The sequence below is a fragment of the Chamaea fasciata genome, unplaced genomic scaffold (genome assembly GCF_029207755.1).
Source record: "Chamaea fasciata isolate MVZ Bird 193981 ecotype frontalis unplaced genomic scaffold, bChaFas1.0.hap1 SCAF_2, whole genome shotgun sequence".
Classification (NCBI taxonomy): Eukaryota; Metazoa; Chordata; class Aves; order Passeriformes; family Sylviidae; genus Chamaea; species Chamaea fasciata.
This window is the reverse complement of record NW_027094087.1, coordinates 5,412,062-5,484,150: the sequence shown is the minus strand read 5'-3', so window position 1 is coordinate 5,484,150 and position 72,089 is coordinate 5,412,062. Positions and strand designations below refer to the sequence as shown.

Genomic DNA, 72,089 nt, shown 5'->3' with positions numbered 1-72,089 from the left:
TGCTTCATTTTTGTTATACATATATTTTTCAAGCCAGACATCAGCTTTTATTTACAACGTTAGCTATTAAGCATTTCAAATACTTAAGATAGCAAGCATACAGAAAAATTATGTTTCTGCTGTAATTTTATAAAAAGAAGAAAAGGAGTTTGCTGCATCAAGAGACTTCCACAGTGCTTCAAAGCTATCATTACTATTATCCAAAAGTCACATTATGCCTAGTGCTTTATTTACCTTGCATTAAAGCTGTCTGTCAGTAACTTCAGACTAGCAAGTAACCAACAGTCACTGAACTAAAAGCAAAATTGTACATACCGTGGAGGGAAAAAAAAAAGAAAAAAGAAAAAAGAAAAAAAAAAAAACCACCAAAACACTTGTTGCATTTAGTTATTTTAGGGTAAAGATCAGGTGTATAAACCAAAACTCTCTACCCAAACCATCAGTACCTCCACATCTTTAGGACTTTCAGAAGCAAAGTTCCTTTCCTCTGCATATGAGGCAAGTTCAGGTGATCATTAAACATTTACTCTGAGTCATGTCATACAATGGATTCCTTCACCTGGACAGATACTTGGGGATTGTGTGGCACCTCCCCAGGAAGCAAATTATTTCCAAATTTCCACAGGAAAGGAGAAATTAGGATAGGTATTAATAATCATGTAGGTATTACTAATCAGTGAGTGGTCTCTGGGTATAGTAGCAGTCCTAGGAGAGAACAGCTCCTCTGAAAAGCTGGGCTGATTTTCCACAGGGTAGGCAGATACTCATCTCACTGAGCACCAAAGCTGCGGAGGATTCGGGGATCCTGACTGGAGCACATTTTTCAGAGAGGGGAAAAGTCAAAAGCAAGTTGTCTGCTGATAGAAATGATAAATATTTCAGAGACTAACATAAGAAACACTTTAAAAACTCACTAGGATGAGGCAAGATTCCTGATTACAGGTGGCAGTATGGAGGGGGGAGCTGTGCAGAGTCAGGCACTGCAGCCTCACCAAGAAGCTCCCCCAAAGAAGCCCTGGGCAGCTACAAAACTTTTCACTTCACATTTTCGCTGCAGTTACTGACAGCACATCAATCCCAAAATGTCCCCAATGCACTTCCTAACTCTTCCTAACTTGGCCTGAGCTTGGAGGAATGACAGCGCTGGATTTGGAGCAAAACACAAGAATCATTGACCAATTTATGCACAGACGTCAGTATAAAGGCATATTGTAACAGCATGTTGAATATTGCACACAGAGAGGTGGATGTAGACATGCCACATCAAGACTTACAGATATTAGGGGAAAAAACTTAGCAAAACTCTAAGTCTCCCAAGTTTTTTTTACAGTGTTGCAGCCTTGAGCAAAATTCTAATAGCATCATCTGGGTTTTACATTCACAAAATTGAGTGTGCAAATTCTGCTGCATACAAATAAGATATTTGCATATATTTGACCAAGTTCTGTAAGTTTTGAAAAAACTTATTAACTGCTTTATCAGTACAGTAGAAAAATCCACCCTGATGTTGATATGAACCACTTTGAGGAAGAAAAACAATAATAAATCAGGCTTGGCAGAAATTGAAATTCAGAAGGCAGGCTGATCATCAAACTCGAAAATATTATTTAGTGATTCACAATAAAACAAATAACCTGCATTCTCCAATTCCCCAGTTAATGTTTATTGATTAAGTTTTGTTAGAAAAAGCTATTAGCAGTGCATATCCTTGGACAGGTGCTTAAAGCAAGTGGTGTAACTTATATCTAACCCTTTGTTCAGTGAAAAGCATTTACCAGGAATTGTTTTTCACTCTTGAGGGGGTAAAAAGTGGGAGTACTTTGCAACAATGCAAGCAGAACAAATTGAAAAAAAAATGCATTCTGTTTTATTGGGTTATAAAAATAAGTCATTGTCAAAGTTTCACAGAGGTACGGTTAGTGTGTTCAGTCTTACGTTGCATTGAAAAAGTTGCTTTTCTATTTCCAGACTTCAGAGCGAGCTTTGGAAAAGAAGCCCCAACATTCCCTAAAGCATCAGAAACAGATATTGAACTTTCATCATTATTCAATTAAATCATTAATTGCAGGCAGCATTCCATTTACCTACAGCTGTTCTGAAGTCAAGCCAGTCTTGAAGATTAGAATTTCCACCACCATTCTTGCATGTTTTAATCCCGCAGAGTAGCATTCATTCTAAGTGAGTCAAGGAGAAGGAAAAAAAAAAAACCCCTACAAACCATTATCAGGCAGTTATATTATTGCTGTAAAGGCATCAAACAGGTGACTCACTTAAATCTAGACAGAAGAGAACACTGTGTTCTTCTTCAGTTCTCACCTTCCAAGAAAAGGGGTTTACTAAAACAGCAGCATGACAGTAATAAATTGTAAACAAGAATGGACGTTCTCTGGCCATTCTCTTATGACCTTTGCTTAAAGGAATCACAGGCTTCTGTCCCAACCAATCCTTGTTTCTAATTGTACTTCAGGGCATCGTGGTTTAATGAGCTCAGCCCAGCCACTCCTTCACTCCCCCACAGTGGGGTGGGGGAGAGAATCAGAAGGCTAAAAGTGAGAAAACTCATGGGTTCAGACGAAGACAGTTTAATAGGGAAAGAAAAACGGAAACAAAGCAAAACAAGGCGTTCATTCCCTGCTTCCCATGGGCAGGCAGGTGTTCAGCCATCCCCAGGAGAGCAGGGACAAATTTATTAGGACCTGAGAAAACATTATTATAAAATAGCCACTCAAATTTGCTATATAAACTTGCCAAGCCGAAGTAATGAAGCCTAAAAATATTTTGCATATCCCTTCAAATACCCTCAGCAAACAATGACTTTCACTGTCCAGAGACCACAGGTACATTTTTAGATAGAAAGTAGTCATCCAGTTGTCTACTGGCTGAGTTTTACATCAAACAATTAATGCACAACATGTTCTGCGGTCTTTTCTGCAAAACTTGTAGGGTTTCAGCTTAGTATTCAACAAAATAAAAGTTCTTAAATACATGTTGTATCATCATCAATAAACAGCACACTCTAAAGGTCAGTATATACAAGTTCTCCAAGAAAGCATAGAGGAAAGTCAGTTTTAAACAGTAGGAGGGCAGAAAGAGTCAGAAGGATACTAAAAATATCTCATTAGAGTACAGCATCCTCTCAGGAACAATCTCCCAGTAATACCACAGGTGCCACTCTGCTGAATCTTTTGCTTTTTTCTAAGCTTATATTAGAAAGAGTTATTACAACCAAATGTGACAGTTTTGCTTGGGAAAATAAGTGTGGGAAAAGGCTAGTGCTGCAGGGTTTGCATTTCCAGCAGTATTCAAAACCTGTCTGTAAGCTGTCATTAATTACAGACAACTACACAGAAAAGGAAGCAAGTGCTCATGCCCAATCTCTTTCATGCCACACCAAAGCCCTTTGCCAATTATTTCACTATTTCATTTTTTAAAAATTCTTACAAAGTCCAATCTGTTCCTATTTTCATCATCTCCATGGGCTCTGATTTAGGCCAATAGTAGTACGTTATAGCAAGAGAACAAAAATGCATACACTAAGAGTTAAAATAGACATATGTCTTTTCAGAGCATCAAAGCTTTTGACTGCCTTAATTCGAAGTGTTTATCTCAAGATTAATGGCAAAATAAAATTTTATGTCCTCAAAAGCATGCTCAGCTGAATAATAGGACTGCTCACCCCTCAGTTATGGGCGCAAACATTTCCATTCAAGACCATAGCACCCACCAACAGCAAGGTCTTCTCAACAGAGCCAGATACTCCACACCAGGTACTTCCTCACCTCTAAATACAAGGGTCACAACACGCATCAAAGCTTTGCTTCTCAAAACAACTCCAGGAGTCAGGCAACAGTGACACGGAGATGACCAGCAAAGACAAGACTGTTCACCCAAGTGGCCCCTGAGGTGAGGCTGGAGCCCAAACCTGCAGGTGATGCCCTCCCAGATATGGGAGCCAGGAGCTACATTCATCTGCACTTGACCTGAACAAAATGGAAATGTATCAGCCATAAACCTCTTGACCTGACTGTGCTGAGATAGATTAGAGACACTCTGTGAGGTCAGCAGGACTCGCCTTTTCCCCGGCATCTGCCAGGCCTAATCCTGTGTCCATGACCTCAATGCTGCCACTTCAGGTGCCAGCTCCAAACTCCCACCTTCTTCTCTTCCAATACCTAAACTTCCAGCTGCCGAGCACCAAAACAAGCTGACAATTTACCCAGAGTTGCCACTAAGGTGCTACTTTTCAGGATACCCCTTAGTGCTGAAGCAGAGAGGCCACCCAGCCCAGGCAGGCTGAAAGCAGTTCAGGCTCTCCCCACACACCTCCTCCAAACAAGCAAACACAACTCCTTGTTTGTGCTGCTTTATGGAAAACACCTATTTCCCACCTGGATCTGATAACAAAGTCAGCTGGATCCCAGCCTAAAGCTCCACCTAGTCTACAAAGCAGATCAGCAGGTACATTTGTGAACTCAAAGTAATGTGTTTATAGTTTTGAATGTGTTTTATTATTAACTTCAAGTGCTTTCCCCCATAAACACCTTCCAAAAGACTGGTGAATTATGTTTCCATGTTCATTATAGAGATACATATATATATATAGACACACAAACATATGTGTGTGTGTCTGCATAAAAGTTCAGGAAAACCACGTGGGAAAGAATCTTGGTTTTCACATAAGACTTCCTTTGTTCCTCACAAAGATACTTTCATGAAAGTAATGCAAACCAAGAAGGACTAAAGTTCAAGGAAAGCAGTAGCTGAGCTCCACACAGATGATGTCAGGAACAAACTAATGAGACACTGGTCACTCCTATATCAAATAAATCTCCAGATTATGGATGTGACAGATGTCCTAATGATATTTTACTATTCCTCATAAAGATTCTAGGCTATTCTAAGACTAAACAGGAGTAAGAAGCAAGACCTACCCTGAGGGTATGAAAATGATTTTGAAAGATTGTACTAAATGTTAAGACAAAAGGTTTTGTTAGAGGTGAAGGAGCAGATTAAAGACTGAAAAAGCAAAAAGCACACACAACACAGGAATCAGAGGGAAGAATATGCTCAAAAGGCATCTTTCTCTATGAGGGAGCAGGTGAAGGTCTAATAGCTCTGGAGGCATGCAAGGGTTTGCAAGGTAGAAGAGACAGAAAAACACAAATGGAAGTATAGAAAACATATGTAGAAACTGGATGCTCCCTGGAAATATATGAAAGAAAAATGTTCAAAGCTCCGTAAGTGACAGAAAGAGCCCAGCATCTCCCAGGAGGGGAAAAAAAAAAAGAAAAAAAAAAAAAAGGAAAAAAAAACCCACGAGGAGAGGCATAGGGATGAGTAAGGTCAGGCAGAAAATTTAACAGAGGTAGTTTTCTATTGGGAAACAATGGGACAATTAGCTAAAGTTTTTCATGGCAAAAGCACAACAGCCAGTAACTTCCTCAGTCTTCTTGTCTTTGGTGGAAGGCAACCATCCCTAGAAGTTTTCCCTCCATTTTAAATAACTGGAAGGCTGGATGTAGTGAATGACCATGAACTTTATCAGCCTCAGATCTTGGGGGTCTCATCCAACGTGCAACCCATCAATATAAATCTATGTCACTTTTTTTTCTAAATTTTGAAACCTGCTTTCCACTAGTCCTTCCCCTTGACAATCTCATCATCACTTACAAAGTTACATTTAAATATCTCTTGAAAAATAAAGGCATCATCTAGTGATTTATGTAAAAAATACCACCACAGAGCCTTACCTATATTCTTCCAGCAGGACTTTTTACAGATTGAAACTCATCTGAACTTGAAAATAGTATGTTTTTCAGAGATGGAGGAAAGCATATAGATAGATGAGTGGGGGAGGGTCCTAAAATATGATTTACATTTTTACAAGTCAAGAAACTGAGGGGGAAAAAAATGATCTTACGTATTTCAAGAGATGTAGCTTGGTGACAAAGCTGCTTTTTAGAAAACAGAGACTTTTAAAATCTCAAACATATTCATTTCATAGTCTGTACTCAAAACAAATGCACCAAGCTTTTGCACAGAAGAAGATGAACAATCATCCAACCACACACAATTCACTAATGATGCAAGAAGCAATTTCAGAGAGTGGGATCTTTAAGAGCAAACACTGTCATGAAAAAATGCATTTATTTAGAAGTCATTAGAATATTTGTCTCACTATTCTTCCATTTCCTCACCTGAGCTCAGTCTGTTTAAGAGCAACACAGTCAAGCTGTTTAATAATGGAAAATTCAAAACCTTTGCAATAAATATGTCCCTAGGCTATTTGTTTTTCCAATGCAATTTTCAAAATATTAATCAAAGCAGAAGAAAACAAAAAGACTCAGAGATATCTGGGCGGATCTAATAATTTTAACTTATATTAAATGTTTTCTCTCTTGTGTGAGTTATTTATTTTTTAGTCAATCAGAACCAACCATACACAAGAATTTCTTTAAGAGAAGCAGTAGAAGCTATTTAGTGCCAAGCTGGGTAGGAAATTTTTTAATATCTTTCTGGATGTGGTGGGCTGACACCAGGTGCCCGTAGAAGCTGGTCTATCATTCCCCTTCTCAGCTGGAAAACAGAGAGAAAATATATCAAAAGGCTGATAGGTCAATATAAGAAAAAAGAGAGGTCACTCACCAGCAAAACAGATTTGACTTGGGGAAATGGCTTTATTACCCACCAAAGTCCTTTTTCTCAGGCTCAACTTCACTCACAATTTTCTCCCCCTCCTCCCCACCTGCAGTGCAGGGGTAGAGGGAGTGAGGGCTGTGCTCAGTTCCTCACATATTGTCTCTGCTGCTGCTCCCTCCTCAGGGAGGGCTCCTCACACCCTTCCCCTGCTCCAGCATGGGGTCTCTCCCACGGGAGACATTCTCCACAAATTTCAGCAAGTTCCACCGGGGCTGCAGTTGCTCATGAACTGCTCCAATGTGGAATTCCCATGGACTCAGGAGCTCCGTCAGCAAACCTGCTCCAGCATGGGCTTGTCTCTCCACAGGGCCCACTCCAGGGTGGGCTTCCCATGGGGTCACAGCCTTATTTCAGGCACCCACAAACAAAGTTACAAGCCCTGAGGGGCTTGGCCTTGGCCAGCAGTGAGTGAGTCTGTCTTGGGGCCACCATGCATTAGTTCTGTTGGACACAGAGGCAGCTTCTGGCAGCTTTGCACAGAAACTACCCCTTCAGACCCCCACCATAAGAACCTGGCCATGCAAACCAAATATACTGAATTAAGAAGGGTAAGGGAAGGGGAGAAGAATTTTTTTTTCGATAAGACGTCCCACAGTCTTCGTGGCAGTCAGCACTTGGCTGAAGCAAACAGTGGCAAATATTGATCTAGCTGTGCAAAATGTCATGTTGGTCTCATTCAGTCAAAATCATGACAGATGTCCATAAAAAGTGTAAAAAAAGCTTAGAGCAAGGGATGCTAGACTTGACAGCACTGAAATAAAAATGCATGCATACCATTTAAGCACCTTGGAAGGCTTGCTTTATTACTCCTCTGCTGTTTGGCTGTCTTTTTCTGATTCTTCTCCAGCATAGATCTTAGGTTCATTTTGAATAAGGTTATGCAGAAACCTCTTCTGTCATTCCTGATGACTGATATAGATGACTTTTTCTTTACTGAAGAAAACAGATTTAAGTACTCTTAACATTTGCATTGTTAGACCTGCTTTTTTTACATCAGGTGGAGGCAGTTATTCCCTTCAGCAAGTTCTTATTCGTTTTAAAACTGTCTTGGATATGACAAAAACTCAAATTCTCAGTGAAAGCAACTGAGCCCCACAGACTACAGTAAATCTTCAGTAAATTCTGAATTAGAACAAAATCAGCCCAGTAACTGGTCAGCACCCTTGGGCAGAGAACAGAGTGCTCCTTATCAAAATGATTCTGGTAGCTTATTGGAGGGAATGAAGTTCTGGGTTTTCTAGGCAGGAGTCTGAACAAAATGCTCCTGAACTATCCAAAGGGAAGGAGTGTTGTAACATCAGAATGTGTTTGGGACTTTTTTTTTTTTGCCTCTTCATCAAATCATAGAATTTAAATGAGTTTAATGATGTGCTGCAAGGGCACTATTACTGTATCTATCAGGATACTGTACACCATTTTGCTCTGTAATTAGAAATTTTCCCTTTTGCTGGTCAAACTCCTCCTTTTCCAGTTGGGTGTCGCCCTGATTCCAGATTCTGTGTCTTTGTGTGTGTGTGCATGTGTGCAAACGTGTTCACAGCAGCTGACAGAACATCAGAACCCAGCCAACTGGAAAATACAACTTTCACAAGATAAAAACATGCATTCCCAGAGACAAAAATCTGTCTAAATAAGTCATCTGTTAAATGTGGTTAGCCAGTAATTGAGCAGTGAAAATGATCAAGATTTCTAGTGGCTCTCATCTAAATTTTTTCTATGTTCTTTGTTATAATTAGAAACAGATTTCGTAAAATCATGGAATCACTAAGTTTGGAAATGTCATTGAGTCCAACCTTTGACCAAACACCACCATGTCAACTCAGGGCTGTCATATCTACCTAACTCTTAAGGACTTACCACTTTGGATAAATGAACTACAGTTCATTTCTGAACTTTAGAAATATATGAAATGTGGAGGACATCCTCCCTTTTGAAAGAAGCAGGAAAGTACAGGGATTTTGGCAGCTTCTGTAGTTCTTTCCAGTACATGAATATACACTCTGGTGTATGCTGGCATGAAGAAAGCCACCCAAGTCCCAATGGACAGCTGGAATGGAAGTTATTAAATCTAAGAAAGAGGTAATAAAATTCTTGCTGGCATAATAAATTAGGATATAGGCATCCTTGTCCTCCCTCTCAGCTGTGTATTATATCCAATTTCGACATTCTGAAAACTCTCATGAATTTTTCTGGTAGCAGTAAGACCCATGCTTTTCTTCTGAGTGATTTCTCACTCCATTCTGCTTTTCCTGACCACTGTAAGGCAACATTCACGCTTTTTAAAATTCCAGTCTTTTTCTTCAGTCGTCAGGTGCTGTGCATCTCCTCTCCCAGCATCTAACAGGATAGATGTAGCATTTCCTTTTTTCCAAGAGGCAGCCTTAGCATCTCCAGTTTTCTTTCAAGAAGAGTAACACACCACACCCTGTCCCTGCTAAATGTGCTGGAGGACACCCTTGAGCTTAATGCCCTGGTGTCTGTGATGAGAGCAGATTTGAATACATGGAGTGTAAATATTATTTACAGGGAACAAACATCTTCACGTTTCCCCCCCTCTTAGATAGATAGCAGAGACACACACATTTCATTAAGCAAAAATGATCATCTATTTTCCTAAGCAGCAGTCTTCATTCTTGCTTAATAATCAGCCTTTAAGTGAGCTAAGAGCATTTTAATTAAAGGATGCAAAACAAATGGTCTGATTTTGAGACATGCTGAGCACCTGGTACTGCAAACTGCACATGGTCTGTCCCTACTGCCCTGACCCTCCTTAAGGGCACATCACAGCACATGACAGCTGTACAGAGTCAACTCTCACCTCTCCAGACATCCTAAGGTAAATAACAACATCATAACCCCTGTCACCTGACTGAAGCTAACCTGGCATCTGCATGGCATATTTTATTCCAAATGTGTAGGTGTTATGGTAAAGTAGAAAAGGCAAGAACTGTGAGGGATCAGGCTCTAGGTCATCCTGGGACTCAGCAACAGCTACAAAAGATGGCTCTGATGCCAAACACTGTTCAGCCAGCTCTTTTCCACCTTTCCTGTCCACAAAACCTTTGAGACCCCTCACACTGCTCTGAGGGGGTTTTGTCCTAGGGATGAGGCTGCCCCAAATCTCTGTGTCACGCTGATTCAGCCTCCCTTCACCCCACATGAGCTGGTCAGGATATGCACAACAGAGAGATCTGCTCAGAAAGGAAAGCAAAAGAGTAGAGGGATTTAAAAGCAGTGGGAAATGGTCAGCCAGAACTCTTAGAAGAGCACAGCAGTAACAATCAAAAAAGGATGTGCATCCCCTGCAATGCTGAGTTATTGCCCTAATAAACACCACTGCCGAGGAGGAGCTTCTTGCCAAGACAGTGTGGCCCTAGAGACTAAACAGCAACTTTTATACTTGCCTTTCATAAACCCAGTGGGAGGAAATTTCTCTGACAGCAGTATCTGCCACATTAATTTCTTACATCAGTTCAAGCTGTTTTATCTTCTGTTTGGTGTCTTTGGTTGTATCCACACAATTGTGTTCAGGGCCTCTTCTCCACTCCCCAGAAAGCAAATATATCCGGGGGGATGTGATGGAAGGCAGAGTGGTGTCACAACTGTAAAATCCTCACTAAAACTTCCCTTTGTCCATCTGTCACAGCTGATATCAGCAGAGGTAAGGAGGAAGAACAGGAGGGAAAAGACTGCAGTATCCCAATCTGATTAACCTCCAGACCTGCAGTTACAACTCAGGAAGAGAGGAAAGGCTTCTGCAAGCAAACTTCAGCAACCTGATCCACTTAAGTGAATAGGAAAGGACGAAGAAGCAACTAAAGGAAACAACTAAAGCTTCTTAACATTCCTGAAAAAAAAAATCCCAGAAAGGAAAAGAGCCTGCACACTGATGCCATACAGGAAATACAAATTATCCACCTGATCAAAAAGAGGAATTTAAATGTGATGAAAACCTCCAAAAGTTTCAGATGTATCAAGTTTACACTGTCAAGAAGGGAGGAGAGTTTACAAATGATGGTGGCTTAAAACAAGCTTTAGTCTTTCTTTCACTCCATAACCATGTGAGGCAGAGTTTGAGAAAGAGGAAACTTCACAGCTGGATACTGGAATTTCAAACAAGGTGTTAGTTAAACTCAGGGTTTCTTGCCCTGCTCTTCTCCAACACCAGCTTTATACACCATGTCAGAGACCAGTCACCACATCATTTTTTAATTTTCTTTTTATTTACCATTCAAATAATCCACTATTACTGTTGTAATCTCTTAGAGCCTGAGTCCAGGACCACGACTTTAATGCAGCAGGTGTCCTGCAAATTCAGGGCAAGACATCTGTCTCAGAAAACTTGAGATTTAAGTACATAGGATGTATGGAAATTCTTTCCCAAATAAATCCTTCATGCAGCTGTTTCCAGTTCAATTACCCATTTCTGTGTTGTGGTTTGTTTTTTTTTTATTTCATTCAGGGGATTTAATAACTTTATCTAAACTAACACAAATATCAGGTAAATAAAACTTTCCCACTACTTCTTGACTTTCAGTTTGACACTTTTTTTTTAAGAAGTTTAAAACAATCAAAAAATACTTTTCCATAAGCCCTGTGGCTACGTCTGCTGTAGAATGCCTTGCTGGGGTGACAGAGCAGATACCAAAAGCAGAAATGTGTTCAAAAACCATCTGTAGGCACTCTTAAAAAAAAGATCCCTCAAGGTGGTTAGATACAAAGGCACAGACAGTGTTTCAAACCTGCATTGCCTAAGATTCATCCAGATGAGAGATTGTTCTAGGACAAGTCTCCCTGTATTTGCCCAGGTCTTGTACTTTTTTCCTAAGCACCCACTGTCAGCTCTCCTCGGAGAAAACAACAGACTCAGGAAGAATTACTGCCTGCCCCAGCATGACCATTCCTGTGTAAAAGACAATGACAAAAAAAACTGGCACAGAAAAATAAGCTTTAAATTGCTACCTGATATGATCAAAACAGAAAAGCCCCTTGCTACCATCAAATCTGTTTCTGTGAGGCACAGCAGCTGAACAAGATGTCACTACTCTGAGCAGGGCACAATCTGAAGATGAGCCACAGTTTGAAACCAAAGCAGCACACAAAATAACAACGAGCAAACTCTTAGCAAACACCACAGGAAGCAAGCGGTCCTAAGGACATATTTGAAGGAGATGGAGAAACTGCTTGCTCTCACTGTGACATCCAGTGCCCTTGCATACTGTGTTGGGAATTACTAGAGTTTCTGCCACCATCAATGTCACTCAGGCAGTTTTCCCTAGGAGAAAACATGTTTTAAAGGTTTACAGACACAGCAAAAAATAATGTTCTAAATTGTCTGTTCTAGAGAGGCACTTTCACATTCCTGCTGGACTGAGTGTAATGGCATCAATCTAACACCAGATGCAGACTACAGTGCAGAGATTAATCATAAACAGTTGACTCTTACTGGTCAGGAGCAATGGACAGAGAAGGAATGTTTTGCTACTATTTCTGCCATTTCTAAGGTCACTTGTGGTATAATACATTAATTCAAACTATGGCCAGTGAGGCATGTAGCTGAGAGAGATCATATTCATTACTGCCAAAACCTAGAAAAGATAAAAACAATGTTCAGCTCATATAAAACTGGAACTTGAAAAGCCTGCAGAAGACAGGTCCTAAGCAGCAAGTTCAGCACCTGGCAGGCACCAAATGACCCGTGGAAACTGCATCTAACTAGACTGGTGGAGCTACAGTGTGGCTGTGTGAGGCAGGTAGTTCTTAGAATCTCTGTCCTTAAAGGCTTTGCTTTTCTTAATAAACATCATTAAAAATTGCTTTCTAGTACTCTCAACTCTTTTAAGCTTTTATGGAAAAAATTTTTGCAATGGGATGTAGGGGCTGGTTTCACTGAGACACATTTGGGTTTGCTTCAGAAACAAGAACTCATATAAATAGAGGTCCAAGCAGACAATAATCATCTTTAGCTAAATGAAAGGACACTGAGTAGCACTCTGGGTTATTTGGCACCAAGGTAAAATGTGCACCAAGGAAGAGAACCGCAAACAGCCTACAAACAGGTTGTCTGTGTGGCACTCAGCCCTCTCAGATGATGGGCTGGAAACAACCACTGAGAGGTGTTTGAGTCTGAGTCCCAGCGCTGGGTGCCGAGAAGAGCAGGGGAGAAGGCACAGAGTGGGTGTGCGAGTGTTGGTGGGTGCTGAAGAGCCGGGGCTCAGCCCGGGGACAGTGGGTCACAGCTCCCAGAGTGTCTGAGCTCCTCGGCAGGGTATCGCCCACTCCAGGTCCTGCTGGTCCAAATATACGACTCTAACAGCTGCGCTGTTTCCCTGCAGAAGAACCGAGCACATGCTTGCCCACCTCTGCACCACTTTACACGCACCCTGGCATCCCTTCCTCACAGCCCGATCGTAACATTTCGGAGGTTACCAGCCTCACCCCCGAGCACGCACTTGTGAAGATCACAAATCCCACACAAGTCGGGCGCTTGAAACAGACCTTCCCCTTCATCCAGCCTTTCCACCCAATTTAGGACACACCAGCCCGCCCCCCCACTCGGGAGGACTCGTGTGGCCCCTCCCAGCCCCGGAGCCGCGGAGGCGGCACAAGCGCAGGGTTCGCGGTCAGCATCGCACCGGGGCTGCAGGTGGGCGCATCCCGGGGGCCGCGGGCGGAGCATCCTGCCGGGCATCCCGCTATCATCCCTCCGGGCATCCCGCTATCATCCTGCCATCATCCTGCCATCATCCCGCCGGGCATCCCGCCGGCACCCGCGACGCGCGCAAGTTGCGGGGAGCGCGGAGGGCGCGGATAGAGCGGAGCCGCCGCGGCCGCAGCGCCGGACTGGGAGCGCTCGGGGCGGCGCCGGAGTTTTTCCCCGCCGGCTGCCGCTTCCCCGCCCTTCCCCGCCTTCTCTCGTTTCATTTTTGGCGGGGGCAGCGCCGGCTGCGGAGGGAAACGCGTCGCTCTCCGCGCTCCGGGACCGGCGCCTGCCGCGGTGCGGATGCGTATGGACGAATCCTCGTGAAAACAGCTCCCGACGTTTCCCCCCCCCCACAAAAAAAAACAAAAAACCCCAAACCCAAACAAACCACCCACTTGGATAATTAAAACGGTAAATCTAGCTAACTTTTCATTATCTTGCTTGCTGTGTGCTTATATATGTAGATATTTATTATTTATCTGGCTTCATTTCGTCGTCCTTTGGTTTTTGTTAATTATCTGATCTTGTGGTGCCGGAGAACTTGAAATATTGGGGTTTGGAACAGAGGAGGAGTCCGTTTCTGCTTTTCTCTAAAGTTGGACTGAGGAAGGAGAATGTTCCTAGTTCATAACCAGCCTTGTGAATATGTTTACGTGCTTTACCAGCCTGAACATAGATGAGATTTCCTGTGGCAGCATCCTCTTGAGTTTGCTTTTCCTTTAATTTTTTGCCGATAATACAGCAAAGATGTGTCTATGCTACACACATGCAGCCCTGTAGGCTGATGGATTTTGAATGCTGGCATTCACAGCTGAGATCCAACCAGGCTTTGAATCTCTTTAGTTTAAGATGTTAACAAGTGAACTGTCTTCTGTTTTCATCCTAATTCAACTTGTGGATTCTGCCAAGAGATCATCTAAACCAAATCTAATGTTTCTTATCCCTGTAATTATTGAGTTGCCTTCTCAGGAATAGAAGCATGCTCTCGTTTGTACAGGTCACACAATTTGGACTGCTTCATAATCCAGAGGGCTTTTGTTTGAGAGGATATTCATTTTATCCAGACCCTGTATTGGTTGGATGCTTTATGAGACTGGGCAATCCCAGGCTTTCTGCACATTACGGAAACCAACTTTAGGAAATTAGATGTCTTTGTTTTGTTAGGTATTATAATTCCACAGATACTTATGCTTGCTACTATAAACTGTTCTTCTTCTTGGAATATTAATCCAGCAGATATTTACCTGAGGAAAATAAAATTGAGAGGTTAGTTTAAAAAAAAAATCAATGTATACATGGAGGAAACACTGCCTTATTCTCAACAAATAAGAGAAAATGAGAGCATCAGTTGCATAGTTGGTAAAAATTACTGACCTGAACTTTGCTGTAAAATATGGGCTAAACTTCCAAGTCTGACTTGGGAAAAACTTAGCTCAGGGTAGACTCTGTTGCTCTTCATTGATTTTGTTTCTTTCCTTTCTGAGAAGTCAATCATGTATTGATCTACCCACCCATCATGCATGAGCATATTCACTTGCACAGGCACACACCTGATACTGTCCAAGTGCCGGACTTGGGAGTTGAGGTTTTGAGCCACAGAGGACTAGAAACAATGCAGGGGAAAGGAAAAAGGAGGAAGGATTTACAATATTTGCTGTTGGGCATATATTTTACGGACCTTAACTTGGGAATGAGTCTCAGTAGTCAAAGAAGAGAGGCAGGACCTCACGTGCACTTGGCACAGGTTCTGCTCTGAACTGCTGCCTGCTGTGATCACATCTGTATTTAAATTAATCTTTGAAAAACTTGTGTTCATCCATTCTTTATCTTGTTAGTGTTAAAAATGGGATAAAACATGCATTTGCTGGTTAATTTGGTCTGCTAAATGCTAAGATCTGTTGACCCAAGAGACAAGGACTTTGCTTAGGGGCTGAAAAAATAATTTTTGTTTATGGTCATACAAACTGCTGTGTGCTGACGCTGCACGCTTCACTTCTTGCAGTGTGGCATGAAACAGGAATATGGAATTAGGAGTCATTGTTTCTCCTACACATAGGACTTCAGGGGGTTAAGTGATTGGTCAGCAGCACTGCTCAGAGCGTTAGTAACTCCAAGGATTGTTTTCTGAACACTTGGAAAGGTACAGCCTGGGGTTGTTTTAAGGTACTGTAAGCAAACTGCTCTTAGTGGTACCCCAGCCTCTTCACAATTACCCTTCATACCTTCTCTCTTTGGTGGGATTTCTGCAAAGTCCAGATTTCCACCAAGCCTGTATTAAATATCTGGAAGTTTCTTCTTTTTGATTGTGGAGACTGAAGCACTTGGAATGTTAAAGGAGGGGGAAGGTAATCAGCTCCAAGCCATTGTGAAAAGTTAATATAGTATCTAAAATAGGATTCCTGACTTACCTAAAGTCTGCTTTTTTAAGAGGCAATTAGTCAAACCTTCGTTGTTTGGGAGTTTTATTGTTATTATTATTATTCCCAGAAGTTTTGGACTCCACAGCTCTCATTTCCCTCAGTGAAACCTGCAGATAAGCAAGTTTCCTTGCATGCTTCCTCCTCCTTCCTTCTCTGAGAGCTCCAAATTGCCTGTTTTTCCATCCAGGCTGGCAGAATACAGTCAGGCAGGAGGCACCCACTGCATGTAGAATCTGACTTCCCAGTACTGAGATTCCTCTTGAGCTGGGGTTACAGCGCATCTCTCAGGTGCTCGCATCATTTTGTGCCAATTCCACATCTGAGGGTGACATACCATTATTCTAGTGTGTGAGAGAGCATAAGTGATTAAAATTCAGATATTTTTAATGACATACTGATGCACAGCTGTTAAAAGCAACAACTGAATTTATTTGATCTGAAAGAGTAACACCTTTTTGCCCCAATTTTCTCTAAGGTATTTACTGGAAAAAAGCCTTACATGCTGCCAGATTCAGTGTTTTGCCCTACTATTAACCCCTCACCCAGGAAAGGGAGAAAAAGGCACAGCTTCAAAATGCATGAAAAACTGACTTCAAGACAGCTTTAGCTGAAATTGAAATCAGTTTTTATACCTTTGTCTTTTAAATGACTAATCTCTGTCTGTGGGTGTCCATTTAACCTGTGATATAACTTTAGAAACTGCTGGAGGCAATTTGTACTATAGGATCTAAAGCGATTAACATTGGGTACGCATATACATAAAGCATTTCAGTATTTGATGGGTTGCATCTCTTGGCTTCAGATGCCTTTCTCTCTTTTTTTTTTTTTTTTTTTTTTTTGTGTCACACTCTCATCTGCAGGGTAATTTATGAGCACAAGCAAAGGTTACAGACTCCCTAATTCAAGCTTCAACTGTTATGGCATTTTTAGACAAATGCTCATTTTCTTTGTCATACCATTTAGCAAAAAGGATCAATGTGATCCATTATCCTGCAACTATTGCGTGAAAAAAGTGGTTCTATCAAAAATGTGTCCCCTGGTTGTATTTTTTTGTGAACTAATTACATATGTCAGACATAATGTTGCCTTCTGCTATTACATTATGTTTCCAAATGTAATAAACTTGGGGAAGTTTCAGTGCATGAAAAAAACAAAGTATTTTTTCCATGGGCATTTGATGTCCGTGGTTGGAGATTTGCTCCTGGCAGAGAAACAAGTCCTTCTGCCTATACAATTCACATTTTAATTAAAACCAAGGCACAATTCAGAAAATGTTGAGAATGTATATTATATATATTGAATTTAATATTATTTTCTTGATGGTTCTTCTTACAAATTATTGTTGGAGTAGGAGAATGGAATTGGAGGTCATTTCCTCCACATTCTTTTTAGGTCCTCAGTTCTACAGTTACTGGAGGAAGAAAAGCACATGGGAGTACAGTGAAATATGCAGACCTAGACATGCTAAGAATTGACTAAACACTTTTAAGTTTACCTTGCCTGCAGTGGGACTGTGTCACATGGTAATTTGGGAATCTTGCTGGGAAATGGAAGAGTTATGAAACTGGGTTTGCCTCCTACAGCTGTGCATCCCTGTGTGTACATTTGTAGGTTTGCTGTAGGGGAGAGGTAAAGAGCCCAAAATTAAAAGCAGGATGGCTAATTTTAAATAGGCTTGCTTTGCCATGAAGCATCAGCTCAGCACTATGAAAAGTCTAGCCTAAGGACTCCCACATCACTGGCTCCTCTGAAAAATGAGAAGATAGAAAAAGTTCTATCAGTATATGAGAAAAGTAGCCTTGTTGACTATGTTTAAGTATTGTTTCTTCTTGTCAAAATGCAAGATGACCTTTGAAAGTTTTGAGTGGCAAACACCCCCAAATTTAAGACAAGGCTTATCAAAGTGAAAAAATGGCTGCCTATGTTATTTTGTTTTCTTATTTGTTCCTAGAATCTTGTGCCTAGTTCACTGTATTTTGTAAGAAACCATTACTCCACTATGTTAAATGGCAGCGTTACCTTTTCAGACTGACTGAACTGGGTGTGTGTTGATTGTCAAAACCAGAATGGTTTGATGGTGAAAACATCCAAAAAGAATCAGCCAGTCAGCTGCCTCATGCACAAACACAGCAGTTATGCCTTAAGTGCCTGTTAAAAAGTCATTCTCTGCCACAGGGAACATCGGACTGCAGAGTGACAATCCTGCTATTGAGCTGCCTGTGAGGTGCAACGAGGGACCAAGGTGATTTAGCTGCCTCCTTGCATAAATAAGTAGGTGTCTGTGCTTACATATATGCACAAGCACACAGAACAGTTTTGTGGAGATACAGATATCAATACAAATACATAGTGTATTTGTCTACAATACAAAATCCGTGTGAATGAACAAGAAGTTGTGGTGAATTGGAAGCAACTTTGGGACGATGACCTGCTGGAGAAAGAGGAAAGGAAAGCAGAAATGAAAACTAGGAATCACAGAAATGTCTGATCCAGTGGGTAGATTTTTGACATGAGTGAGTAGGGTTGCAACTGGCTACCTCACCTAGAAATGCTTGTGCAGTAATGAGAGGGGACTATAATTTGATGGAATTCTGCCAAAGGGTACTTTATACCTATTGAAGTGTGGTTGCATTTGGCAGCTTCTCCTGACTTGAGGAGAACTTCCAAACTCTGCTGCTGTAAGTCACAATCAAAAATATGACTATGTTAGAACACTTTGACCTTCAAAATATAATTTGAGAGTATTAAATTACTGTACCTGTAACACAGTCGTGTCTGCAATAACAATTACAGACAAAACGACAAAAGTCAGAATCCCCTTTCCCCTTTTTCACAGCAGTGGAAATAAAAGTTCATTTTAGCCAAGTTTCATTCCTTCTCCTTTCTTCCTAGAGCTGTCTGTAGCTGGTTCCTGCAGCAGCTGAGTGAGCAGAGCAGGACAGTTGGCTTGGGTCTTTTCATGGACTGGAATGCCAAATGTTCCTGCTCATTGTTCCCTCCCTCTGACAGAGGACATGCTGTTCAGTGAATCACTCTTAGGGCCGCAGCAGAACATGACTTCAGCATCACCTTGCATCTCCTGTCCTCCCAGTCCTGCTGTTTTTCTTGCCTCACAGCAGTTAGGTTTTAGGCAGACCATCCATCCTTATCCTCCTCTGTTTGAGTTTCCTGGGTTTTGACTTGCTGGGTTGCTGCTGATTGCACTCATGTGGAAGCCCTGACACTGCCCTGCCTGGAAAACTTCCTGTGTGGGCAGCAATAATCCTTTGGGCTCTTGTTTCTGCCTGAATCCAGGAGCCACTGTGCATGACACTTGCTGGAGGGTGGCTGTAATGCATCAAAACAAGCATTTTCCAGTTTTAAGTGCAGATGATTTATTTGTATAACCACATCAGTTAGTCTCTAGATGCATACATTTGCGCCATAATTGGATCTTTCACTGTATAAAAGTGATCCTTCTTCTAGGAGGAAAGAAACACATTCTTTTTTCTTTTTAACCTAGCACTGTTGATATGACAGCATTAAATCCGTCCAGTTTATCTGTATTAAGCCTAAGATTATCTCTCAATTTAATAGGGGGGTGGGGGGGATGGGAGAAGTAGCTATCAATACTCATTTTCTTATCCTTAGCTTTGTGCTAGATTATAAAAGATGAGCCTGGCTTGGAGAAACCACTGCAGTAGGCAGTGGTGGAGCCCACGGAGTACAAGTTTGCCACCTCACTGTGATGACTGTGGCTCACTGAGTCACCGATGAGAAGGGGGGTGCTCTGAAACCAGCAGATACAACTGAAACAGGGAGGTCTGTGATCAAAACATGATCCTTGAGAGAGATTTGAGGCCATGGTTTATTGGCAACTTGCCTACTGAAGGATGTAAACTAACTTGGACCTCATCAGTATTACTTAGAGATGCAGCCCAGTCAGTTATCATAGTAATCTTCCTCTAATTTGTGTTATAATAAATCCCAGTAAATATAGCACAAGCTTTTAACAGTGCCACAGAGACAAAGCAATAAATGTGTGTTGGTTGAAAATACTAGTAGTTTCTACCATTGTCTGGAAAGCTTTAATCAAAATTAGCTCATTATAACAACTATTGTCAAGTTACAAACCTTACACCACTTGTGATTGTTCAGGAGACTCTCCTGGGTACCCTGAAATGTTTTAATTAATAGTCTAATAAAAATTAGTGTTTAATTATTCATTAACATTTGAGCTGAGGGAATAACCTGTAAAGCTGGTAAGCATGCAGGTGATAAAAGGTTGGGGAGGAACACAAGTGGATGGAACAGCTGAGTTAGAATTAAAGACTGTCTTAAAAAAATCCAGCTGAATAGAACCAGTATCAGGGATGCTCTTGGACAGGAACAACCAAGTGTGCAAATCCTTTTTAAAAAACTGCTACATGGCCATCCACATCCTGAACCTGGGCACATGGGGGACAGAAAGAGCAGGGCTGCTCTGCAAGGGGGAGGTGCTGGGAGCCGAGGTGACCCCAGCACAGGCACTCCTCACAGAGGGGACACAGCCAAGCACAGGCAGGGAGAGCCAGGTGCCCATAATGGGACCAGTGACAGCCCCAGAACAGCAAGGGAATGAACCAGGGGCCACTCAACGGAGCAGCCAGGAGCAAAAAATGACAGACATTATTTAGTGACACAAAAAAAAAATTCAAGTGTACCAGAGAAAACAAGCAAATAATACAATTATCCTCTCAAGAAAACAGGAAAGTCAAACTTCAGAAGTCTAATAGCATTTTGGTCTCTGTAAAAGATGCATTTGAGGCTGTTGATTTCTTTCCTAGGGAAATGACTTCCATTCTGTCCTAACACTTGTATCTACATAAACAATCTTCTGTACTGGGCTTGCCCAACATAATGGCATCATTACCATCGCTTCCGCACAAGGAATTTTTACATTAGGGTCATAAATCAAGCTCCTTCTCACTCTGCCTTTTACTGAAGGCTTTTAATTTTTTTCTTCCAGTCAAGTCTCACTCTTCTCAAAGACTGTACTGCAGGTCTTATTATGAAATTACCTGAAGACTGACAGTTGCCAGTGGCAAAAAGGCCCCCTGCTGTTTTGTAAAAGGCAAAATGTGTTTCTTTTCATCTAGACCAAAGCCTTGTGTGATTATGGGCTTTGGGCTTTTTTTTTTAATTAATATTTTGGGATGTTTATATCTAGAATAAACAACTATTTTCTATTCATAATAAGGATCTGTTTCTACACTGTCACTTTTCTGATTTGCTGTTAAGTCCCTATCTCCTGATCATCAAAACTGAATTATCAGTTTGAGTTTGTTTGGACCCTGTTATGCAGAAAACCAATCAGTTCCTTTCCAGACAAAAGCCAGATGTGGATTTAGAGGTGATTTGTTGAGGACACCATGTCAAATGAGCACAACAGCCAGGACCATATCCAGATTGGGATCTTTCTGTGCTGCATAGTGTTTTCCAGCACACTTCCAGCAGACCTTTTGCTCTCAAGGGCTCTCAAACATTTGTGTCGTGTCCAAGGATGTGCAATTTATCCCCTCTTTGATATTAGGCTATCCACTATTACCAATCCACTGATTGAACCCTCACGTCAGTTTAGGTCTTTTGAACTATAAAATCTCTAAAAAACAGTGATGATGTCTTTCAGTCACATGGCCTTGTGTTACAGGCCACACAGTGTGGGCACAGCTGTTTGTTCACCCTGCTCTAGGTGGAGTTAACAGGAATATTCTGGGCACCAGCCTCACTTCAGCTAGGGAGCAGGGAACTCTCAGCAAGAGAGACATCTTTTTCTGTTCGTTTCAGAGATTTGTGATTCGGGAATAAGTTGTTTGCATTTCAGATTTTGTCAGTGGCCTAGAGACAGCCTAAGATTTCTCCTTGGGAAAAGCCGATCAGGCTCTCCTCAGCCCAGGGCAAGGCAGTTACCACTGGACAGATGACAAAATGAAACAGCAAGATGAGCAGCCCAGGATGCATCCATTAGTTTTTGGCACAAAAGTCAGCGGTGCTTTGAACTCTTTGTAAAGACAAGTCTGACCCACAAAATACCTAGATTTGGATCCAGCTGCCAAAGAAAGACAGGTAAAGAGGGCATTAAGTGTGGAGCCTGCTTGTGACTGTCTGTAGTGGCAACCAGCACCTGTAAGTGTTGGACTACCCAGATCCCCTCGTAACAACAAAGAATAGGAGCCTTACAAATGCTGTCACTTTTCCAGAACATGATTTGCCCTTTGGCAGATTGTGTCCCAATACCATGTATACACACAGTCCCTCGTGAACAACAGCCTGGGCTCTGTGTCTACATGGTATTGGGACACAATCTGCTGTTCACAGTGGAATTCCAAATCCACTGTGGTCACCCAAAAGCCAGGAGTGTCATCTGCACTTAGATATGTGATCTTTAATCAGCAACAGTGCTAGGTGTATTTCTTGTTTTTAAGATGACCTATGAAGCTGTCAGCTGTAGCTGCTTGACCTATAACAGATAGTGCCATCAGGAGGAACAAGCACTAAAAAGAAAAATAGCTTTCCTTGCTTTGCCTAACGTTCATCTGGCACTCCTGAAGGCTGGAGCTGGGCAGCACCACTGCCCACAAAGTGAAAGTTCACTACAAAGATGCACCTTAATCACCTCTTCCTAGTGGGCTTATGTTTCTTCTCTCAATTCTCAGGTAACAAGTCAAGTCTGCTCCTCATTAGCCCCATCCTTGATCATGTGCTGAAAGTATTTATTGGCTCTTCTGGTAGTTTGTTAGACTAATGGCACTCATTTCTTGTTATATACAGCTACACCTAAGAAATAAGCAAACCACATTTTTTCATTTCAGTCATTTCAATCTACAAAATCTCCCAAACAGAACAAAGAAAAAAGGTGCTTAGATGCACTGATTCATCTGATTTTTAGTATTAAGAAGCTAAATTCAAAAAAGGTACCAGAAAAGTGTGAAGAGTATTATTTAGGAAAACCAGGCATTAGATTTACAGTGATATTCTTTGGGCTTTTTTAGATATTATCCTTCAGACGCAGCTGCTGTTTCAATGGCACACATCACTGGTTTACATGAACGATTTCTGTTGAAAGCATGACATCTAATTTCAGAAAAACAGTCTTTAATTTCTAGCTTTGGAAATCTGTAAAGTGTGTCAATCATTAATGACAATTAACAGAAATTCTCAATGTAGCAATAATTTAATCTCTAAAAAAGAAGAGATAATAAAAACGTGTCTTGGACAGTTTCGGGGTTAAATGGTTGAACTAGAGAGTTTTTGTCAACACATTCTGCCTTCAGCTTCAGAACGTTTCTTGTCTTGTGTTCTGAAGAGCTTCAGATTGTTTATTGTCTTGTGTTTTGAAGAGCCAAAGTTAAAGAACCACTGTAACTGATAGAGGAAATAATAATTTTAGAGGACCATATATCCACCAAAATGATGCCATTTAAAGAAGTAAAATTATTTGTGGATACACTCAATTTTGGGGGTTTTTGGTGGGGTTTTTTTTTTTTGGGGGGGGGGGTTTGGTTGTTTTTTTTGTTGTTGTTGTTTTTTTGGGTTTTTTTGCCACAACAAACCTTAACCAAACATTATTGAGCACAGATTTGGGGTTTTTTTTAACAATCCTTTTATTAGTATTTTAACAATACTGATACAGCAGTAGAGGAAGATAGCTGCAACAGGATGGCAGTATTTCTGTTTCCCTAATAGTTCAGTAATCAGAAAGCACAGTCCAGATATAACTTCTTGTTCTTTGGGGGGTTTTTCATCTTGCAACAGTTTTAACCTCCCCAAGGACCACTGTCACAGTCTCCTGCTCCTTCTGTTCATCACAGGCTGTTCTCAAACAGGCTTGGAGCCACAGAGCAGCAGCAAGAGCTCTCTAACCAGGTTTTATGGCAGTCCTGAAGACAGAGATGCTCTGGTTCAAAGCCCTTTTATCTCCATTTAGGAGGAGGGTCCGAAATAGATTTAGGTTAGTGCTGTCAGGGGCAGTGGGAAGAAAGCAGCGCTTTGTGTTGCAAGGTGTGCAGGCGTCCACACTTTGAACTGCTTCATCCATCCCCAGCACAGCCAGAGCTGACCTCTGCTGGAATCAAAGAGTATAGAACGTAAATCGTGGGATTTATGTCCACATGAAGGGAGGAGCACAGTTTTGGCAAACTCCTCGTTCCTTTTCAATATGCGTTTGCAGAAAATCCCATTAAATTCTCCCTTGTCGAGACCTGTTTGTGGAGGCTGGTGGATGCAACACAGGATAAAAGGGAAAAACAACACACCAGAAGCACAGGGTCTGTGTTGCACCCATTTGCAAGAATGGGCTGGGTCTGCTTGATTAGGACATACCCTGAGGCATGGATGGAGAAAGAGGAGGATGGGTCCTGATTCTCTTTGGAAAATGCTTTCCACTGCAGACCCACAGAGATGCTTCTCTCCCTTTAAAGACTTGTGTGGTCTCCACTGCTGCAGCATCACCTGGGTTTTACTGAATGTCCATCCCACTGCAGTCTGTGAGGTTGGAAATGTGACAGTTCCTTTCATTTTATTGATTCAGAGGGAGAGGCAGACCCCTGCCTGTGGATGATATCGGAGGTCAGGGAGTTTGCCTCTCGTCTCCCCAGCTAACACAGCAATGGTGCTGACTGACTTTTTGGGTGTGCGGTGAGGATAAACCGGTGAGCCTCTGCTGTTACCAAGGCCATTGCAACATGCCCAATCAGATCATAGCAGTCAAAGGCTTTTTTGGAAATTGCTCATCTCTGCTCCATCAGAAAAGTCACATGGCAAAGCTCTTTATGAAATATTGGGAAAAACATGTTTGGCCAGAATTTATCTGGGAAAATACAGAATTCAAATGGACCTAAATGCAGAAAGATGACAAAGCAACCATTTTTCTGGCCTGAAGGCATCAGTCTGCTGAAATCTGGCTTCCATGTATCAAAGAGGCGTGCAACCAAGAAGGAAGGAAACAGTACATTTATCTTCACTTCTCTCATAAATCAGGGAGGTACCTTGGTGGAAGTGGCACAGAAATCTGGACTGAAAATTCAATGCGACAGCGCGGAGCCTAAGTTAAAGTTAGGCTGACAGAGAGATGTGCTGAAAATACATATAGGCTGAAGCACCATTTATACCAGAAGGAGAACTGGAAACTTCAGGAGCTGCTTCAATTAATCAGAACTTATTTCACGTAGAAGTGTAATTCTGACTTTTTTACTGCCAATTCTTTTCGTAAAAGCTGCACTTTTTTTAGTTGTGACCAACTAGTTTGTTCCCTTAACTGTTACTGAGAGAACTACTTATGCAATGACATAATTTAGTGATGCCTTTTCTGTATCTTAATGTGTAGTACACCTGTGACTAAATGATTTTTACTTTCTCATTTTTTATTGAGACAATACTGTGCAGACTTTTTTGGCAGGAACCTGACATAAAGGTCTGTCTGTGGAGCCTAAACACATTTACTTTCTGGAAACTCATTCATTTAATTTAGAGAAGCATAGATCATTTAAAGAATGATAAAATTACATGGTCAGCCTGAAAATTAAGCCATTTATATGAAGAGGTTTGCTCTTATGCAGCTGTAGGTATGAGTCACTGGCCTAAAAAGTTAAGGCATTGCAGGGATATTAAGAAAATAAAAATAAAGAATTTCATAAATTGGTGAAGTAATAAAAGAAGACAGGAAATAAAAGACTTGTTTGTCCTGACTGAAACAAAAACCTTCTTTTTGTGCTAATGAGAACAGATCATACCCCTCATGTTTCCTGGTACAAATCTTCTGGCCCAACACCTGTCAAATGCAATTGCTGGATGTTCTGCCCTTTAAAGACCTGTAGCAATCAATGATCAAGGAGTATTGCTCTTGCTTTCAGTAAAGAAGACTTTGCAACTCCTTTCTTTAGACTCTTCCTGCCTGCAATTGCTGCCAGCTCAGAAACAGCTGAATTGCAACAAGGAAATATCCAGGAGGGATGGAGAGGGCCTTGTGGGGAGAGCTGTTCTTCTCAGACACAGCTACTTCCCAGCCAGGGAAGAGAAGGTAGTTTTGGTTGAGGGTAGAGAGGGGAAAAGAAGGGGTAAACAATAAGTTTCTTTCTTTCTTTGCATCCTCATCTACCTCTAAAGCCTATTCTGAAAGTGAGAATCACTTTGTCTTCTGTCTCAGTGGTGGAGGGAACTACAGGAATCTGTTCTCACCTCTCATTTGGTGCCTTTGAGGGAGAACTGTGTCACTCTGAGCTCTCAGACAAGAGCCTTATCTCCAGCATCTACAGGGGAGCAGCTCATACATTGCAATAAACTGGCTTGGAGTCAATTCAATTTAGATCAAAGTGATGATAATGCCTTAAAGGAACTAAAGAGGCGATTGGAAAGATCTTTCTGTCTTCTGGAAGGTTACCCAGCTCATTACTCTTATCCCTTAGGTTTGTTTGCAAATTCAGGTTCCAGGTTACTTCTAGGTACCCCTTGCTCAAGTGCAAGTGCTTGTCTTTTTTTTTACGTCATTTTAGCAGAGTGATTGCAGAGGCCAGTGGGAGGTAGAAGGATCCCTACCAGAGCAAAGGTAATACCTTAACAAACAAATTGTGAAGATATAAATATTCCTAGTGCAGCCTCTGTTTTTCAGATTTAGATTCTCTATAATAGGGAGGGGGCTGTACCACAGACTGTGCCATGGGGCTCTGTGTCTGATTACAGAATTAAGTCCTTATTTAAACAGGTTTTCCTGCTGTTAACTTGCTGCTGTCTCAGACACAGACATGACACCACCACCACCCCTTTATTCTCCTTGTCAGGGACTCATGAATGCGCTCCATGCCAGCATCTGCAAGTGACTGCAGGGTGCATCTTCCTGAGCAAGAGGCAGGAGCTGGGCTGGATTTGGGAACAGTGCCTGCTCGTGGGGTGTGGGGATACAGAAAAGTCATTTCTGAGGCAGAGAAATCATTCATGGATTGCAAAAGTCCAGCAAGTCTGAGCCAGGAATTCCAGTAAAAGCTGTAATCAGATTGCAAAGATACACATTAATATACATACTAAACATGATCCCAAAGAAGCTGCTAAATCAAAATGCCATAGGATAAACACAGATGATGAGAAAAAGATGGAATAATTACAAGCCAGAGACTGAAACTTAACTTCTGATATATCATCCACCTGTTTTTCCCTCATACCACCCCAGCATTCTTGCTAGACCTTTCTGAATCACACTTGTGATATACTGTCAGTTCAGCAGCAGCAGAGCTGGGGATAAGGCACCATGATTAAATCCTCACAGAGACTGTAACAGAATAAATCAAATTATGTAAGTAGCTAATTTTCATAATTTGAAATTACTTGTCTTTTATGCAGTCAGAATCAATCTAGGCTATTAGCAACTACTTTGGAGTATTTTTGGATATAGTTTATGAATGCTCTAAGGGAAGGCAGCAAGCCATTTTTGTAAGCAGGTTTGTAATGCCAAGTCTTGCACTGGGTTATACTCAAAAGTCACTTCAAAAGTGATGGCATAATGGCCAATTCTGGGAAGCCTGCTAGGCCAAAGCACAGTCAGAAAAGTGCAAGCAGGAATCAGAGAGCTGGTTTGAGAAGGGAAGAAGGGCAGAGAGCACATGGAAGCACATGGAAGAGCTTTCCACCCTGTGGAGAGACCAAGGCTGCCCCTTCCCACAGCTCTCAGAGTCACTGCCAGTCCACAGCTCAGAGGGTTTGGGTTTTAACTTCATCCTCTGCCAAAATGTATGACCTTGGTGTCACCATTTAGTCCCTCTGCATCTCACTGTCCTGACTCACAAAGCAAGGTGAGGAGCATTCCCCTGATTAACAAAGAACCGGGAATAAAAACCACATTGAACCGTAAAAGGCACTTGAGCTCTGTAAGGATGTGCCATTTCTCACACTGACAGATCTTCCCGTGAGGAGCTTCCCTGCAGCTTCGAGTCAGGGTTACTCAGCCTGTTCTCTTGGTATGGGAACAGGCAAAATACCTGCAAATAAGTTTTAAGCAGGACATGCAGTTCTGGAGGCCTCCACATAAGAGACATGCCTCTGATTTTCTCCATGGCCAGCCATAAGTTTAAAGGGCAAGAATTCACAAATGGTGGTTTGGTCTCACAGCTCTCCCCTCCCACCAAGCTGGCAGAAGGCTTTCACAGCTGGTTCTGCAGACCTTCACAAGACCTTTCTGTCTCCCCTGCAAGCAGCAGTGGCAACTGAACATTGATTTTCAATGTGGCTTTTCATCACTGAAAAGCTGACACTTTAATTATCAGGAGGCCTTGCACAGGTTGGAATTAGAAAACAATTACGAGTACTTATATCATAGAGCTTACTACAGCAACTCCCAAAAAGTTATCTGAGCAGTGACACTTTTGAAGCTTGCTTGCTGTAGTTTTTGTTCCTACAAAAGTTTTCAGTCCTTCTGTTCCCTCACACAGATTCTCTAATGTCTAATAATATGTCGAACACATGCTGTGGCCTTTCCATTAACAGGGGCTTGCCTTGTATCTGCTTGTTTTCATCAAAGGCAAAGGGACTCTTGATCTCTCTGCAAGTTTAGTTGAAACTGGGCAATGAGTTCAAAAGGAGCTCATGGGGACTGACAATGGCACAATCTTGTAACTGTTACGTCCCAATGAAACTGGGTTAAAAGGAAGCATCTGGCTATGTGGTAGGCTAATTCAAACCTTCCTTTCTGTCAGTTAAAAAAAAAGTGAGAAAATATATTTTTGCACAATGTTTACTAGCTGAGTTTCAGTCAGAGGGAAACTGACTCCCCAGTTTTTGGTTTGTTTGCTTTTTTTTTTTTTCTTATTAGTGGTTCTAGAAGAAGGGCAGGTTTATGTCTTCAGACATAACTAGAAAAAATTACTCTTTTAAAGTCCCCTCTTTTATTAATTACAGGCAATTTGCTTTGTCAGGGGTTTCCACTGCATGGAGTCTCCTTTGAAATAATTGCAAAATAATCCTCTCTTTAAGTTTGTTTTGAGCAACATGATGGAAGTCTCCCATAGCCTGGTTTCCTACTGGAATTTTTATCCTTCTTGATTATAGGCTGTGTTCCCATGACAATTCCTGTGCTCATGCATCCCAGAATTAGCTCCTAACACGTTCCAGCCTGATGGTACATTAAGCCCACTCAGTGCTCTGCAAACTACATGTACGCTCTAGGTTCTGAGTATGTGGGGAGAGGAAGGTCTCTAATTTGGGTATTAAGGCTATGGGATTTAAAGATGGGAGAAGGGATGGACAGAAGGCAGTGGAGGAAGTAAAAGATGCCCAGGTTTATCCCTGATTTAATTTTCTTTTTTAATAGAAATGCCTCATGTTTGCAGGCTAAAAAGGGTATGTAAGAGTAGTAAGTATAAATTTTGGTGATATGGAACACTTGCTTGAAAATGACATCACTTTAACTTCAGAGTCAGCTGACATGGAAAGCAGTTCTGTGCTTTGAGTTAACTTTCCTGCAGCTTTCCTTCACTGAGCCCTCAGTTTACCTGCAAGCTCCGTTTCCATGAGGTGCCTGTGTGACATTCCCATTTTAAACACTGCAGTGCTCCAGCTGCAGAACTACACACATTCCTAGAGATCTCATCTTAGTCCAAACCTGAGGAATCCTAGTAAAGGCCTTCTCAAAAGGAACAGCTCTGTGCTCAGTCCTAGCAGCGTCAGGATCCGAGAAGGGAACACCTGGATACTCCACCCCTGCAAGAGAAGTCAAGGTCCTTTAACAGAAAAGGCTCCCAATAGGTACTGGTTTGGCCCCAAAGGGCACTGATGGATTATGAGGAAGATCATCATTGCATTCCCTTGTTTTGTGGACAGCATTATTGTTTCTCAGCCAAGGCACAATGAATTCCAGCCAGGACTCCTGATGGATCTTTATGGATGTCCAGCTCTGCTACCAGAACATGTTCAACCACTACAGCTACTGAGAGAGCTGCTCACTGCCTCTTTTCCACCAGCAGTTTCAGCTCACACATTAAAGCTGTTCTGAGGCTTTCTGGATGTTTTTGCCCCCAGCCTGTTCTCAAGAAGCTGTCCAGACCGGAGAAGTGAAACTCTTCAACATGTTTCCATCTGAGAACAGCCTACCATCTCACCATCTGTCACAACAGCTCTTTCTAACATTTTCTTCTCCCTCTTGATGCTTCTTATGCCTCTTCAAAGTTTGCCCTCTGGCATTCTCCAAATGGCACAGCACTGTTCAGCAGTGTTGGGACACTTGCATTTGTGGAGTATCAAAAAGTCTCCTCCCTCCCAGATTTTTCTTGCTCAATATGATGGTACCATGAGGGTTAAAAAAAAAAAAAAAACAACCCAAAGCTTATTATAATGCAAGCATGGTTACCAAGATATCAGGTATAGGAGAAAATGCAATTGAGACTGTGATTTGCTTTACAATTTGAGTGATGCTCTTCCAGCTACCTTTCCCTTCTACAAGATACATTATCCAAACTAAGATATGTAAAGATGCCTACAGATTTTAAGATACTCAGTTTGCATTAATCACAGTCTCACACTATTAATGATTTCAATTCAGAAAAAGATAGTGCAAAATGTCTAATTTTTTTGCTATGTGATTTGCTCAGACCTTCAGATGACCTAACCCAAATTTCAAGGATAATGTATTCAAAGGCAAGAGTGTCTCTCTGAGGGGTCACCTATAAAAGTGACACTGACCCCTCACCCTCACAGAACCTCAGTGAGAAGCTCCCCACAGAATAATTGAGGTCTGCTGCCATCACCATCTCGACAAGACCCTTTCTGTTCCTTGGTGACAAACCTCCTGATCTGATCTGTCCCACACCTCAGGGGCAGCCCACAGAGCTGCACCAGGAGGTTACTACTGATTTCTTCAAGCCTCATCCATTTTCCAACAGTTCAGAGCCATACAGGCGCCCTCCCAGTGCCTGTGCCAGTGCTGGTCTCCAGGCTGAGCCCTGGAGGAGACCATAGGAGGGGAATTCCAGGAGTGAGGGAAAAACATTGCATTAGTGTTGCTATGGAGATGAAAATTAGCACAATAACTATTGTGTTCTGTTTCAAAGCTTCCCAGTCTTCAGTTTTAACTCCTTCCCCTACTCTACCACTGTTTCAGTTCTGTCCCAGCAACATTCCAGCACATCTGACAGATTTCTTGGCCAGGAACTGGAAAGGGAATGGCAGAACACATAAGAACCTGAAGTCTGGGCAGGGACCAGAAAAGAAGGGAAAAAAAAACTGAGGGAAGGCCTTGTAGAAGGAGAAGATAAAATGAAATCAAGGAAAAGAGAAAAGAAAAGAAAAGAAAAGAAAAGAAAAGAAAAGAAAAGAAAAGAAAAGAAAAGAAAAGAAAAGAAAAGAAAAGAAAAGAAAAGAAAAGAAAAGAAAAGAAAAGAAAAGAAAAGAAAAGAAAAGAAAAGAAAAGAAAAGAGAAGAGAAGAGAAGAGAAGAGAAGAGAAGAGAAGAGAAGAGAAGAGAAGAGAAGAGAAGAGAAGAGAAGAGAAGAGAAGAGAAGAGAAGAGAAGAGAAGAGAAGGAAAAGAAAGAAAAGAAAAGAAAAGAAAAGAAAAGAAAAGAAAAGAAAAGAAAAGAAAAGAAAAGAAAAGAAAAGAAAAGAAAAGAAAAGAAAAGAAAAGAAAAGAAAAGAAAAGAAAAGAAAAGAAAAGAAAAGAAAAGAAAAAAGAGATAATTGTAAGAGGGAGACATATGGAAAAAATACTTTTGAAGATGGTGCAGAAACAAAATTGGAAAATACTTTGGTACCATATGGTCACCTTCTACCATTCCTTAATGAAGGCCTGCCCCTCACAGACAGCAATGCACAGGCTGTGCACACTCAGCAGTGAATACTGAGATCTCTTTCCCTCCAGGATGCAAAAGCCTCTCACTTTTCTTCAGCACGGAGAGGAAAAGCAAAGCTTCTAGGAAAGAAATATAACATCATGCTTTCTTCTCAGAGGAAGAGCAGAAGTTAGAATTAATTTGATAATTTTAAAATTTTCCACATCCACATGGTTACACTGAATTAGCTGGTTGTGCCATTTCTGATAGGGTTTGTGTTTCAGTTCCCTGAAGCTTGCACTTCTTATGGATGAGTTGTTGTTGACCTGAGTTCAATCCTTTCTATAAAATCACTTGGGCTGTAAGAGTAATGCCCTGCCCTTCTTCAGAAACACTGGAAACCCTGCATTCAGGCAAGGTAATAAAGATTCAGTGGAGCTTGTAGATGAAAATTAAGAAGACGAGGCACTTATGATCAACCAGGCTTCACAACTACTCACAGGGGCACCAGAGGCAGCATCAGCAGCTGTGTAAAGTGTCTCTGAACACACCTTTCACCTGTGGAAAATGCTGTCTTCTTGCTGCCACAGCCCTTATGCAAAACCCAGTGAACAAGCCTCGCTCTGTTACCTCTGGCTCTGCAGCAAGCACTGCCTTTGTTCTTCCACTCTTCCAAAATCTCATTCCTTTGCAGCCACCGAGGGTACAGCTGAAATTTTATTTTGCCCAGCCAGCAAGAGACACCACAAGCCAGTTGATGAGCAGAGGATAGAATATGTCTCCCAGGAGAACAGCGGGTTGCCTGGTCCTGCCCAGCCACCCTGGGCCAGGGAGCTGAGCTCCAGTCACAGGGAAAGAGGGATGCAGAAAGAGTCCAAAATGTGGCTGGTGGATATTCACACTTATACCATTGTTATATACCCTCAACCCACAAGACATCCATTCCTAAAAATGAACACTGATTTCCTAAGCCCAGAAACTGAGCAATTGGAAGTCCACTTGGCACAGGCAGAGCTCACAAAAACTAACCCCTTAGACTTTATCCTCCTTTGTCCAGACTGACAAAGCCCCTGTCTGTTGTGGCCACCTGTGTGTGCCATGGCACACCCACAGACAGCAGCATCCCACGGGGATCTCACTGCACCACCTTCCTTCTGCTGCTGACAACAACTGAAGAATGGAAATGGTTTGCAAAAGACACGTGAATGATCCAGAAGATTTTTGAGTCTATGTTGGTCTCCAGTCCCAGCATTCCCAGAGCTTCTTATGTGATTTCTCACCACCCTCTGAGAGGGAAAAATGCCACAAGAAATTGTCCCCAGCCCTTCAAAATGAGAAAGACTAACAAATCATGAGACTAAATTCTTGGGGGGTGCTGTGGTGTCAAAGATGTGCTGCAGCACAGATTTAAAAGGGTAAGGATAAATGACCATTGGAATTGGTTATTAGTTGTTGTGCAAAAATTTTCAACTAAAACCATAATTTCTCATAACTTGCACTGTAGGCAAGCCTTCAAAAGCAGGGAGATGAATGTTTTCCCTCCCAAGTTTAAAGAGGAGGAGAAGCTTTCACTAATTTTTTGATTTATAAGGCATATTTTGTGGAAGCTCAAGAAAGTCCAAAACCAGAATAGGAATCAGTGAGACTCTCAGTCCAACTATAATTCTACTGTTACCATCTCATTTCCATCTCCTTTCCTTCCTCTAGCCTGGCAAAGGAAAATAGCTTCAGACTCAGAATCCTATAATCTGTTACTTCTGAAGGCTCATTCCCTTGCTTTCTTGTGAAGAACTGTAGAAATACCTTACTGAGGAAACTTCAAACCAGACATGAAACACAGACAGAAAAACTGCTCTTTCAAGCTCAGAAAGTTACGGAAAAGGCTGCTGCTGCAAATGAAGCCTTTCAATTAAAGTTTCTCCAGTCAACAAAACATCAGACTCTTATTACTATTAAAAGATTATCTTATCTAACAAATGATCAGTTTAAACTTGAAATTCACGTGTACTATAGAATGGCTGAATTCCTGAAAATACAGGAACCAGGGAGTTGGATGAGTATGCTATAAATTACCCCTTTCCCTGAAAGTCTCATTTTCTTTTTATGAAACACAATACATAAAACTGTGACAAATAACTAAGATCTTTCTAATTGAGGAAGTATCAGGAAAGGGAGAAGCAGCAGGGTACGGATTTTGTTCACATGCCAAAAGCATGGTATATGAAATGTCATTGTGAAGTTCCAAAAACACTGAAGAGTCTTTCTTGGCAGCTGGTTAGTTAGGGAAGATACTTACCTGCTTAACTCTTTAGCAGTGCTGAAAGTTTTAAGTGCAATCCAAAATCATCTTTCTACCATGTTTTCCTCTCACGCTCTTGCAAGACAGGGTGATGAAATCCTTCATTTTGTGAACCTTAAAGAAAGACAAGAGATTACCAAGAGTTATTTTTTTAGATACTGTACCCTGACCTTTCTGGATTTCTGGGAAGTTTTGTCTTTTGTCTTTACTTATCTTTATCCCTGGAATTTTATCTGCCACACAGAGAATGCAATTTTTTAGCAACGGAGTACATGCTCATGTTTCTATTCAGGGGTCACTTCATAGATAAAACACTTGTATGAACGCCTAAATTAATTCTCAGTCACACTGAAATAACCCAAACACCCAAACTATATACACAGTTTTGGAAAATGCTATGTTAGTCTGGGGCCATACTGTCTTAATCTAGATACTCGCATCACGATGATGTCACTGAGAGAGAATTGGTTTTGCAAGGGTGATTAATCTTGTTTTCCCTGTAACATCCTGAATGCTACTACTAACCACTCCATCTAAGTTTGTGCAGTGTTGTTATTAGTATCATCTCACAAGCAAAATTTAGCCTGACGTGTCAATAATTTGGGCATCATCCATATTAACAAATCCTTCTTACACAAGATTTATTCTTTGCCTCTTTTAAGCCTTAAAACAACATGGTCAGTGTTAAGGTACAGGGGACTTTCCCACCTTTAGTGAGGGGCTGGAGTGGATGAGTTGGTATGTCATGAAACATCTCAGATGGGTCACAGTGATGGTCTGGAACATGCAAAGCCACACCTGGATCTTTGAGCAATGCCTGGATGAAAAGCAGTAGAGCTTCCCAGGGTACCATCCCGCCTGTAACAATGCATCCCATAGGAAACATGCTGCTTCCCTGGGCTCTGGTTCTAATGCCACCTGATGGTGAGTGAAAAGGTCTCAGGCGATGTGAAAAAAAAGAAATCCGGGCTTAGCTGTATCAGTTTGACCCTCGAACGGGCAGAGTCGTGCCACGCGGTCCAGCAGAGAGCTGCTGGATGGTGACGCTGCTTTCCCTCTTCCAAGGAGTTCTGTGCACTCGGGAAGCAGAATTAAGCCTTTTGCACAGAACGACACGTGTTGCTGGTGTCTCTCCATTGTCATGTAAAATCACAAATGTTGCACCGAGCGCTGTGCTTTGACTGCGGTGTTTTTCGAGCCCATTTTCGCTCTCCCTTACGCTCAGCCTTCCCGGCTTTGATCACAATGCAGCACCGCAAACGGCACCTGAGAAACATTGCTAGGCAACAGATGCTGCAAAGGACAGCTTCCCCTCCCCTCACACCCAGGTGGCAAGAGACCTTACAGCGCTCCAAGCTGCCTGTCACAAAATATTCAAGGTAAAACCTGCTTAGTTTTATGAAGGCGGTCAGTTGAAGCAAGAAATTACTCTGAAAGTGGGAGCCGTGAACAGACTGCAGTAGAAAAAAAAAAGAGGCAATTCAAGGAAACGAAAGAGAAACATGATGGGAGACAACAAAAGGCAACATTAGATAAGGAGTTATTAGATGTGTGGGAGCGGGGGGAGAATATGAGGAATGAAATTAACAAAACAGACGTACAAAACAGAGTTGAAAACTTCTGCATTTGCATAAATATATCAAAGCTTAATTTACTGTCCTTGTTATAAAAGTTTATTTATCGCTGAAATTCTGGTTAGTGTTCGTTTTACACCACCATATCAAAAATTATGTCTACCATGAGGAAACCAATAGTACTGTTGTGTTTTTCTTCTGAATTGCCAGAGTGCTTCACATTCATTTTTACTCACTCCATAAATGTCATCCATGGAGTAAATAGAAAAGTTTCATTTCATCACCATTTAGGAGTGAATATAGAAGCTACATAAAGCCCCATAAATCATTATAGAACACAAATGGGTATTTCACCTAGAATATAGCTTGAAAGCCACATTCAAACAGAAGATGGTACATACTAAGCAATGCTAAGTAAGCAAACGGAATGTTGCATTTGTCTAATGAGAGTTTCCTTTAGGACAACAAAAAAAAGCTGCTAGAATAACCTGACCTGGAAGCTGTGAAGCACAGTGCAGGACCACACTTAGGAAATGTGTTTTTCCATTGTTTGAATCTTTGATTGCTCTTTTAAATGTGTAAATAGACTTGCCCAGAAGGATGAACAGTGGGAACGAAAACAGAGGTTGAGGATGAAAAACCAGCAAGAAAGAACTGAGCATCAAATTAAGCTGTGTGTTAGAAATTAACAAATGCAGACTTACAGTGAAAATTAGACTTGGCAAAAGATATTAGAGTAAACCGGGGGGATGGAGTTACTATGCAGGAAGGACAGAGATTAAAGATAATCTGGGTACAGCCCAAAAACTGGATAAATACTCTGTGCCTCATTTCAATCAGAGATGATGTTGAACATGGAACAAGAAGCAGAATGGCTAAGGGGGAATCAGGTTAGGAAAATTGCTAAGAAGCTTATTTGGTCTTTTGAGACCAAATGATAAAAACAGCAGAATTCTGAAAGAACAGGATGCAAAATAGCAGGTAGAGCAAATACTTTCAGTAATTCTGCTGTGTCGATCCATTCTTAAGCGACCATACAACTGCAAAGAGGTTGCTGAATGTCTGAGTTTGCCGAAGTAACAGCTTTGGCAGATAAGGATTCTGTCAACAAACATACAGTTGAAGTAACCAGAAAAAGGAAAATAATATTTTAGCTGAAGGGTAATATTGCCATGAGAGCAAACACAACATGAAGTTAGAACAACATATCCAACCTTCAGTGCAATTAGGTTGGGTTTGGGGAACAGTTTTCTGAGGGTAATTGGCATAGAAGTATTTCAAAATGGAGATTGATGGGTTTGGGTAATTAATTTAGAGATGAATTTGCCTGAGGTGGGTAGAAGAGAGACCATTCCTAGACCAGAAACAAACTGGTCTGTTCTTTCTGTTCTCTCAGAAGACAAAGATTTCTGTTGAACGTGCTGGCATGGCACAGACTGAGTTCTGCCAGCTGCTCTCAGAGAGGAGGGAGGCAATGGAAAAGTCAAGCCCTGCCTGCTGTCACAGGGGTTGAAATCCCTACATGGATCATTCTTCACTCATGGAATTGACTGTACCCATGCTGCCCAGATGAGAGACACACTTATGGAAAGGCAACCAACTATTTTCCCTCAATAAATTACCTTTTAACTTTAATAGAGTTTATGCAGTTCATCAAACCTAAACCAATTCATTGACTGTGTTGAAATATGAGAATAGAATGGAAGGCATTAATACCTTTAGATAATTACTGTCATGCTTTTCAAGTTTCAAGTAAATGGGATATTCCCTCCAAGGGCTTAACCAAACCTGGGTATGTTTTGTTTGTGAACTCTTCAGCCAGGTCTCTCTTCCACTGACACATCACATTGATAAGTCCCTTTTTGTTTGCTTCAACACACCCAGTTGAAATATCTGACTCATTTCTCAAATGCACTTTGAGGTTTCTTATTAAAAAGCTTTGCAATAGTCCAAGAGAAAAAGCATTCTGCAAATAAAGAATAAAGTTGACTATTCTATTTTTGGAAAATGAGAGCAGTGCCAATTAGCCTTCAGCAGTCTGATGGTGAAATTACCTATGCCCTACCAGACAAGGTCACTGGAGTTGTGCCTGCATGTTGACACAATCTTTTAATGCAAAAATTCATTTAAAATAATTATTTTGCATGTCAAGCTGTATCTTTCTCTTCTAAGTTCATTTCCACTGTGTAATAGATGGCTTGAAATCCAATTTAATTCATTTTCTTGATGCAATTTTCTTCCATGTCTACTATTTTCAGTGCATATTACATCTTTACTACTTCTGAATGCATCTTATTAAGTAATAATTGCAAATATATATATGCACCATAATTTCAATTCTGTAATTTCTCCTTTCAGTCAACTATAATGTTTGTCATTTCTGAAAGCTTAAAAAAAATCTGTTGAATAAGTATGCACTTCAATTGTTCTTCAAACCCATTGAACAAAGATATTTCAAAGCTAACTTGCATTTATTTATCCCTAAAACCAATTCCATTTTCTATTGAATCTTCTTAATGTGGGGTTGGTTTTTTTTTTCCTTATAAAAATTGATATGCAGTTATGGAATTCAATTGGATCACAGAGTTTTTTTCAAAGCTGGAAATAAAATTTGCTAGCATCTCTTTTCTCATGCCCAGACCATCAGTGTGATGTATTTGAAACACTGCTACAAACCATAGAGTTTGGTTCGTGCAAACAGGAGAACTGGGGGCTGTGGGAAGGTCCAGAGAATCTGCTCTCCTTCTAACCCTGAAGCATGAAGGGGTCTGGAGGGATGCTGGGACATTGTTACCCTTATGTCCCACATGGAGGAGGGTTCAGGAACTGGGGTTTGGGCAAGGGATTTTTGTTTGGTTTTGCAATCCTTTTATGAAGTTCCTCCTGGTTATGCAAGACAAGTTCTTTCTAAATACTCAACTTTAGGAAGAAAATTCTTAGATTTATCTGCTTTATAACAAGGAAATTGCAACCAAAAAGACCCCAGTCTGTCTTACATCTGGCTACCTCACAGACATTGAATTTCACAGACTTCCATTAAAGCTGTTTTTTTCTCCAATTCTGTTTCACAGAAGTGACAGGCTGTTTATCGGCACATTTTTCATGATGCATTTAAAGGTGTTCTGTACCCAACTATTCTATTCTAAACAGATTCAACTTGATCACAATGAAATCTTCAGGAGAGGGTAGTAGTGCTTTCTACTTCCATTTAAGTGATAGTTCTGTCTACAAAGTGGTCATAAAAGCAGCAGGCAGGAACTTTTTAAGTTGTCGTCTGTCAGTTATTTCCATGTCAAGTATACATTATCTGCAAGTTAAATTTGGTTTGGTTTCCCCAGTCTGTCAGTGCTACCAACTCAAGCTGACAATCAAGCCAAGTCCTTCTCATGCATAATTACCTTTAATGAGGAATCCTCTGGCCCAGTTGTTCCACTGACACTTGAGCATTGTTTCCTGCCAGTATTTTTTGCACAGAGTGCAGACCAGAACTCAACAAACAATGTCAGTGACATACAAGAAAATGTTGAACCTGGTTTACTGTCAGCGCATCTCCCATCTCCCGTGCTGGGCTTGCACACACACCAAAGAAAACAGTTAAAACATCAGTTTGAAAGGCAAGCAAGTAGCTGTGCCTTTGAATACACAAATAACACACCGAGTAGGCGGTAATTTTACATCGAAGTGGGAGATGTTAGATAAAGTCTCTTCTCAGAGCAGTTTTTGAAATACCTGGGACTGAGTGCTGCTTTCACATTCATTTTACTCTGCCCTTTGCTGAACACCTTTGTAGCATCTTCTTTTTACCCAACCCCATGGAAAAAATTCGAGGACAAATAAATTTTCAGGGCTTGGAAAAAGACAATTAGACAATTATTTTGGCTTTCTTGTTTAAGAAACAGTGTAAATTTTAGTGCTTAAACATCTCACTTTTCTTGTTTCCCACTTTTGGCCTTAGAAAGTTTTATATGCATTGTGCAGAGGTAAAAGCATGGCCTGAGCACAGGTAGAGTGTTCTTTATCTGATACAATAAGCAGTTATTTTAAACTGGAAGCAACAAACTGATAACTGCTACTTGAAGATTGAAAAATGTGTCTCATAAAACACACTTTACCACATAATATTTGTCTTATATCCAACCCGGCGGGCCAGATGTTGATTTTCATTTGGAATAAAGGTCAGAAATCCCTGCCAGTGTGAGGTCAGTATTAAAGCCCTTATGAGCAGGAGTGAGGTGATCTCTCCATTTTTTTTTTTCCTTTGTTCAGTCAGGGTAACATACACTGGTTCCCGCTATCAGTATTTACTTTTATTGTACTGCTATCTGCTTTTCACAGTAATTTATGAAATCACATTACACACCACTCATCTAGCAGCTAGCAAACACCCATAAATTCTGCCCTGATGAAAGACCACTGTGCCACACGTAATATCTTTGAGACATTTATGTTGTACCCACTCACATCCAGAAGTCAGCCAGTCCCTCATGCCTAAGTAATTGCTTTCAGTGCAGATGGAACTGTCTTCCCTACTTCTCCAGATGCATGAATTTTTCAGCTTATTGCTTTTTTTGGAGGAAAGGGGATCAAAGCAAAGATGATTATAAATCTCTCCAACTCCATCCATATCAACATCTTCAGACATAAAGATGAAGAGCTTTAAGTATGTTTGCACAAAGATCCTTTCAGCATTATACGGATCTGCAAGAAATGATATATGTACTAGTGTCAGTGCTGCAGAACTTTAGAAATACACTCGGAGATGAAATTGACAGTTAATAGCAAATAATCCTAACATTTGCTGACACAGTCAACAGAGGACTGTTTAAAACAGACAGATTGTTATTTACAGCTGTGCCAGATGGGACAGTTTGAAATATGTTTAGCTGCTCTTTAGTTAACGTTTAAAAAAATATTTCTCAATATCCTCAAATAATTTTAAGTTGCTGAGATTTTTATTTGAGTAAAATTTACTTGAAAATATTTTTATGTTCCTGCTGTCAACTACAATTACATGTGCCTGTAAATAAAAGGCAAACTACCTACAAAAAACTCTTACTGGAGCTCACAGAGTAGAAGCATTAAATATTAATAAATTAATACATCAATTTCGTACAAACTGAGTGAAGTTTGTGGGAAAGTTATGTGTTAATTTACAGTACTACATTATTTTAACAAGACATTTATCCTGCACTATGCATTGGTGGGGAATTAGTGCCATCTGTGTGTCTAACTCTCAAATAAATGGTTAATAACTAAACCATTAAGGAAGGGGCATTGAGGTGGTGCTGTTTTGATTCAGTGTTATTTTCAGATTTTTTTAGACCCTACATCTTTCTGCTGTTTTCTTCCACCCTTTTGCAATATCCTCTGAGAAATGCAAAGTTACTTTAACAAAAGATTTTAGCATAGTTGCTGGAGTGATGGGGCAGAAACCATGGCCTGCAGAGCTGGACACGGCTTTATGGCTTAAAACTAAAGGAAGTGTTTGCTTTTCTACAAAGCCAGAAGTAATCAGTAAAATACAGTTGTAGCATTCTCATCAGACCTCCAGTGAGGCATTGCACAGCCAGTTCATATCTGAGCAGCAAGATATACTGTTTTACAAGCTTTTAGGAATTTTGTTCACAGCGTTTGTGTACTGGATGTGTACCCAGTGAATATACCTGGGAATGTGTGAGCTGCTTTTTTGTTTCCCTCCAAAACAGGTATGCAGACCAAAGCACCTAACTGCATAATTACCTCCCATTTCCTCTTGGATATGATTCAGCTCAGATCTCCAGTAAGGTCTCTGGGGACATCACAGCTTCGGTCTTTGGCTTGTCTGCTAAGACTTCTGGCAGCATTATCAATTATTTCAAGAGGTGCAGCCCAGGATTCACTGAAACCTGGGAAAAATTAATTTTACACACACTGAAACAGCCATTGTTAGCTTGGGCTGGATTTGAAGCATCAGCCTGAAGCAGCAGCTTAAACCAGAGTTAATTCCCAGTTCCCTTACAGCCAAGGGACAAGAAGGAAAAAAAAGGCACAGATAAAGGAGATAATACAGGGAATAAGTTTGCCCTTCCCTGTGGTACACCAAGGCATAATTTTTCTGCAGTTCAGAATGCCAAAATCATGTCAGCAGGGGGTTTGGAAAGTCATGCTGAAGGGTGGAACAAGGACCAAGGGGTTGCTGGGGTGGTGTCTGGACTGCCCCAAGCACAGGGGCTTGACCCAGATCCAACCCCATCCTTTCTAACCCCACAAAACCACAACTCTTTTCCCTGTGGCAGGGCTTTCTTTGCTCCTCCTGGCCTCACACATTCAAAGAGGAGAGAAAATAGTTTTTGTTTTTAGATGCACATAACGCATTAGTACCGTGCATCAATGTGCATAAATAGAAGCCTGAAGTTTTCATTTTGAGGCACGCCAGTAGCTTATGTTTCTCTCATGGCATTGCCTCAAGCATGAATTTTAGCACAGGTGCAGAACAGAATCTTTGAATTTGCATTGGTATTTTAAGCGCTATGTGTTCCCTTCAGAATTCTTACTGCATTTTGGATGTATGTCTAAGAAAACCCAGTGAGAACTTGATCTAACCTTTTATTTGTACAACTGGTTTGGACAGTCACTATTTTATTAGCTGTTAAATAATTTAGCCTGTGCATTGTTTCTCCTGTTATGTGCTGGAAACACAAATTACAAGATCCTTGTAAGGGTAAACCAATATTTACTCACTTTTGGTTTACCACAGGGGTGGATGGGGGTGGCACAGTTAGCCATTGCTTTTGTACACCTAAGGCTACCAAAAGTGGTTCTGTTGGTTTTGGTGGGTTTGCCTTTCAGGGTGGGTTTGTTTGTTTGTTTGTTTTAATATTGTGCGAATAAAAGCAGTCTCTATCACTCAGGAAGAATGTGGAGTCAGAAAACCCAGTAGACCAGCTGGAGAAATTTGACAACAATATTTCTTTTGCTTTATTTTCCAGCTACAGTAGCTCTAGTGGCAGTTCTAGAAGCATTAACACATTGGATCAATAGCCAAATGAAATCTACTGTTCTGGTCCTTTTTTCACTCCTCAGTAGATGAACTGGGGGAAGGAGGAATAGGGAACAAAAAGTTTAAAAAAGAATCCCTCAGAGGCCTGAAAGATGAGTTTAAGTTCTCTTGTTCTCATTTTAAAATTAAATTTGCAAGATGATTAATGCAGAGCTGTTTAGTCATGGTAATTTCAGATTTGGCACAGTCCTTTGTGTACTGTGCACAGATCAGGAAAGGTCTATATCCAGTTTTCAAAATTCTCACTTGAGACATTAACTAAATAACATGCACTCCCTATTGTAGTTTAGCACACACCTTCAAAAGAGATGTACTATTAGGGAACAGATCTTTCCTAGGACTGTGGAAATTGTAGCCAGTTACAGCAACTGCAGAGATCTGGGACAGTTACAGGCCCCCTAAAAAATTTCATTTATGAAGTTCATTTATGATTTATGAAGTTTTTTAGGCTCCTGACTGTGTTGAAGAGCTGCTGCTGAGCACAGGACTGTAGCTCTGTTCAGAGTCCTGAACTGACCCAAAAGTAGAACCTCAGGTATTTGACTCCTGCAGGAGGTTTCAGAGTAGGGACCTAAAAAAAAAAACAAAAAAAAAACCACCACACAGAAAACCAGCTACCTCGCATCTCCTCAGCCAGGTAGACTCTGGACTACATGTTTAAGTATAAAAAAACTCCCTTACCTCCATTTCCTGAGTAGAAAAAAAATCCAAGGTTAATAGGGAAGATTTGCCAAGTGGTATTGCTGATCCACGTTAAAGCACACTGGATTTATCACAGCAAATTTTCAGTCCAGCGAGATATTCATACAAAAGATAGTATTTCAGCAACCATATATTTTCTATAAATCCATTTTTTTTATGAAGTTATATCAATTGGTGCCATTGAGACAAGATTTTCATATGTAATTTAAAAACCTATCCAGGCAGGTCATCCCACACTCTCTTTGTAGCCAATAAAGTGAAAAAGACAAAATGAAAATCCTTTCATGTGTTTTAGACATTTTACTTTCAGATGTGAAGCACTGCACCCTAGAAAGACTATTGAACATGAAGAAAATGAAAAAAAAACCCTCATAATTTATAGATCTTTGCATTACACGCATCCAAAGAGGAGCAAAGAGCTGGAGAAGGGTTTAGAACACAAGGGCTTTGAGGAGAACCTTTGAGGTGGTTTAGGGGGAACCTTATCACTCCCTGAAGGGAGGGTGCAGCCAGGTGGGAGTTGGTCTTTTCTCCCAAGTGACGAGTGACAGGACAAGAGGAAGCAGCCTCAGGTTGTGCCAGGGGAGGCTTAGATTGGATATCAGGACAAAAATTCTTAATGGAAAAAGCTGTCAAGCCCTGGAACAGGCTGCCCACAGAAATGGTGGAGTCACCATCCCTGGAGGTGTTTAAAAGATGTACAGACGTGGTGCTTAGGGACATGGTCCAGTGGAGGATTTGGTAATCCGGGGTTAATGCTTGACCTCAAGGGTCTTTTCAAAACTAAACACTTCTATGTGTCTATATTTAAGGAAATTTCTCTCTTCCCTGGACGTTTAAGCCTGATGCAGAACTAAATTTGCATTAAAAGTAGGAACCACGTCTCTTCTTTTAAATCGATGGATTAAGGTTGTATAAAAATCATGCTCCTCTCAGAATTGTGTCACTGGAAATGCTGTGTTAAATTCCCCAAGTAAAGGGACTCTTACAGTGAAAATATTCTCAGTCACAGATGAGCTGGTTCAGGATACTTGAAGTGAAATGGGGATTTTATGAACATTTACTCCTCCTAAATAAAATTATTAAAAAAAAAATAAGCCAAAAAGTTCATTTCAAGGAAGCAGAGTATGAAAGAAGAATGCTACACTGAGCATAAAGAATGTCTGGCTGATGTGAAAAACTTTTAATTTCACCACATATTCTCTTCCAGCTGTAAAGATACCTCCTCACCCATGCCGCTGTCTGAGATTGTTTTAGCTTCTAGCATTACAAGATTAATTAGTTCTTCATCAACAAAGATAGATATATGACATCTTGCAAGATGATATTGCCACTATTGTGGCTTCTAAATGCATTTCTGACATTTGATATTTGTTGGATCTCATCTCTTGATTGCTTAGCTTCCTTGTTATAGCCCAAATTGTCTTTACTTACATTACTCCTTCAATAACTTTTACAAGAAATTCCTGACACATCAAACCATCCTTGCACTGCATTTCTGTTCCCTGTAAGCATTTTATTTCAGCACTTCAGTTATTAAATTTTCTATGCAGCAATTTATTCTCTGGCTTTCTGTGCATTTGAATTTGTAAAGCTCTGGTAAAACTCTTAACTTTTCAGATAAACTTTTTTCTTCACAAGGCTCTGTTTGTCTAGTACTGAGAGCTGCCCACCTCCTTTATTATCAATGCATCTGAGTGCACATGCTCCAGTGGCAATAATCTTGTTTAGCTGGTGCTATTTTCAGCCATCAAATTACTTTGAAAACATTGTCTTTGGACACTGCAAGGATAAGATTTTGGAGTACCACTAGTGCCTTTAACTACAAGAAGTACCAAGGAGAATAGATGGCACAAAGCTTCTGAAGGAGCACAAGGTTGTGATTAGAAGACACTTCTCTCTGTATTCAGGCTCTGTTTGAATCTCTTCTTTCCTTGACAAGCTGTGCTTTGGTGACACACATCAGACATAGTAACAATCCTTTTCTAATGCATTTTGAAAATATGAAGGTATTGAAAACACGTTGGTGTAGAATGGGGCTGTTCAGCTTTTATGCGTCTCGTCAGGCAAAGAAGAGCATCATCTGCTCTTCCCTCCATCTTCTCATGCCTCCTCCATCCCACATTCTTTTCAGCCCCCCTCACAGCTCGGTATTCTCTGAGGAGTGACTTGTGTTTAGTCCCTGCAAGCGTATCAGATGTAGACTTGTGGGAGTCGTGGAATGTAATTTTTTGTAATCTGTCACTATTAGGGAACAGAACAGTGGCTTTTTGGCTTAGACATAGTCCACTTTACACATTGTGAATAGCTTCAAGTTTTTGTAATTAAATGTGTTTTGTCTGATTGTGCCATTTGTACATTTACCTGTTTCTTCCTCATAACTAAAAATTACCTGATAAATAGTCTGGTTATAGACAGGAGATCAGAGCAAGGTCTGCAACATTTCGCTAAAAAACTATAGGAAAAACCTTCAGATCATCCTCTAGTATGGCAGCTTGGAGTGATGTTTTTAACACTGACTTTGTTTTTGAAAACACCTACTCAAAAGAAAAATCAGGGATGAAATTGTTTATACAATCAGAATCCCTTCACTTTATGGTATTTCTATTATATTCAAATTCATGACTGTTCCGGATCTTACACATGTTGAATTCATAAAAGATTTCTAAGTCTGAGTATTCTGTCCATCTTAATTATGTTAGTTCTGCCTTTTTATTTATGACTTTAATCCAAAAGAGTGGATTTGGCAACCAAACCCATGTCTGGGCTTTTCTTGCTGTTGTAACCAAGATCACCAACTTGCATGGGCCACATTTTAGGTTTTATACAAGTCTCAGGAAAGTTTGGAGGTTTTAGTTCATCAAAGAGCGAGATTTATGCTTTTATCCTAAAATTTGACCTTGTAGAGTGCTGCCCAACATGACTGGAGCTCTCGGGTTTCTATGCCAAGAGGAAATAACACATTCTCACAAAATAAAAAGGGAAGATATTTTACAGTTTAGGACATGGAATTGTTTGGTCCCTAATTGCTGTTTGATTAGGGATCAATAACAAGAATTCATACTATTTCTGTAGAGATTGTGTCAAAGAGATGGCTAAAAAGAGGAAAATCAGGTTGCACTGCTCAATCAGCATTTGGCTGTGAGTTGTTGGTGTGATGCAGTTGTGGAAGTTAATGACATCAGAAAATGCTTTAGGCAAGATAATTTTGGAAGAGAAAAAGACTTGTTAAAGACTTTGCTGAAATACTATTTGGACTATTTTTTGGTCATTGACATTCTGAAAAAAAGTAACATAAGTTAGAATGGGTACAGAGGAATAACAGAAAAATTATGAAAGGAATGGAAAAGTTACAAGAGTTTGGACAGTTTTGTCATGTCAAAGTTTATAGGGGGCAAACAGGAAGATAAGAGAAGATCTGTTTCAAAGGCATCAGTAAAAATTCAAGTAAATACAAACTCATAATGGATCATCTAGATCTGGAAGCTGGGCAAGAGAAAAAAAAACTGCTTTCAGGCTTAGCAGCGTGAAACTCTGGCTCAATCTTCCAGACAAAGCAGTTGGGATGAGCAACTCTCACTGTTTTAAAACATGATTCAATCATATTATGCAGGGATTTATAAACCTAAGAATTTCTGCAGACTGAAAAACAAGTCTGTGCTACAGGTTCTTGAGTTGTTGGTGCAGCAGTACAGCCAAAACAATTACTATTTAAAAAAAAAATTGCACCCATATTTTATTAAGCCTCTGCATCAGAATTTCTTTTGTTTACCTGCCAAGAGCAAGAAAGTTCTTTCCACCTTTGACACACCATTTGTTTTCCAAGGTTTTTTTTCCTCCTGCTCCAAATCCTGTGAGATTAAGTCTAGAGTGTCTTTCAGCATTCAGCTTTAATGCCCCAAGGTTGGCCCCATTGACTGGCTGCGGCTCAAAACAGGCTGTGAGTAGCAAATGCCAGCTTCCCTGCCAAAATTCAATTCCCAGGTCTAGGGGCAGCAATTCCCCTGCAATTCCCTCAGGCTAAGCCAAACCATTTCAGCACCAGCTGAGAAGAGCAGAAAGCTGAGCCAAAAAAAAAAAAAGAAAAAAAGAAAAAAAGAATCAGTTCACTACCTTTAAGAGAGAAAATCTTTTGGAGCTCTGGACAATTGCATCATATCACCTACTACTGCAAGTACTTAGGCTTTGACAATATTTTGTTTGTCCATGGCTTCTGTCATTTTACCCCATATGGCCTGTCTTGGTAACAGCATTATTAAGCAATTTGCTCCTGGACCACCTGCCAACATGCAAAGTAGATGTTGTGCAGACCTGCTAAATCAGACACCTGTGGTCAGACAGCCTGTGCATGCAGGGGGCTGGCACAGGTCTTCCAAACCATTAATAGCATCTAGAGGAAATTTAATCCTGTAAAACAAATAATTGTAGATGTGGAACGTATGTTTATGTAAGTGCTCTGAAACAGAAGTTGAGCTCTTCTGAAGTTTATAGGATTTACCTCAGGCAGGAGCACTTTTCAAGCTCTGTTTGAAAATAATTGGCAGCACTCCCTATATAAGTTACTCTGAGAATTAGGTTGCTAAAACACAATAAAATGCCCACATTAACTTCCTAATACCCTTCCAGCCCAGCATCTAATTTTAATGCCTCCCCCTTGACCAGCAGCTCTGGCTGACAATAAACTCCTGAGACCTTTTCCTATTTACGAAAATGCATTCAAGTATCCAGTGCACAGAGAGCTCAGCAAGCTTCTTCCCCTTCGCTGATGGCTCTGACTGGCCTTGGCCTCTCCCCAGCTTCACTTGGGAACTTCCCCTTCCCCAGGCAGCCTCCAAAAACCACCTCACCCCAGCCCATTCCATGACCTTTCTCTGCCCTTGCCCACCGGGCCAAGCTGGATTCAGATGGGGCAGATTTGCCCCCCTTACCAAGCTCCTTTACCTGAGTCAACCATGTAAAGCAGGAGGGAGTGCACTCAGCAGACAATTTTATAGTGCTGTTAATAATTGGAATTGTTTTAACCGAACAAAACGCTGCCAAATGAGTAGGCAGTAATGGTAACTATTATCACTTGCACTATTCATGTGTGGTGACAAGGCAGTATGACCTAACTGCAGCTTTCCTGTAGTTCAGCTATTATAGACATCACAGCTGTGGTTTCCAAGAATGGTCTTGGCAGTTTGGACATGCTGCTGCCAAAAATAATAAGTGAATTGCGAGTTCAGTGTCAGAGCCGGCTTTAAACATTAATTCATCCTCTGATTTTGTTTACTAAGATCTAAGATCTCTTCTTTTACTTTTCTGTAACCACAGTCTTTGCTGAAAGAGGATCTTGGGGATGTATGCAGGAGAATTCCTTCTCAAAATAGGAATGGACCAAAAATTAAATCGCCCTACCATATAAATGGAGGAGCAAATTCCACATGAAAGCAGAATTGGTATGCTGATTGAAAGCAAACAGAGGAAAAGAAAAAAAAAAAAAAAAAAAAAAAAAAAAAAACCACAAAAAAACCCCACCACAGTCATATCCCTTATTTAATAAAGGGTTTTCATTACAGTTTTCAAAAGTGTGATCTCCTCTAGCCCCACAATTTGGCTTAAAAAACATGATGAAACTTTCCAGGTATGGGAGTTAGAGTATCAAGGAAAACAATATATAGACAGACACAAATCAAAACAGAGAAAGATGATCTATTTAATCATTTACATAGGACTGTAGTACCTTATGATTTCTCCCAAATTCATTCACTGCAATATCAGATATTAGTTTTCTCCATAGAATAGTACTTTTAGAGGCAATCATCTACCAATTAGTATTAATTAAGATCAAAAAGATGAAGTATTGTATAGGAAGCAACTCTCTAGGGTGAGAAACATTAAAGCATCTGTCTGCTTAATGGATTGAATCCTGATTAAGCACTCAAGCCCACCCTTCTCTCAGCATTGACACAGGCAGTCTCTTGCATCCTGCACTTAACCGGAGTCTTTTCCTGCTTCCCAGGACTTTAGAAATGGAGCATGAACTACTGATTTCAGACATGCCACTGCAAGAATTTGGACCGTGTTGCACAATGGATCTCCTGTTTCCAGGTGTTGCTGATTACTTTTAACTTCAAGGTTGAAAAATATGTTCAAGCCAGGGAATGTGTGGGAAGTTGTGAGCTAGGTACATCTATTGATAGGTCCTTCAGCCCAGAAATGTTCTTTCCCATTCCAGCAGTCACATCCTGGAGATCAAGGTGGTCCCTGCATGCTGCAAGTGTGTCTTTGGTGCAGCTGTTATCAGCAGAAAACAAAAAAAAAGGAGGGAAACTGAAAAGAAACCAGAAAACCTACGGATTGTAACTGATGATAACAACAGGGAAGGAAATTAAACAGGATCTTTGGTAGAGGAATTTGAGCCACCATCATCCCTGGAGATAACATCCAGTGAGCAAAAAAGGGCTGACAGCAAATGTCACAGCCCTGAGCCAGGGCAGCCAAGCCCCTCAAAGCAAGAGGTGACAGCAGGTGCTGATGCCTCAGTGTCCTGACAGGGAGTCCAACCCTCCTGTGGAGAGAGGGACGGGAGAGCAAGGTTCAGGAGAAAGAGAGCTCACAGATAAACAGAACGGGGTGAAAAGATAGATCAGTTTATTTGTAGAAGTTTCTAGTGTCAAACCCACTAATCTGGAAGGAGAACATCAGCCAGCAGGTTGGACTGCATGCTGGGCGGAAGGCAATGAGGAACGTGGAAGGGAAAAAAAAAACAAAAAGAAGCAGCAGCTAATGGAATCAGTTTCTGAAAATGAGCCTAAAGAGTTAGAGATGCATGTCCCTGCCATGTAGAGGTCTAAATGTGTGTAGGAGGAGAGCGGGGGTGGAAGTTCATGCAGGTAAAATCTGACATCAAATACTGACTCTGTCTATTGTCTAAAGTTGTTGAAACCCCGTCCTAAAGAAAGCATGCTTTTACAGAGATACTTTTCTAACAATTTCTTCACTTCAAACACCGAACAAAAGAAATTCAGGAAGAAACTTTTTTAAATCATGCTAGAAATAAACACTTATACCACTAAAAGGTGACTGTTAAAGTGATGCCTTAAGTTTTAGCTTTCATGTTTTTCAGATTCTGTATTGCCTGACTCCCCAAGGCATCAAAAGCAGGTATCGCCTGAGTTTATTTTCATTTTCTAAACCCAAGAAACAGTGTGAAATCAGAATATAAAAGAGACAAAGACCTCATTGCTAGAAGGTCATTTAAACAAGGAGCTTCTTAAGAGATGTAAAGTGATTTCAGTATTATGTAATCTCAGTCACTCAGCAGGGTGTCAGAGACCTATTCTACTTAAACAAATATCCCTCTAGACTATAGCAATACCTGAGACACTGCAAAACACTTATTTATGCTTTTGTGTTTTACAGTGATCACAAAGAAAAGCCTTCTCTGGTTTCTAGGTGTTAGGAAACAAATTCCATCCAGTTTTGTGAGTGATCTCTCCCACAAGATGCTGTCATGAACCCACAGAGCAGAGTCACAAGTTCTGGGCTTTATTTGTAGCCATGTAATCCCACTGCTCCCTGAAGAGAAAACAACACATGCAATGGAGATCAAAAATACTTAATGGCAGAGACCCAGATCCCTAGAGACAAACTAACAGCAGAATAAATGCTCTGAGTCATGAAATAGCCAAAAGGACAACTACTGAAATGAGGTAAAGCGGAAGTCTGACAGAGCTTGAGATTTTTGGCATTAGCAAAGAGGTTAAACAGTCAAAAGAAATCTTGTTAAACACCTGTTCATTTTATTTCCTGCTGTTGCATCCAAATGTTATTTAAATTCTGCTCTTTCCTTAATTAGTTTTCAGGTGACAATATCATGTCACCCTCACAGTAAGTATCCTGCTCCTCCAATCCAGAAGCAGCTCTGCTTTTATTGAGAGCTGGAGACTCTTGGTATCTCAGTCCTTCGCTCATATGCAAATATATACATAGATATAGATACACCTAATACCCTATTACATATTTTCTTCATGATCTACAGTAGCTGATATTGTTTTAACATGCTATTCCTGTGCTTGTGAATGACGAGGACCGATATCCAGAAATTTTAAGACACACAATATAAAAATATTAAATATATATATTAAAAATATAAAAATATTTTATCATAATTCCTTCCCTTAACCTGCCAAGCAAATATTTTCGGAGGGAAAAATAAACATAAATTTTGAATTCTCATTGCCAAGCTCCTTAAATGTAACCTTTGCCTGAAATGCAGCCTTCACCAGAGTTTAGCAACATCTTCCTCTTTCCAAAGCACTCATATGGTAGTGGGTTTTGTCAGCAGAAGTCCTAAAGGTCCTGAACCAACCAACATAAATCTTAGTCTTCAGATCAGCATCAGCTATAGGCATTCTCTATGTAGGCTTTGCAAATTATTTGTTCAAGTCTGCCAGTGCTGGAGCCCCACATATTCCATTTGGCTGCCCTGAAGTTCCAAGTCTCAGTGTGCAGGAAGTCACTCTCCTCCCTCCTGTTTCCTGTAAAACAGCCAGAGCAGCAAATGTGACTCTCCCCACCTCACCTTCCTCCCTGCTCTACCACTATCCTGCCCTCTGACTCCCCTTCCCAAATCTTGGCCAGACCAGACCCTTATCCTTGGAAACAAAGATTTCAACTGTGTCTCCATCACTGACACACCTTGAGCATGTTCTGTCTCAGCTGTTTCCATCCCCACTACTAAACCAAGTATTAGTCACTGGCAGAGACCTTTCCCACAACAGAAATCCTATCTCCTCAACAAGCCACGTGGGTCCTGTGGTATTTAGGTGTAAATCTAAACCCCTTAGGCTCTTTGAGCACAAATCATAAACACAATACCAGCATTAACCACATCCATGCAAGCCATGGCTAGTTATGAGCCATTTGCCTCATCTCCAGAGGTGCTCATCCAAACTTTTCTTCCGTGGAATCCTCCAGACCCCAAAGGTTACGATTAAGCTGAGGGCTATAAGAATTCCCCTTTCTTGTCCAACCCTGTGCCATTGCTGTGCCCTCTTTCTTGTGTCTCCTGCCCTGGCAAAGTAGCCTGAGAAAAAGCCCAGTAGGGCGGAAGAGAACCTTGGCTCAAGTCATTCTTTCCCAGGCAAAGAAGAGCAGCCACGGGCGCATTTTTCCAAGCCTACTTCCACAAGCGGATCAGATGCTGCCAGAGACGGAGATGGTAGCAGCTGCTAGGGGCATTTTTGGGGCAGTCACAGTCTCCACAGGAGTCACCCTGGAGCCAGTGCCAGACCTCCTCTGCATCACATAAAGTGAGATACAACAAAGGCGACTATCAGCTCACTCATCTCTGTAAACACACAGCCAGGTGTTCAAGTCTTGACAGGTGCCACATTGGCTAAGAGAGGCTTCAAACAACAGGGTCTATCTAAAAACCCTGGGATCTTTCCTGTTTCAGTCTCCTTGCTTAGAGGATTTGATATTTTAAGACAATTTTCCTCCCGGCTAGCTGAGCTTGCAGCTCTGCCTTAACTCTCCATCAGGATAATGAGACATTTGGTTCGACCTCACCACTTCTGGCTGAGGTTGTACCTTGCTCCAACATTGGGAACTATTTTAAGAGGTGGAGAGAAGGGTGTTTAGGAAAGGAAAGCATTACTCATGATTGACAAGTAAGCAGTCCTGTCTTCAGAAGCCAAGGGGGAAGATATGAGCCTGAGGTTTAGGACAGGAAAATAATGAGACGAAACACTTCTCTGCCTTTTCATTATACATCCTGCTTTCTTAAAGATGTGGTTTTTTTTTTCTCTGAGGGAATCTGAATATGAAACTCTGAGATGTTCTGCTTATGTCCTCCTTACCTCAAGGCCTTTATCTGAAATTTTGCAGCATCAAATCTTGGTTTCAAATTCTTGAACTGTCCATAAACAATAGTGAAAAATTTATGGTGGAGAAAGCACAATAGACTTCTCATAGGAATATAAAAGAAAGTATCCTATTACTCCCCCAAAAAATGCTCTGTGGGCACTTCCATATTTTCAGTATAAAATTGGTTATCTCATCTTCTGCACAAACACCGTGTACTTAAAATCAATAGCATTTTTCCATTTTAAAATGTTCAGATTTTGAAGACTGATCTTTCTTCTAAGTGTACATTCTTGTCATTTGCAATGTAAAGGGATGCTGAGGACAATGAAAAACTTGTTTTCTGTTTGCTGGAATGGAGTGAAAGATCCTGTTTCAAGTATGGTTAGTTGCAGCAGCTTTCTCTACCTTTATCCCCTCCACTGCACACCTCATTCCAGCCCCTTGTACATCTCTGACCTCTCCTTCCTTACTCTCTGACCTTGCCCCTGGCAGGGGGGTTGGAACACGATGATCTTTAAGGAACCCAAGCCATTCTAGGATTCTACTGAATGTCCTATTCTTTTGTAGGACAGGCAGGAAATGTCATATCATTGGTATTTGTCTGCTTTGAAGAAGATCTACTCCTTGACAGATCATGTGGATTTTTCCATTAAGAAAGGAACAGATTTACTCACTCATTTAAAAAAGCACTTTCACCCATGGTTGCTACCTACAGCTTCTTCAAGGCAGGTACTTAAATACTAAAAAGTTTGAGGTCCTAAAATTTTCTAACAAGCTGAAAGCACTTCTGCAGGTCTTGTACTCAGATCAGTATCTCCCCCTCTCTCTTCCCTTTCCTTATTGTTAGATGCTTGGTTTCTCAGCAGTGCTATACATGGTGAATTGATGAACTGTATCTTGAAAATTTCCAACTTTTCTGTAATATACATCTTCTCCAGAGAACTGGCAAGCCTAGAAAGTTCAGCTGCAAATACGCCAGCCTGAAGCAAGGAAGCGCAGATTGAAGGCGGTGACTCACTAGCTCGCGATGGTATGGCTTTGTGCACTCAGCTCTTTCCCACATTAAACACTTCTGGGAGAAAAAGTTGTGGGGCTGGAGGCTATTTCAGGGTTTTTGCTTATGTGTAGACTTCTGCTCCATATTAGCTTCTGGTTTTGTACAAAATGAAGTAAACCTTTTTCACAAAAAACCCCTTATTTAATGAACTTCTTAGTCTATCATCCCTTTTCTCTTGGAATTTGCCAATATAGGCACAGATACCCTCACCAACTCCACGAGGAAGCGTGATCTGACTAATGTGCACATTCATTTAAGCCTGGAGAAACTGGACGAGGTGCAAGTGACCACCCTTAACACTGAAAACTTATCTGGTTTCTGATCCATAGTGAGAGAGAGCACTGGCAAATTTCAAATCTTTCCACAGAGAATGGGCAACAGATAGTGCAGCTACCTCAGCAACTGGAGCAAATGAAAAATAAAGCAGTTTCACTCGCAGCAAAAGTCGAGCAATTAAGAATTTGCATCCTGTAGTTGGAGAGGGGTGAATGAATGTTTTTGTCTGAGAATAAATAATAGCAGCAATGGTCTGTGACTGACACTGGAATACAGTAATTACCATGCTGGATGATAGTGGTACCTCACCTTTAATCAAAAGCAGGCAGAACGCTGAACTGGCCACCCTGGGCTGGGAAAGGACAAGGTAGAGAAGGGCATTTTCTACATTTGGTACTAGAAGCTGAACTGTGTGATTTTCAAGCCCTAACACATCGTTGTAAAACTAAACCCTACTGTGAAGTGTGGGGACTTTTAATGGATACAGTTTAGTGCACGATTCGGCAAAAGACTTCAGAGAGCTTGCCCCTGAAAATGTTGTAGAAAAATCTAGACATCTTTACCTTAATCTGTGGTCTCTCTATTAGATAATTTTTTTTTTTTTTAACCTCCAATGTAAAGGAAAGCTGGTCATTTCTCCCTCCACTGTCTTTTAAAGAGAAATGTAATTACTTTTGTGCGACTTTCAGGTACAAAGCCAAAATAAAGAGTGCACAGCATTTTCAAAATTCTTTTATTTCAATGGCATTAATAATTGATTTTTTTTCATAAAAGAATTCCTACTTTTTCCTCATTTATTTACAAACCTCTCTACAATGCTCTCAAACACATCAACAAAAACACTCTACGGGCAGAAAGTTAGAAGTGATTTATTACTACATATTAAAATGATGTACTTGAGATGTTCACTCAGCCAGGCTGCCAGTGAATTTTCCTAAACTGACCCAGCTTTTGGATATGGCTTAAAGTTTGGAGTGCTGAAACAAAATGTAATTCAGCAGAATGGAGATCAATTCTTTGCACATCACCATTAAACACATCTGTTTCAAAAAGTACCTCCGACAGCAGCATCCTTTGGAGTTGTATTCATCAGGGCCTCACAAACACCAGCCAGTTTTGAAAATATTGAGTAAAAGCTGAGATTCTTAAATTGATTTTAATTGACAGTAGCAGTGAAGGATAATATAAACATTTATGTTAGGCCTACAGGCCTTCTCTGGAAGAAAAACATAATCAGTAGCTTTAGTGGCCCCCTGCTGTATCCATCACCATTTTTGTGTTCCACAACTAGAACTCTTCCCCAAAAGCTCTTCCAGCAGCAGCACCTGCATCAGGAAGAAAGGAGTTAAATAGTCTCAACATGTCTCTGTAAGCCAGTGTGGTGTCCAGAACCCCAAAGTCTGAGAGTAAAGATGAACCAACACCAAAGCTGTCTGTGTCCCAAAGGGTTGCCAAGCCACTGATAAAGCTTATGGCAAGATTCCCTTTTGTTTCCCAAGAACTTTGTCTCTTTTAAATCTTGCATCACCAATAGCTATACTTTAAAAGAGAGTGACTGTTTCAGGAAAGTTTGAGCCATGCGATAACTTTGCTAAAAGAACATTACATAGGACTGAAGGGCTGCCTGCTCTAGAGACAAGACCTTTTGGTTTGTAAGACATTTGTCTGTGAAAGAGACAGCACAATCTGCTATACCAGTCCAGAAACAGCATACACATTCTTTTAATCCTATACTTGGTCCTCTGTCTGTTAATCCCTGTTTTTCCTCACTAGAAGTGCTCTGATTGAGTGATTAAATGACAAGAAAATGAATCCATTTTATCAACACAGCTTTCACAGAGAGATAGTGGTGTACATCATAAACTTAGATGACCAAGAACCAGCAGGTTACATCAACAAGTCTATTAATACAGCTAAAAATGTTACTTGCCTTTAATTCTGAGAAGACTGAGGCATTTCATTATTTCCTTAAGCCACAGATTGTTCTTCAAATGACTTTGAAAATGATATTTTAATCCCCAAAATGAGAGTCCAATATTTGTCATGGGGGAGACAGACAGAGATGTGGAATTGTGGTTATAACTTCGTTGGCAGAGAAGGAGGTAGTTTTACTGCATATTTCTTTATTAATTAAAATAAACATACTTTCCCCTTGAAAGTGAAATTCAGGCTTCATTTTCAGTCTTAATCCAGAAATCATCCTTTTCAGTTTCCCGATACGTCAAGGTTTGACAGACAAGTCCCAAAAATTGTGCCAAAACTGTTGTTTCCATAACAAGTCAAGATAATTCAATTCACTCTGGCTCAGCTTTACCACTTGTTGGAACTCGAGTCACTTTTGACCTTGTGCAAGGCCTGAAGAATGTAGAATCGTTTTATAAAGTAGACAAAGGGGCATTTTCATTAAATTCCTCTACTTATGTGAGTCACTGAGGAATGATCCATACAGAAGAGTGTAAAGCAACCCTGACTACTTGGCCTTCCTTATCGTGTCTTACCTCCTCAGACTTCAACCTTTCAAAGAATGCTAGGGCCAGAGCAAAGTGTCCTTCCAAGTAGTTCACAGCCCTAGATGGGAACTTACGGGTTCTTTATGATACAACATTCATTTCCATGAGAAAAACTTCTCTTCAGTCATGGTTAATCAATGCCTGGGAGCCTAAATGGTTATAAATATTGTATCCATTTCTTTGATTTATGTTTCATAATTGATTCATCCCGAAGCAAAAGAGAGGGGAACACACTCTGACATAATTTTGTTGTAATTCCACTTAAGTTATGTAATTCCTTAACCTTATTAGCCAAGCTGGTACAAGTTTGACATTAAGCAGTGGAAATGCTCACAGATGGTGAGGGCTTGCTCAGCCATTGCTACTTCCACGCTTGTGTGGTGTATGTGAGGATACAGTGACAGTATTCATTTTGCAGTTTAATACAAACAACAAAAATTTGTTGAGGAGAAAGAAACAATCCCACAAGTATAATCTGGCCCTTTTTTTTTTTTTTGGGTGGGGGAGAGCTGAAGTGATTTGTCTTTCCAACTTCACGCTCCCTTGTGCTTTATGAGCCAACTAACTTTATGTAGTCCTCGTGGCAGAAATGGGTCTTTAGGAACAATAAAGAAATCAGACTTTCATCCTGTTCAACAACCAACAATTTTCCCTTGCCATATGATGAGGACAGATGTGGGAGGCAGACGAACTTCCTGGAGCAGCAGAGGTAGGCACAAAGCATCCACAGTCTAATCAAGACAGGCCAGGCAATCTCATCTTTGTGCTTCTCCTGCCCAGCCCTGCCTTAAATCCTCATCTGCAATTAGTGATGACATGTTTCTAATCCTCTTCATACGTGCCATCAGAGGATTGTAACTTCATATGGGAAATGTCAGGGGAAGGAAAATACGGAAGAATCCTTCCTTCTTACAAAAGCATTCAGTACCAAAGGAGGAGGAACTAAAAATAAAAAACAGACAGACAGCAAGGAAAGTTTGTTTAGAACTAAATAACTCCAGAAAAACAACTGGGCTTTTGCCCAGCTTATTGGTGTTCCTTTGTGGGATCGAGATCTTGTTTGAGGGTGCAGTTTATGCCTGCAAAATTTCATACTGCAGTAGTTGCACTTGTGAGTAGGTATTATTCTCTTTAGGTAATAAAAGCAATGATGATAACAATCAGATTTGTTTCTGGAACAGTAGCTTAAAAACTGTCAGCAAGAATTACTCACAAAACCAACCATCCTATGTATTTAACTCTTCATTTTGCTGCCACTTTCTAGATTGTGAAGGTTTCTTTGAATTTCATGGCCATGAACACTGGAAAGGGAGAATTTATTTATACACAGATGATGTCATTTTGCTTCACCCTCAGCAATATTTATCGTGCTCAGATAAATGCTGTTATTAATATTGTTATTATTATCATCATTACCATCATTCCTATACAGAGGAAATACATTTTGAACACATTTCTCTTTTTTTCACTTGTGTCAGAGAGTTTTTGACATTTGAGCATCAGCTCTTTCTTCTTATTTCATGCATTTGCCCTCTGGACATTGTCAACCCCTGCAGCCCAAATAATGAATTCCTCTTTATTGCACTGTCAGTGTGCTGTCATTATTGCAGACTCCTTCTCCTCTGGAAGGCTGTTTTGTAAGTTATTTCTGAAAAGATATACCACATATGTGTTTGGGATTTATAGGACTGTACTGATCCATCATTTTCTGGAACATCCAATGCAGCCACTATAAATTTAAAGAAAAAGAGAATTCTCATCCAGCTATGGATGTCAAGCCATTCTAGGGAGTATTTTCTCCTTCTAACTCCTTGCTATTTTTGTGCAGGAAACACAAACTCAGCTCTCAGAGAGATTTCTGTTTGCCTTTACAGTAAGATTGTAATTTTCTTTATGCCACCTTCACTTCCTGCTGCCTTTTGAGAAGACAAAAATCTGTGTGTGATCTTGAACTTAGGTCTTCTGCATGATAGGAAATGATGCTGCCAGCTGAGCTTTTAAAACAGCTGCTAGATTTATGGAAAGCTGTTTTTCTTCCATAATTACCCTAGAAAAAGGTGCAATTTTAAAAAGTCTTATTTAACATCCTCCACACAGTAAGAAAGTCACCCTTATTTTTCTCATGGAATTATTGCAGATGCTATTTTTGACCACAAAAAAATCTTTCCTTCCAGACATTTCACAGGAGTTTTCCTATTGTGTTTCACAAGACCAAAGCCCTCATAATATCAATGTTTTTGCTAAGAAAGGAGGGCTGGAATTGATAGTTCTGGGTTTTGGTTACTGGCAGACTTCAACTTACATAATAAATATTCAGGCTTGAAGGAGGACCTGAGGCTTGAGAAGCAATGGAAACAATAAATGTGTTTTAGACATGGAAGTAGGTCCAGAATTACTTCTGCTGGACTACCTTCCTAGAGGAAGTTGCTGCCACACAGAAACTGACACTTCCGGGATTTTGAGCAGATGTGAAATGATTTTATACTGGGTAAAAAGAAGCTTGGGTTTCGTTCAGAAATATTAAGTCATCATATGTACAAAACAACTGCAAATCTTTTAAAAGTTCGGCTTCTGTTTATTAAACAAAACAGAGAGTTCATAGGACTTGGGGTAATTCTCCATTGTTTTTGCTTATGTGGGGATGTTCTACCATAACAAAAATTACTCTAATTGTAAATTGCTTGTCAATAGTTCCAGAAATCCTTATTTCTGCAGTTTTGTAATGTCTTCTTCTCTGTCCTCAACTTACAGGAATCACTACTTTAAACCCAGCCTCACTTCACTCATTGAATATTACCTGGTTTTTTTCAGATGATCTTAGAAACTTAAAAGAAAGCATAATTCCATATGAACATTGCTTGCCAGCTATGTAAGATTCATCTTGGAGATGTCTGTTCAGTTCCTGTGCTGATCCCCTAGGTCTGGGGTACTTACATTTTAATTGAACTGAAAATGATGCAGTAATGGTAATGAGATTATAATGATAATGATAAATGAAGAGGTAAAACAGCTCCATCCATACAGCTGCATCATCAACAAGGACTCTCACATCCTTCCCATCCAGAGAAGGTCTTCACAAGAGCTTGTAGGCAGCTTGCCAATCTCCCTGCACAAGAGTGGCTGGCAGCACTCCAAACAAGATAACAGGGAGCAAATAGTGATCTAAGCACCCAGGGGGCCTCCTGATCCCCTTCAGAGATCATTCTCCCCATTCAGACAGGAATGAAGTCATTGGATGGCAGTGCCAACAATGAAATTCTTGACTGTGTAAGCACATGCATGTCAGAAATATTTCTTTTTGCATTAGAGGACCAGTAGAGAAATAGAGAATGCAACTGGAGATGGCCTGAATGCAAAGAGATATGTTCTTGTAAAACACATTTGAGATGAAAATGAGAATGTAAAGATGCAGAAGCTGAAAGAGAAGAGAAAGGGAAAAGGATAGACTTCAGGGGTAAGGCATGTACAAAAAAGACCTTATGTTCGTGAAGAAACAGAGACTTCTTATTTGTTTAGAAAAGCAAAAAAAAATCTCTGAGGTGTTTAGGTGCTGCCTAGAAGTTCTGACACTAAAAATTTCTTACCTGGGAATGAAGGTGCAAGATCTCAAACAAAAGCCAACTTCCTCTCCATCCACCCCTTCAGATGGAAATCCTTCTGAGAATTTAAAGATCACCCTAAAATCATACCAGCTCTTGTGCACTCCTGCAGGCTCATTCAGAACACAGTCTTGATACATCTGAAGGAGTGTGTTGATAGAAAAGGATGGAGTCAATGGTTACACCAACAACTTCCAAACAAAACGAGACAAAAGGGTCACTCTGCCTCTGCCTTGATCAGTAACTGATGGTCCTCTGATGGATGCTTAACGAGATACAGCAAAGTAGATCATTATGTCCTGTGTGCTGCATATTCCCACAGTAGGTCATGCTGGCCCCTCTGCCTTCTGTCCTTTTTGGCCTTGGCTAGAGAGAGAGAAATCTGAATTACAAAGGAGAGCAGGGAAAAACAGAGCACAGGCACTCATTTTACTTTTTAAACTCTATTATTACTGCCAATAAGTTACATTTTGAAGGTTAATGTTCTGTACTAAGCAGGAGACTTAATTTTTGAAAAATGTCTTGCGTCTACCAGTGGCATGGGTACAAAAGTATAAAAGCTTCTACTTTTCCAAGTTTTTGCAACACATGCAGCACTGACGTTGTAGCTCATGATTTCGCTGGGTGCTCTCACCCTTCCTTTAGCACTAATGAAACCAGAACTTCCCAAAGTTGCACTGACAACCTCAAGAAGCCACATCAGCTAGTATCTTAGCCTAGGCCACAGAATCATAGGATCAGTAAGGCTGGAAAAGAACTCCAAGATCATCAAATCCAACCCTTAACCAAGCACCGCCTTTTCAACTAAACCACAGCACTAAGTGCCACATCCAGTCATTTCTTGAATACCTCCAGGGATGCTGGCCATAATGCCAACAAACAGGTCTGTAACCACCCTCAAAACCTGTCCCAGAACACTCTGAGCTGTAAGAACTCGTATGATACCAAGTAACAGCCAAATGTTAGCAGAATTATATTCTGGATAAATTACCATGTTATTTGATAGTGTGTGAAAAATTATGAGGTTTTATCCCTTTTTTTTCCCAGGAAATCAATGATAGTTCCTTATTTCTTTTGTCACCTTTTCTTCTTTTTATTCATTTTTCTCACTGACTGCTGTTCTCCTTTGAAACAAGAACTGCTTTTGTTATCTGATTTTCTACATTTTAAGCACATTAGCTATTTAAAGATTTTATATTTAAAATTAAATCAGCCTACTCTTGGTAGAATGATATATTTCTGCACTTCACAGTGCAGACTTTTCACAGTGCATATTCTTTTGCATTAGGTTTCCTCTTTAGGCAGTCACTTGCTGTGAGACACTGGTAACTGCAAAAAAACAGATATTAAAGTTGGGAGAATGCAAGAAACAATGCCTTGCAGTTCAAACATCACATACTCTGGCATGTTTATCTCTTTAGCTTAATAACAGCAGGTTAATGCTGCAAAATGCCAAGGGCTCAGGGCTCCTGCTGCAGTCGGTGGGAATTGACAATTAGCACCTGACAGAAGCACTCGGGTGCTAAAAGCCTGAGACACAATAAAACTGCTGGTTTGGCTAAACAGCACAGGCTTCCTTCCCCCTTTCCTTTAACTGGTCATTTATCTTCTGGAAAGTACAAGTCAGGCCTTTCGATTTCTTGAGCTCCTCAAGTGGAGTCGATTTCTGGAGTGTCCAATCCTGCAAGGCCCTTGCTGGTCATTAGTTCCTTATAAAGTATTTCTGTCATCACCAGCTATGCTCTTCTGTGAATTCTGAGCAGGGCGAGTTCCTGGCATTGGACTCCAAGCTTTTAAACAATCATTCCCAGTTACTTGAAGAGATCCTGAAAATTAGAGTTTAGGCCTTTCTGAAAAATCTCTTCCTTCCTCTGAAGTGGACATCATTCACTGTCACTTACAGAGCCTATATTCTGGTTTTTTTGCTTTCTTGCAGGTTTTTGGCGATATCCAGCGTTGCTAAGGCTGATTTAATTCCTATTACCAGTCCTATTCCCAGAGGCAGCTTTTCCAAGGTGATTCCTGACGCAGGAGATGGTGAGTTGCTTTTTACCCTCACACACACAGAGTTTATACATGTGTTTGTGATGTACCTGCTTTAGAGATCAGATTCATTTGGTTGAATCTTCCATAGGGACTCTGCAGAGCAGGTTGGATACAGAGTTTTGCTGACCTCTGCCTGACTGACCTTTCCTTAAAGCAGTACAAGAGGAGAGAAAAGTCTGCACTGCAAAAAGCCTCAAGTGGGAGCAGGGAAACACAGCCAAGTGAGGGTTGACCTGTGGGGTTATTGAAGGCTTAATGGGGCAATCTTTCCACTCAGTGCAGTGGAAAGCTGCAGACCAGCCAGGAAAAGATGTCAAAGAGGACAAACAGTTGAGAAAAGGAGAGCAGTGGCTGACAGGAGGATGACTGAACAAATGAAGAATGTCCAGCCCAGTCTGAGAAATTCAGCCACTGCAGAAGCAGCTTAGTCTGCAGTCCTAGATCTGAGCGACCTTCTTCACAGCCCTGGACATTTAAACACTCAACACCTACTTTAACTGAGGGGAAAAAAACAATGGTGCCAATATAACGCTTCATTGCACAGATATATTTTAAGACTTAACCTTTGCAAGACATTTTGAAGATGAAAAGCCCAGCAGCACGAAGATATTTTGTGAGAAGACTTTTCTCAATTTTTTCATTAGCCACTATATGATTGATTTCATTTCTGGTTTTGCCTTGTGCAGTTTTACCAAATGATTTTTTTTCCATGGCCTAATTGTAGATTTTTATAACAAAGATGAAATCCCAAAATCCTTGTTTCATTGACAACAATTGAGAAAGGACAATCTGTTTGAATACAAAAATGTTTAAAAGCAGAAGAGTAAAACTTCCTGCAACAGTATCAGGAGAAAAAAATGTCATTTAACACTGAGACATGAACGATAAAGTAAAAAGAAACAAACTAAATCTTCAGGAGTCATTTAATTGCCTGAGCAAATGAACCTGAAATATGACTGCTCATAAGTGAACCTGAAAATTCCACATGTTGAGACAGAGTAGAGTCATGTGCCACCATTTGACAATCAGAGACTTCCTAAGGTACTCAATCACATTGCTTTTTTTTTTTTTTTTCTTTTTTTGGCTAGAGGAAGAAAAAGGCCCTTAAGGCAGATGTTTTCCCATGTTCAGCTCTCCTTACCCACATCTATATCTACACAAGTTCTGACCCTTACCATCTCAGGATTGTGTCCAAACTCTGAAAGATACAGCAAATTGCACTTTAAAAGTCTTGCAGTGAGAGATAAAGACAAGGTTGCTGCATTTGTAATAATAGAACAACTGAAAAATGTCACTGGGCAGCTGTAAAATGGACTAAAGTCACCCAGTTGGTTCACCGTACTGTTAATGAAACATACAGATTTTAGTGAAAAATAGGTCAGAACAGGGGCCAGTTTCAGCCCTTACAAGCCTTTGCTGCTGCCATGAAGAATATATACAGAAAGAAAAGTCCCAGACTTTTATTATTTTACACTTCTAATTTGGCTTTTACCTTGGCCAGGAATTCCTCCAACTGTCATCTGTACACTTAATAGAGAAAAGGAAGACTTTTATACTGTATCTGGAAAGTTCAGAAGATTCAGGTGTGGGGAATGCTTGGTTTGAAAGCTTCTTTTTCCTTTATTCTTGTCATTTTTAAAACCTATTTTCTGTCTTCTAGTTACTGTGTTTTATGCAATAAGAGAGAAATTTTGCCTGTTCCTTAATTCTACTATAATACCTGTGGTGACATTAGAGAAAGAAATTACCTGGTAGGATAAAATGAAACCAAAGTATAAACAGGGCTTCTGTTTCTGATGGAAATGGTTTTCCTGGCTGCATGCTGCTTTCCAAAAGACAATGACAGGCTGGCAGCTTGAAGAAAACAGGTCTTGACAGCACATGTTAGTGAGCCAAACATTTTCTAACACCTTGTGCCACACAAAACACTTTCATACCATCTGTGCTCCAGCAGCAAAGGGCTGTTCTGTCCCAGGCAGAACCTCTTGTCTTTACAGAGTCACGGGAAGCAGAGAGCAGGTTTATAGCACCTGTCTGAGGCTGGATGTGTGCAGGGTTTCAGCTCCTCCTGTAAACCCTCTGTGTGTTCCTGGCTGCCCACAGCCTGCCAGGAGCAGCACAGCTCAGCAGACAGGCAGAGAGGAGTCAGATTTTTTCTTGTTTAACGTTGCCTTGGCTGGCTGAAGATAAGAAATAAAGATGGGAGGGAGAGGAAGAGGGAATGCAATTTAAAGGCAAGCACGTGCTTCATTAGCACTCACTATGCAATTTCCTTGTACTCTGGGGAAGGTAAAAATATTTTTCAGCACCTTTTCGAGTATTTCTTCTAAAAAAAGGGCTTTATAAGGACAACGCATTTCTAAGATAAATATAAGCAGCACAAGCTGCAACTTAAATAGATACCAGGAGGGTAATTAGAAAGCATCTCTTGATTACAATAAATTGCTTTCTTTGAGCAGCTTTGGTGTCATTATTAAGTTGTATGTTTCTCAGTATTAGAAGAAGGGAAATCATTAAAACTAACACTTACATAAGTAGCATAGAGGATTATCCCGGATATCACTATCAGGCACAGGTTTTGTGCTAGTAAACTCCCATATGCCTATGGCAATTTAAAAGTAACCGAGTTGCCAAAATTTTATGCGATTTGTCAGAATTTTAAAAAAAAGAGGCAAGATCTCTGGAAAGAGAAAACAGCCCTTTCCATGCAGTAAGTAAGCCCTAAATGCAGTCTCTTCTTTCAGTATTGTCATCTTTGAGGCTCAATATTTTTCTCATTATCAACCCTGTTTCATGGATTTTTTTTCTTACTTTAATGAATTTCTCTTCTCAGGCACATAGCTATTTTCTTGGCTATCTTGATTCATTATGCTGATGGAAGCAGCCTTTTAATTTAAGACATTATTATTAAAAGCAATGCATGAAAGGCTTATCTGAAAGATATATTGGGTTGGCAATAGATGCAAATCAAAATGCAACTGTCTAGGTACTCAATTGTATATTTTAATGGAAGACTTTGAGTAAAGCTCAGGCAGGAAGGAAAAAAGTACTTATCAGCATCTATCATTTAAATTACCAGCATATGGGTAGACTGTTCCTATATTTCATACCCCTCAATAAGGCTGACACTGAAGCTGGGTCAGTGGCCAGCAGTTGGCTTGTGAAGTCTCTGTCCTTGGAATACACAGACAGCAGTTTTCCAGAAGCATGAGATATTCCTGCATTACTTTTCCTCCCATGGATTAAGTACTTGCATCTTCCAACATCTGGTAGGCTACCTCATCTTTTGTAATCCATGTAAACATTTACCATCTACTTGCCTTTGAATGGACTCCATACTTTTTTTCTTTGGTGTCTTGGGAGATACTCTCTGTGGCTCCACAAGAATACACGCAGAGTGATTCCTCCAGTGGGGCACTCATCAGACATTCAGCTGTCCCAACTTTATCTGGGGTTACTTTTAGGTTTCAAATTTGCAGGGCTTTCCTGCTCTGTTCAGTACAACACAAGTGATTGAAGTTTATTGAAGAGGGTAAGAGCATTCTGCAGGCTTGTGCTGTCCAAAAGTTCACATGACACAAGTCCTTCTGTACATGAGCAGATAGGATGCCAGTGACTTCAACCCCTGCAGTGCTCCATGGAACTCAGCCTTAGCTCTTTGGAGCTGCTTTGTTCCTTCCTGCTCAGCCTCCTGGCAGCCACCTTAATCCAGGACCTTTGCAATGCAGCAGAGGTTGCAGGGATCTCTGTAATCCTGGGATCTGGGATCAAGCATCCTGAACAAGTACAAGATCAGAAAACAGGCACACAGACTCTTCTAAAACATGAATGAACACTCTCTAACTTACTCCTTCCTAAAGGGGAATGTAATGCAGATTTTAAGAGCCAGCTTCTAAGCTCGCATATTGCTGTGGATTGTAAGGAAAGCAAATGTGCTCTGAAAGAAACCTCAAGGTCTTGGAGTATTCTGCTTCCCTGTAGAAGCGCTTCCAGCAGGACAGAGAATGAGTTTGTCATCTCACTCTGTAACTGATTCATATCTAATACACAGTTAAATTTCATTTGTTTTAATTGCTGTCCATCTTTTAAATTTATGTCTGTCAGCTGAAAACTGGCTTGATGGTCAAACAAAATGTCACTACATAAATATTAACATTTCCTTATTTGTAGTGGCTCAGCTTTTTCAGTTTCTGGAGTTTGTAGGCAGCAACAATGCTGGTAGTGGTAAGTTTTGCCTCAGCACTGAGCTAGAGTTCATCACAACTTTTGGATCACCTACTTTTATTACTGATCTCTGTACCTGTACTCTTTTAACATATGCACTGACCTAGACTTCTAACAGCAGCTTAACAGGAAGTCATGATGGCAGACAAAAGTTATGACTTAAAATGGAAAGCTGGAAAGAAGATAGGCCCTACTTGCAGAAGGGTTTCATTTTGGCACAGTTCCCATTAACACAGAATAATTGCTTCAGCAGGGCTTTTTTGTTCAAATATTTAGGAATTTGCCTGACACTCACTCAAATCTTAGCAGCCTTAGCTACATTCAGAAGGACTGATAATTTAAAGATTGTTTTACTTTCATACAGTAGAGTTAATTCAAAGAGTTTTATCAAAATTCTCACCTGCTAAATTTGACTTTGAGGTTATTTTAATTATACTGGAACCTTCTAACTTGTTAAAAAAGTCACTGAGATGCCAAACTTCAATCAGAAACTCAAGACAATTGGTACAAACACTGAGGCAGAAGAAGAGGACCTATTAGAAGACAGTACTTAATGAGATTTTTCACAAGACATCTGAAAAACTGACCTTTGTCAAGTGCTTCTTTTATCATGCATTGCCAGAAATATGTTACTTCTTTAGGTTATGTATCTGCAGTAGAGTCTATCAGCTAAAATCATGCAAGTTGTAATTCTGCTGAAGCCAGTGGACTCTGGGGAGGACAATTTTAGCTACTAATGAATAGGGTCATTTACAGTTAAGATAAGGGAAAGCAAGTTACTGCTACTTCAGTAAAATGCATACACTTATAATAATAGGGGGAAGAAATATCCAGACTTTGAAAATGTGTTTTTAAAAATGATGATAACTGCAATATGTTTGATAAGTTTGTGTCCTGTTTTGAACACAGTGTTGTCATCACCTAAACATGTTTAGTTGAATTAAACCAAGCTCAGTTATTGCAGATAGGGTGGGTCCAGCAAAGCTTGGGTCACTTTCAAAAGGGTCAGCAGACGAATGCTCAAATTTGGGATTTTAGTCAGGACCTAAGATGCAGTACTGAAAGTTTTTTTCTCTTGCACTTTCAGTGAAGAGATACCTTTTTCCCTTTCAAAAATGTGGGGTTCTCAGGACACTAAACACCAGGACTATGCTGTAGTAGGATCAATTAAAATCTATTCCTGCTGACTATGACAACACCACTTTTCCCACCAGAAAACTGCCAAGTATCCCTTATTCTCAGTCAAAGCTTAAACACTTAGTACCTGCAAATAAAGGTTAGAATTCGACTGACCAAATATAGACATCATGAACCAATCACTCCAACTTTCTTTTTGCAGTAATAGAGGGAAGCAGACACTCCTAGTATCTGGTGTAAATAGGTCAGCACAATCTCACCACAGTATTTGCTTCACTCCTTTCCCACAAAGGGTGCCTAAATTGCCAAAGAGTACCTGTCTAGAACAGATTGCTTTTAGCTTAGGCAGACACATAAAAGGAGGTGAGAGGAATTCTACTAAAAGAAGCTGGAAAACTTAGAAAATGACAGTTTTGTTTCCCTTTATATAAACAGGTGCGTGAAACTTTCTCACTTAGTAGGAGTTGGTGACTTCAGGAAGAGGAGTTTAACAGAAACACAGGAAAGAAAAAGCAGGAGAAAAAAAGCTTTAATTCACAGGGTAGATTAGCATAAACAAATACCTTTTGCAATATCCCCAGTGCAGGGGAACAGGCAGCATGGTCTGTTCAAGAAACACTGGCAAATCTTTAGTGAGCAGCAAATTCCATGGGTTCCTCTGTGTGACAGCTGTTGTGTGCTTTCAGAGTCCTTGCTGCAGAGTTTTTGACAAGGTCTGTGCTGTTGTGAGCCTTTTCTTCCATGACAGCTAAGGGCTATAATCCATAAAAATCAAAGCTTGCATGTAAACGTTGTCCTGAAAGAGTGTGTTGGGTTTTATCTGAGCCTGCTGTTAGAAACTTTTCCCCTCGGGTCTTTCAGGTCCTTGGAAAGAAAGATCGATATTTCTGTAGAGAAAAATACAAGGCAGCCAATTGAAAATATTACTTATTCTAAATACAGGATTTCTTGATGTGCCTCTGACCCAGAGCAGCTTCCAAAGATTAATCTGCTAACAAAAAAGTGTTTCAAAAAGCAGGATCCTTTAGAATCAGCTGCTAACATGCTGGAGATGATGGAGCACCTAAGAGACTGATGATAGCCTGGAAATGGAATAGAAATACAATGCATTGTGTTTTTCCTATGAGGAGATAAAATTTAGCACTGGAATTCTTTTCAGAATTCATTTCTCAAAAATCTATGAAGTCTGTACTATGCCTGTACATGTTGTGAGATTTTATTTTTCTGTTACTCAGATTTAATTGTGCTTCCACAGAGATGTCAAGGCCTTGTGTCTCACCAGCAAGGTCATCCTATGTCAGATGTCAAGGTCATAAATGACAGCTAGAATTTCTCAGCCAAAAAAGATATTCACAGACATTTTACATTGGCAAGAACAACACAACTTTTCTCTGTCTGCCTCTGACAAACACGGCTTCTGGAAAATATTCTAACGTATATTTCCTGGAAATGTTTCTTTTTTCTTTTCCTATGCTGACAAGAAAATAACCCAAGGCAGGCAGCAATTTCAACCAGCTGGTTAACGTTAGCTTAGAAAGTAGAGAACAGTAGAGAAATGGGGCTTTGGAATGGAATTTTTGAGACAATGATCATCAGATCTTTACCTATCCCTGCACCAAGCTGGAAATTTAGATTTAAATCTGTACTCCTTCAAGAAACTGGTATTTACTTGGCCAGGTAAACAAAGGTTCAGTTCTCTGAGGTCTGTTATGAAAATAGTATTTCCTTTACTTTGGAACAGGATTTGGATTTAAATTATAAATATGTGTACTGCTAAGCTGGACAAACGCACACATCATGCCTCCAGCTGTATCTGAAAGAGTAGATAGGATAGCAAAAAAAAAAAATCAGAAGATTGCCTGCTTAAATATGATTAATGTTAAGGCAAATTGCATCAGTAAGCAGTTTACATTTGGTTACTGCAGCTTAAAAAAAGGCAACCCTAAAACACAAAAATGCTGCGTTTGACCAGGAGGAGACATTAAACCTGTATTTGAACTTCATGTCTTCAGGTATCTTGCTCATGGCCTCCATGAAATGCTTTCTAAAGTTTAGTAATTAGCAGGCTTCTCACTGATTCATTATGTAAAATAAGAAAGCAGCTGAGAAACCTGCTGTGGATTCAGGCTGGTATTTAAAATTATAGAAATGGACAATTTGGCAACAAGACTGATTGCCAGATGCTGAGCTGCTGCTCAGAGAGATGGATTTTGAACTGACCCATAAGAAGAAAGGGCAAAAATTGACAGTTTTTGCTGCTCTTGCTCGCCAGCAAAAAAATATTGCTGGGTTTGGTCTTTTTTCTCTCCTATCTCTTTCTCATTGCTTTAAGACACACAAATATAAGCCCCAACCTTCAACACTTGCAATTTATGTTTCAAAAAGATAAAACAGTTCCATGACTTGGAAGTCACAGACAAATGTCATAAGTAGGCTCAGATTAGCTTAATTAATTGATGCACTGAGTAAGCTGTGAATGTATCTGAGGTACAAAAATGTGAATATGAAGGTCTGTATGGAATTACCCTGGAGTGTTTATTTGCTCTTGTGTTACTGCAGTAGTGCCTCAAAACCCAGGCTCTCACACTGAACAAAAATACAATAATAAGTGGTCCATTTGCTAGAGAGCTTTCAGTATGAATAGGCAAAGTGAAGGCTTGGGGAAAAGTGGTTTTGAAAAGACTTGTCTTTCTTAACCAGATAAATTGTAACAATTTAACTAAAGACCTTCAGAAGCTGAAGTTATGCTAGGCGATTGAAGCCCATATAGGTAGGGATTTAATAGTTTATATCTGCTGCCCATCAAATACACCTTCAGTTTTGAACTTGCAGCCCGAAGAATGTTTCCACAGGCAGCTGTTTTATTTTATACCTCACACATGTATGTTCCCATACCCAGCTGTCCTCAGGTATTGACTCAAAGCAGCTTAAACTTTGTTTTGGGCTCACAACCCTTCAGAAACAACACGCCTGTGGAAAACTTCACTGTGGTCTAAAAAGCAGGCGGGCCAGCAGAGCCCTCTCTGAGACTGCATGCTGCGGTTCCAGCTTTTAATAACTTTTCCATCAAGCATGGCAGCTCTGTGTTTTTACCAGCTTCTGTCCTTATTGGAAAGCAGAGAGGAAAACAAACAAAAAACAAACTAAACTTTGCATAGGTTTGAAAGAACCTTGTGCTCTCCACATTTTTTTGTTGTGTTTTGGTTTTTTTTTCAAGCTCTGAAAGAAGAGAGCAAGTGAGAGTTTGGGGGTTTGGTGCCTTGCTGCTGCTGCCACTTCTGGGTAGTTGGGCTATGCTTGCAAACACAGAAGGTGCAGCACAGCAGAAGCACAGAGGATACTCGTGCCTGTTTCAAACAAATCAGCCTCCTAATCTAAAGAATGTTGAAGGAACATTTCTTGGTCTCTTGGATGCTCCAGTGGTAGAAAGAGATAGCGGCAAAATTTAACAGGTTATCCTACAGAAAGAAAAATCGTAATTTTGTGGAAAATGGGGAGCATCCACATTCCTGAGCTTATCTGAGGATCCAGCTAGGAAAAAATAAGGCATGTAGAGGAAAACCTAAGGAAGTAAAACTAACTAGAGGCCTTTGGTACTTTGAAGCACTGGACTAACTTGCCAGCTCTTGTATCTCCCTCCATTCCCTCATGACCCTGACACACAGAATGACTTGGGTTTAGGAACAGCTTTTATAGCCCAGTGTGCTCCAAGCTCTGGCACAGCAGAGCCCTCACTTACTCTCATCTGAAGAAAGGCAGAGCTCACAGCAGCAGCCAGGGAAATAAGTAATTGTGCTGATGGAGGGACTGACTGAGCCCTCTGGCTCATCAGGGCCCAGAACTCATCACTAAAGGGGAAGCTGCTTCTTTGCCATAGTAAACTTTTCAGCCTGGTTCTCCAGGGCTAGAGGAATCCTTTCAGTCAATCAACAACCTGGCAAAAGCTTTCCAGCTTGCATGCAAGGATCCCACGGCACTAAACAGAACGTTGTCCCCCCTAAGTTCTTTGTAATTCACTGCTATCAACCAGTAAGATCTTCCATGTCACTACACAGATATTTTTCACTAAGATTAAAAAAAAAAAAATTCGTTTGTGACACCTTCTAAATACAGCCACACTGGAATGGTCCTGCTCAAAACAGCTTAGGAGTTCCTGGGATGGAGGTTACCTGTAGAGTCATCACATTCAAA

General features: G+C 40.6%; 1 long non-coding RNA gene across 2 annotated transcripts; it reads left to right on the top strand.

Annotated features, from left to right (window-relative positions):
* The first annotated feature begins 13,644 nt into the window (after window positions 1-13,644).
* Window positions 13,645-67,576, top strand: LOC136304930 (uncharacterized). Of its 2 annotated transcripts, none has more exons than XR_010724893.1 (3): window positions 13,645-13,813; window positions 62,428-62,528; window positions 62,626-67,576. It is a non-coding gene; the product is annotated as an uncharacterized lncRNA (long non-coding RNA). The 2 variants fall into 2 exon arrangements; XR_010724892.1 differs by lacking the exon at window positions 13,645-13,813 and adding an exon at window positions 62,075-62,189.
* The last annotated feature ends 4,513 nt before the right edge of the window (window positions 67,577-72,089 follow it).